Genomic DNA, 72,089 nt, shown 5'->3' with positions numbered 1-72,089 from the left:
AAAATACATCACTCATCATAACAAGAACCAGAAAAATCACAGTGTGAATGACAAATGATGATCAACAAACGCCAACACCAACATTATTCAAATTTTGGAATTATTCAGCAAGAACTTTAAAGCAATTATCATAAAAATGCTCAACAAGAAATTACAAATAGTCTTGAGTCAAATTAACAAAATAGAAAATCTCAGCAAATAAATAAAAGTTATAAAAAACAACCAAGTGGAAATTATAGAACTGAAAAATAAAATAAAAAAATAAAGTAACCCACTGAATGGACTTAGAGTAGAGTGGAGATGAGAGAAGACAGAACTGGTGAACTTGAGGACATAGCAATAGAATTTGGCCAATCTGAAGGACAGAGAGAAAATAAACTAAAAAAGGAGGAGGAGGTAGCCCTCAGGGAAATGGGGCGGCAAAAGTTCAAACATTTGCATCATTGGAGGCCCAGAAGAAGAGGAGAAAGATTGAAAAATTAGTCAAAGAAATAATGGCTGAAAAATTTCAAAATTTGGCAAAACCATAAACCCACAGACTCCAGAATCCAGGATAATCCCAAACAGGATTTCCAAAGAAATCCATGCCAAGACACTTCAGAATGAAACTTCTGAAAACTAAAAGACAAAGAAAAAATCTTGAGAACGACCAGCCAGTAATGACACATTATGCATAGAGAGCTATCAAGTCAAATGACAGGGATTTCTTTTCAGGAACCATGGGGTGAAGAAGGAAGTAGCATAACATTTTTCAAGTGCTGAAATCAAAGAACTGTCCACTCCAAATTATATATTTGGCCAAAAATATCCTTCAGGAATGAAAGGGAAATCAAGACGTTTTCAGATGAAGGAAAACTAAGAGATGTTGTTGCTAATAATCCCACTATTAAAGGATGGCTAAAGGAAGTTCTCTAAGCAGAAAGGAAATGATAACAGAAAAAGATCTCAAACTTCATAAAGGAATGAAGAAATTCAGAACAGGTAAAAATAGTGATAAGCATAATAAACGATTCTCATGAGTTTCTTAAATCACATTTGATGGGTGAAGCAAAAATTATAACACCATCTCATCTGATACTCAATGTATACAAAAGAAATGGTTAACACAATTTTATTTTAAAAGTGGGGAGGTTAAAGGGATTTAGATGGAATTAATATTTCTATACTTAAAGTGATAAAATGTAGACTGTGGACTGTGATAAATTACTTACGCACACTGTTATTAGGGTAACCACTAAGAAAACTATGCAATGTGTTATACTCAAAAGCAGTAAATAAAAATCAAGATGGAATCCTAAAATATGTCTAAGTAACCCACAGGAATGCAAGAAAAGAGAACAAGAAGAAGCGAACAGGAAACAAATAATAAAATAGCACACTTAAGCTGGAGCATATCAACAATCACCTTACATTTATGTGGTATAAATATACCAATTAAAAGACTGACAGTAGCAAAGTAGATTTTTTTAAAGAAGGACCTTACTATATTCTATCTAGAAGATACTCCAAATACAACAATAGCACAGGTAGGTTGAAAGTAAAAGGATGGAAACAAAGATATACCGTGCAAACATTAATGTTTTAAAAAGCAGTAGTGGCTATATTAATATCAGAAAAAGACTTCAGAGCAAAGCAAATTATTGGAAATAGACAGACATTACATAATGATAAAAGAATCAATCCACTAGTAAGACATGATGTACCAAACAAAAGAGTCTCAAAACACATGAAGCAAAAACTGAGAGCTAACAGGACACATAGACAAATTCACATTATAGTTGGAGACTTCAACACCCCACACTCAGCAACAGATACAACCACCAGTTGGCAACAACAAAGATGAACTCAAGAATATTTCATTTATAAAACACTCCACCCACAACAGGTGATTACACATTTGTTTCAAGAGCCCACAGAACATATGGCAAGATAGACCATATCTTGGGCCCTAAAACACACCTCAACAAATGTAAAAGAATGGAAATCACACAGAGTATGTTCTTTTTTTTTTTTCAGAGTATGTTCTTTAATCACAGTGGAATCATACTAGACATCAGCAACAGAAAGAAAACTGGAAAATCTCCAAAAACTTGAAAATTAAACACCACACTTCTAAGTAATCCATGGGTCAAAGAGGACGTCTCAAAGGAAATAAAAAATGGCATTGAACTGAATGAAAATGAAAACACAACTTATAAAAATATGTGGGACACGGCTAAAGCAGTGTGAAGAGGGAAATGTATAGCGCCAAATGCATATATTAGAAAAGAGGAATGGTCTCAATTTAGTAACTAACCTAAATCAATAATCTAAGCTTATACCTCAAGAACCTTGGAAAAGAAGTGCAAAGTAAACCCAAAGCAGCAGAAGGTAAGAAATAAAGATAGGATAAAAAAAAAAAACTGGAAACAGAAAAACAATAGAGAAAAGTCCATGTACAAAAAGCTGGTTCTTTGAAAAGATCAGTAAAATTGACCTCTGGCAAGACTGAAAATAAAGAAGAGGAAAATGACCAGTATCAGAAATGAAGGGGATAACACTTACACGACCTGGCAGACATCAAAAGGATAATAAGGGAATATTATGAAAAACTCTATACACATAAATTTGACAACTTAGATGAAATGGACCAATTCCTTGCAAACCACAAACTACCAAAATAGATTATTTGAATAGCCCCATCACTATCACTCTTAAGGAAAATGAATTCGTAGTTTAAAAACTTTCCCCCAAGATACCAGATCCAGATGGTTTCATTATAGAATTCTACCAAACATTAAAGATAAATTAATACCAATTCTATACAATCTCTTCCAGAAACTAAAGGGAAGACTTTCCAATTCAGTTCATGAGGTTAGTATTACCCTGATATAAAAACCAGATACAGACAGTACAAAAAAAGAAAACTAGAGGCCAAGGCCCATTATGAACATAGATGCAAAAATCCTCAAGAAATTATTAGGAAACTACCACAACTCACACAATATGAATTAAAGAACCCAAGTCACCCTATAACTATTAAGGAGATTAATTTGTAGTTTAAAAATCCTCAGAAAGGAAATCTCCAAACCTAGGTGGTTTCATGGGAGAATTTTACCAGATGTTTAAAGAAGAATCAGTACTGCTTTTACACAATCTCTTTCAGAAAATAGAAAAGGCAGGAAAACTCCCCATTTCATTTTATGACTCTGATACCAAAACCAGTCAACCACAGCACAGAAAAAGAAAATTACAAGCCAATTTAGAAAACTTGAATTAAAAAAAAATTAGCAGATCAAATCCAGGAATATATAAAAGGAATAATACATAATGACTAAGTGAGGTCTATCCCAGGATTCCAAGGCTGTTTCACTTTAAAAAAATTAATCCAGAGAAAGACAAATATATGATATCACTTGTATGTAGAATCTAAAAAAATAGTACAAATGAACTTATTTACAATACAGAAACAGACTCACAGACATAGAAAAGACTTATGGTTACCAACAGGGAAAGGGGAAGGGATAAATTAGGAGTATGAGATTAACAGATACACACTACTATATATAAGTTAGATAAACAACAAGGATTTACTGTATAGTACAGGGAACTATATTCGATATCTTATAAGAACCTATAATGGAAAATAACTGAAAAAAAGAATATATAAATATACACCAAATCACTTTGCTGTACATCTGAAACTAACACAATATTGTAAATCAACTATACTTTAGTGTAAAAAAACAATGAAATAAGAAAAAAATTAATCCATGTTATCCACAATATCAACAGGCTAAAAAAGAAAAACCACATGATTATATCAATGATGTGGAAAAAGTATTTGACAAATTCAACGCCCAGTCACAATAAAAAAAGAACTCTCATAAAAGTAAGACTAAATAAAGAAGAACCTTCGTCAACTTGATGTAAAGCATCTACAAACTCTACAGCTAACATTATACTTAATGGAGACAGACCGGATGCTTTATCCCCACGATCAGAAACAAGGCAAGGATGTCTGCTCTCACCACTGCTATTCAACAAAGTACCTGTAGCTCTAGCTAGTGTAATAAGCTACGAGAATGAAGTAAAAGCCATACAAATCAGAAAGGAGGAACTACATCTGTCTCTATCTTCAGATGACATGATTGCCCATACGGAAGATTCCAAAGACTTGACAAAATAACTCCTAGAACTAATACGTGAGTTCAGCAAGGTTGCAGGATATAAGATCCACAAATAAACACCAATCACATTTTTATATTCTAACAACAAACATTTGGAAATGTTTGATTCCAAATTAAAAACTTTTTAATTAAAAACACAATACTCTACTGGCATAAGGATAGATGTATATAGATCAATGACATAGAAATGAGGGCCAAGACCTAATCAAATTTATAAGCTTTTGCACAGCAAAGGAAACCATAAACAAAATGAAAAGACGATCTACAGACTGGGAAAAAATATTTTGCAAATGATGCAACCAACAAGGGGTTAATTTCCAAAATATACAGAAAGCTCATACAACTCAGTATCAAAAAAACAACCTAATCAAACAATGGGCAGGAGACCTAAATAGACATTTCTCCAAAGAAGACATACAGATGGCCAATAGGCACATGAAAAGATGCTCAACATCACTAATTATTCGAGAAACGCAAATCAAAACTACAATGAGGTTATCACCTCATACCTGTCAGAATGGCCAGCATCAAAAAGTCTACAAGTAATAAATGCTGGAGAGGGTGTGAAGAAAAGGGAACCCTCCTACACTGTTGGTGGGAATGTAAATTGGTGCAGCCACTATGGAAAACAGAATGAAGGTTCCTTGAAAAACTAAAAACAGAGTTACCATATGATCTAGAAATCCCACTCGTGGGCATGTATTCAGAGAAAACTCTTAGTTCAAAAAGATACATGCAACCCAATGTTCACATCAGCACTATTCCCAATAGCCAAGACATGGAAGCAACGTAAATGTCCACCTACAGATGGATAGATGTGGTATGCGTGTGTGTTCATATATATATATATATATATATATATATATATAAAATGGAATATTACTCAGCCATAATAAAGGATGAAATATTGCCATTTGCAGCAACATGGACGGACCTAGAGATTATCATACTAAGTCAGGCAGAGAAAGACAAATATTCTATGATATCATTTATATGTAGAATCTAAAAAAAATGACACAAATCAACTTATTTACAAAACAGAAACAGACTCACAAACATAGAAAACAAACTTATGGTTACCAAAGGGGAAAGGGGAGGGGGGTGATAAATTAGGAGTATGGGATTAACAGACACATACCACTATATATAAAATAGACAACAAAGATTTACTGTATAGCACAGGGGACTATATTCATTATCTTGTAATAACCTATAACCTGAAATAACACAATATGGTAAATCAACTATAGTTAAATTTAAAAAATAGATAAAAGAAATGAGCGTCAAGAAATAAATTTTACATTTATGTTCAATTGATATTTTTTTTTTGCGGTATGCGGGCCTCTCACTGTTGTGGCCTCTCCCGTTGCGGAGCACAGGCTCCGGAGGCACAGGCTCAGCGGCCATGGCTCACGGGCCTAGCTGCTCCGCGGCATATGGGATCCTCCCGTACCGGGGCACGAACCCGTATCCCCTACATCGGCAGGCGGACTCTCAACCACTGCGCCACCAGGGAAGTTCTGTTCAATTGATTTTTGACAGGAGTGCCGAGACAAAGTAATAGTCTTTGCAATAAATGGTGCTGTGACAACTCGATATCCACATGCAAAAGAATGATGTTCGACCCTTTTTTCACTATACACAAATATTAACTCAAAATGGAAGACAGACCTAAATGTAATAACTAAAACTATCAAAGTCATAGAAGAAACGTAGGAGGAAATCTTTGTGATCTTGAATTAGGCAATGGTTTTTTTTTTGGATATTGGCATCAAAAGCACAAGTGATAAAAGAAAAAATAGATAAATTAGACTACATCAAAATTAAAAGTTTTGTGCTACAAATAAAACCATCAAGAAAGTGGAAAAATGACTCAGAGAGTGGAAGAGAAGATTTGCAATTCGTAAAACGTATAATAGTTATAGGTTTAGTATTCGGGATATATAAAGAATCAACAATGGTAAGACAAACACCCCAATTTTAAAATGAGCAAAGGATCTGAACAAATATTTCTCCAAAGAAATGAACAGTGGATTGACATCAGTGGCTAAAATGAAAAAGACAGGAAATTACAAGTGTTGGTGAGGATGTGGAAAAACTGAAACCCTTATATATTGTTGGTGAGATTGTAAAATGGTACAACTACTTTGCAAAACAGTCTGGCAGTTCCTCAAAATGTTAAACATAGTACCACCATATGATCCAGAAATTCCACTCCTAGGTATCTACACAAGAGAAATGAAAGCTATCCCTACACAAAAAATTGTACACGGATGTTCATAGCACCTTTATTCATAATAGTCAAAAAGTGGCAACAATCCACATTTCAATCAACTGACGAATGATACAATGGATTATTTGGCAATGAAAAAGAATGAAGTAGTAATCCATGCTAAAACATGGGTGAAACTTGAAAATATTATGGTAAGGGAAAGAAATCAGTCACAAAAGGCTACCTATTGTATGGCTCCATTTATAGGAATGTATAGAAAAGTCAGACCCATAGACACCTAAAACAGATTACTGGTTGCTAAGGGCTGAGGGTGAGGAGAAATGGGGAATGGCTGCTAATGAGGATGTGGTTTCTTTTGGGGGTAACTACAATGTTCTGAAATTAGGTAGTGGTGATGGTTGCACAACTCTGAATATACTACAAAGCACTGAATTGAACACGTTAGTAAATCTAAGAAAATGTGCACAGAATCTGTATCCAGAATACTACAAACTGCTTATGAAAGAAATGAAGATCTAAATAATGAAGAGACACACTGTGTTTATCGATTAGAAGACTCAACATAGTAAATATTTCAACTGCCCTCAAATTGATCTACGATTTTAATGCAATTCCCATAAAAATCTCAGCAAGATTTTTTTTTTGTAGCCAAGACAAGCTTATTCTAAAACTTATACGGAAGGGTTCAGGTCCCAGAATAAAACAATTTTGAAAAACAAGAATAAAATAGGAGTCACTGTACCTGATATCAATGTTTATTATATAAAAATCATTAATCAAGAGTGTGTGATATTGGCAGAAGAATAGGCACATAGATTAATGGAGCAGAAATAGACCCACGCAGATGTGCCCTATTAATTTTTGACAAAGATGCAAAAGTAATTCAATAGAGGCACAGCCTTTTCAACAAATGGTGTTGGAGCAACTGGCCATCCATGGGCAAAAAAAAAAAATGAACCTCAATCTAAATCTCACACCTTATACAAAAATTAACTTGAAATAGATCACAATCTTAAATGTAAAATGTACGGCTATAAAACTTTTTCAAAAATGAGAAAATCTTGGTGATGTAGGGCTTTATGAAGAATTCTTAGACTCAACAACAAAAGTATGGTCCATAAAACAAGTTCCCTGCGAAAGAACCTGTTAAAAGAATGAAAGGACAAGCTACAGACTGGAAGAAAATATTTTCAAATAACATATCAGACAATGGACAAGTATGTAAAAAAAAATAAAAAGATGTTCCAAGTCACTCATAATTAGAAAAATGCTAATTAAAATTTCTCACCTATCAGATTTACAAAAAATTAAAAAGTATAGCAAACATTTTGTTGGCGAAGCTTTAGGGGAAAAGGCACTCTCACGCATTGCTGGTAGGAATACAAATTGATACAACCTTTCAGAAGGGGAATTAGGCAATACCTAAGAAAACTACCTATGTGTTTACTTTTTGACACACAAATGTCACTTCTAGGAATCTACCCTGAAGATGCACCTCCAACAAAATGAAAAATACATCTGCATGCGGTTGCCTTACGGCATTGCTTATAATCGTTAAATACTGGAAACAACATACATGCTCAAACATACGAGGGTGGTCGAATTAGCTATAGTCCATCAACACAATGCCAAACTATGCAGCTGTAATAAATGCATGAGGAAGATCTCTATGAATTGATACAGAGTGATTGCTAGGACATACTGTCACATTAAGCAAAGCCCAAAAGAGTATCTATAGTACACTACTACCTTCATGTAAGAATGAAAGGGGTATAGGAAAATACACAGATACCTGCTCATTTGTGCAAAAAGAAACCCAGGAAAAAGAATGAGGTTGGTTACTTAGAGGGCACGAATGGAAGGCACAGTTTTAACCTTTGGAATTATGTTATTTCACATGCTAAAAAAATTAAAATGAACAAAGATGGGGAAATAAAAATCCTCAAAGGAATCGAAACAGAAACAGGTGAACTGAACCATATTCAAATGAGCACGTGGGGGCAAGTGGGGCGGGGGTGGGGGGGGGGATGAAGAAGTAGCCCAGGTGATTTTGGTAACAGTCTTCGGGCAACACACCCTTAAGCTAAACACAGTTTAGTTAGTAGGCTTCTTTCCATAGACTTATGGATTAGCAATTCTGAAACTCCTTTCTGTGTATTCTAGAATTCAGTAAGTAAGTAAATCTATTAGGGATAATAGCTGAGAGATTTCTGTCATGGAAGGGTTTACAAATATGGAAAGGGGAAAGACAGAACGAACTCTGGTGTTAGACTGGAAGTTTGAGGTAACAGTGTGAACTCATGGTTTATAGATAGGTAGGTAAGTGATAGATTACCACAATAATAAAAATGAATAAAATAATAAAATAAAAAGAAATATTGATGGAGATAACTAATTACTTAATTTCCTAGCTTTGTGGACTGAGACGGTCTACTAGCAATAGCACTCCTGTAGAAGTGAGCACACATTTAGTTCCCACACTTTGATTTCTAAATACTATTCTCCACCAAAAGAAACTAAGGCTCCTTGGAAAAACGGCTGATTTTTAGGGCTGGAGCAGAAAATGTACAGATGAGCCTGGAGCATCTTGTTGTACCAGAAATTAAGGCCATGCTCAGAGAATGATTAGGGACATGTCAAAAAGACCTAAGAGCCCACATAAAGGGGTTCCCACTGGCCAAACCTGGGACAATTTGAACATCAAAATAAATAACAATAGTCAAGGATTCTAACTCACTGAATAAAATCATAATCCATGAGTTCACCTGATATAAATAAAGACATAAGTAAATAAATGATGGCGGAAAGAACACTCTCTTCCAGTAGAAAGCCAAATATAGAAGGGATAATGGAATTAGAAATTCATTCTTTGGCAACCAGAATGATAAACTTGCCTCAGGCAAGGATCATTGATGGATGTTAAGCTAGGGAGTGAAACTTTGCAGAGTAACAATTTATTGACATATTTTCAAAATATATTCCCATAAGATCCTCATTAATTACCAAGGAAAAAATAGTAATTTGATTGTGGAGAAACATGGCCAACGATCGCATTACGCAAGTGCAGAACGTGAATGTAATCATGAGGAAACATCAGACAAACCCCAAATAAGGGACATTCTGCAAAATGACTGGCCTGTACTCTTCACAAATATCAATGACACAAAGATAAACTGAAGAACTGTCCCAGTTTAAAGGAGATATAAGAGACATAATGACCGAATGCACCGTATAATCCTGAATTTTCTTTTGTGATAAAGGACATTATTGGGATAATCACTAATATCCGAAGAAGGTCTTTAGATTAGACTGGTACCAATGTTAGCTTCCTGATTTTGATCAACGTTCTGTGCTTATGCAAGGGAATGTCTTATTCTTAGGAAATATACATTCAAGTGTTTTGAGATAAAAGTGCATTGTGTCTGCAATGTATTATCACACAATTTAGAAAAAGAAATGTATGTGCGTGTGTGCGTGCGCATGTGTGTGTGTAGAGGGGGAGGTAGATAAAGAGAAAATGTGGTAAAATGTTAATATTTGTGGAATTGAGTAGAAAGATATTCAGAAATTATTTGAACTCATCTAGAAAAAATGGTACAGATCAACCGGTATGCAAGGCAGAAATAGAGACACAGATGTAGAGAACAAATGTATGGACACCAAGCGGGGGGAAGCAAGGGTGTGGGTGGTGGTGGTGGGATGAATTGGGAGATTGGGGTTGACATATATACACTAATATGTATAAAGTAGATAACTAATAAGAACCTGCTGTATAAAAAAATAAAATTCAAAAAATAAGAAATTATTTGTATTATTCTTACAGCTTTTCTTTTTTGTTGTTGTTTTTTTAAATTAATTTATTTATTTATTTTTGGCTGCATTGGGTCTTCACTGCTGCGTGCAGGCTTTCTCTAGTTGCGATGAGCAGGGGCTACTCTTCGTTGCAGTGCATGGGCTTCTCATTGTGGTGGCTTCTCTTGTTGCAGAGCACAGTCTCTAGGTGCGTGGGCTTCAGTAGTTGTGGCACGTGGGCTTCAGTAGTTGTGGCACGGGGGCTTAGTTGCTCTGCGGCATGTGGGATCTTCCCAGACCAGGGCTCCAACCCGTGACCCCTGCATTGGCAGGTGGATTCTTAACCACTGTGCCACCAGGGAAGTCCCAACTTTTCTTGAAGTCTGAATTTATGTCAAGCTAAAACTTAAATTTAAGAAGCTGAGAAGTGATCAATTAACCCACCAGAGAGATGGTGTAGACTAGAGGCCAGAGGGCCAACCGTTAGAAAATATTCACAGTTGATGCATGGGTTTACAAGAGGCAATGGGACAGGAGTATCAGGTACACACAGGCATTCCGGGAATGCTAACTGATGTTTTGATAAATTTCAAGTCAAAACTGGAGCCTCTTCCCAACAAACGACCTGTCTCCAATGACCCTCAAACCTGGCTTAGTGTGGCGGACACCAGCTGGTCCACTGAACTCCCTCTAGGCCCGCATTCAGAACCCAGACCAGAACCCTGGCAGAAAAACTGAGAATCAGAGGGCTCCTTTCCGGTAGAGCCAATTTGGAGAATGGATGGATGGATGGATGGGTGGATGGATGGGTGGATGGATGGATGGACAGTAGACATATGAGACTTAAGATATAAAAGGCTACTAAATACCCATGGTGAAAAAACTTATGTAAGTTAATGATGATTAGCAATATTATCTGTTTTAAATAATTTCAGCCCAGTCAGCAAAGAAAGCACTCTGTAAAGTACAGTTCATCAGTGACCTGCCAAAATGAGAAGGTTTAACTTGAATAGTCTAGTTGTCTGCTTTCCAATATAGTAGCCACTAACCACACGTGGCTACTGAGCGCTTGCAACGTGGTTAGTCTGAACTGAGATGTGCCGTAAGTGCAAACCATACACTGGAATGTGAGGACTTAGCATCATAAAACAAAAACTGTGTACAATATCTCAACATTTTTTGGACTGATTACATACTGAAATCATAATTTTAGATAGATTGGGTTAAATAAAACATATTATTCAAGTTAATTTCATGTTTCTTTTTTACTTTTTTAATGTGGCCACTAGAAAATTTAAAATTGTATATGTGTGGCTCGTATTTATGGCTTGCATTATATTTCTAGTGGGCAGAACTGGCCTAGTTGATAAATGGTTTTACAAGTTTTTGCTCAGATCTTACCTTTGCTTCAAGGTCCTTGCTGGCCATCCTATTTAAAAGCGTACCCTTGAGGTAAAAGACTTATATACTGTGAGAACTATAGAACATTAATAAATGAAACTGAAGATGATTCAAAGAAACTGAAAGATATCCTGTGCTCCTGGATTAGAAGAATTAACATTGTTAAAATGGCCAGACTACCCAAAGCAATCTACAGACTTAATGCCATCCCTATCAAATTACCCATGACATTTCTCACAGAACTGGAACACATAATCCTAAAATTTATATGGAACTGCAAAAGACCCCGAATTGACAAAGCAATCATGAGGGAAAAGAACAAAGCTGGAGGCATAACCCTCCCAGACTTCAGACAATACTACAAAGCTACAGTAATCAAAACAGTGTGGTATTGGCACAAAAACAAACACATAGATCAATGGAACAGAATAGAGCCCAGAAATAAACCCACACACCTATGGTCAACTAATTTTAGACAAAGGAGGCAAGACTACGCAATGGAGAAAAGACAGTCTCTGCAGCAAGAGGTGTTGGGAAAGCTGGACAGCCGCATGTAAATCAATGAAGTTAGAACACACCCTCACACCATACACAAAAAGAAACCCTCAAAATAGCTTAAAAACTTAAATATAAGACATGACACCATAAAACTCCTAGAAGAGAACACAGGCAGAACACTCTCTGACATAAATCGCAATAATATTTTTTTGGATCTGTCTCCTAGAGTAATGGAAATAAAAGCAAAAATAAATAAATGGGACCTAATTAAACTTAAAAGCTTTTGCACAGCGAACTACAAACAAAATGAATTGGAATGGGAGAAAATATTTGCAAGCGATGTGACCAACAAGGGATTAATCTCCAAAATATACAAACAGCTCATACAGCTCAGTATCAAAAAAAAAAAACCCAATCAAAAAATGGACAGAAGACCTAAATAGACATCTCTCCAAAGAAGACACACAGATGGCAAACAGGCACATGAAAAGATGCTCACTATTGCTAATTACTGGAGAAATGCAAATCAAGGGTACAATGGGGTATCACCTCACACCGGCTAGAATGGCCATGATCAAAAAATCTACAAATAATAATAATAAAAATCTACAAATAATAAATGCTGGAGAAAGTGTGGAGAAAAGGGAACCCTCCTACACTGTTGGTGGGAATGTAAATTGGTGTAGCCACTATGGAGGTTCATTTAAAAACTAAAAATAGAGTTGCCATGTGATCCAGCAATCCCACTCCTGGGCATATATCCAGAAAAGACAAGAACTCTAATTTGAAAAGATACATGCACCCCAATGTTCACAGCAGCACTGTTTACAATAGCCAAGACATGGAAAGAACCTAAGTGCCCACTGACAGATGAATAAATAAAGATGTGGTATATATACACAATGGAATATTACTCAGCCGTTAAGGAAAGAATGAAATATTGCCATTTGCAGCAACATGTGTGGACCTAGAGCTTATCATACTCAGTAAGTCAGGCAGAAAGACAAATATCATGTGATATCACTTATATGTGGAATCTAGAAAAATGATACAGATGAACTTATTTGCAAGGCAGAAACAGACTCACAGACACAGAAAACAAACTTAATGGTTACCAAATGGGAAAGGGGTGGGGGAAGGATAAGTTAGGAGTATGGGATTAGCAGATAAACTAACATATATAAAATAGACAAGCAACAAGTTTCTACTGTATAGCACAGACAACTATCTTCAATATCTTGTAATAAACTACAGTGGAAAAGCCTCTGAAAAAGAATAGTTGCTGTACACCAGAAACTAACACAACATTGTAAATCAACTATACTTTAATAGAAAAAAAAAATAAAGTACCTCCTAAGGAGAAAAAAAAAGTGCACCCTTACGTGACGTCCCCCAACTCCCTTCCCTGATTTATTTTGCTTCAATACACATCACCTCAAACATACTATAGTTTTTACTTATTAATCTTGCCTATTGTTTGTCTCCCCCACTAGACTATCATCCATGAGGGTTTTTTCTGTTTTGTTCACTCTTGTATCCATGACACATCATTAATTGGCATAAGTTCTTTCACCTTGGGTATGTTTTTTCAATTTATTTATTTATTTGTTTTTACTTTTGGCTGCGTTGGGTCTTCGCTGCTGTGCACGGGCTTCTCATTGTCGTGGCCTCTCCTGCCGCAGAGCACGGGCTCCAGGCGCACAGGCTTCAGCTGTTGGTCAAATGCTGGTCGTAATGTCAAAGAAGGGACAAAAGGACTGTTCACCTCAAAAGAGACCTGTCTTTCTTTTGTTTAATTTCGCAGGCCAAATGGTAAGTCAGCAACCCAAGACTGTGGCCCAGCTTGCCGTTTGCAAGACGGTCTCTCCAACACCGTCTAGTTGGAATCTCCCACGATGCCATTGCACTGGGCGGGGCCAGCCTTCTCATATTTCACTGACTTGATTAAAATCCCGCAGCTGGTCAACACCAGGCACCAATGGCAAAGCGCACTGTTCTTCCCACCACAGCACAGCGTTTCTCCCCGTGTGGTAACCAGCGGTGACCCCGCAATCTGGCACAGCCCAAGGCACCATGCTGAGGTGTTCTTAACCTGTCTCGAAGGATCCCTGAGGGAACCATGAATGGGCTTCTAGAAGGGTCTCTGAGCCCCTGCAATTAGACACAACTTTGCATGTAATTCGCAAAGAAGTCCGTGACCCACAAAAGGCAAAGAGCTGCCCCTGCTCCAGAGAGACAGGAATCAGTTTTGTTACGATCTGGGGCTCAGGAGACCAGCTAAGGTCGGCTTCCCTGAAATCAAGCTCAGAAGGGGCTTGGCAGCCAGGTGATCCTGGCCGTGTTCCAATCTCATGGACAGAACCAGCTTTACGTGGGCGTGATGCCACTTGGGGGGGGGGGCCCAGAGGCCCTCCCTAACCCTTGAACCCCTCCTACCCGAGCACTGAAGAGCACATGCTCTCCAAGGCATGGCAACCCTTACATACCATAATTCAAGTCAGAGGTTCCAGATTCTCCCAAGTAAGGGAGTCACATTAAGACACACAGGGCTGAGGATGGTGTCTTTGCAGCTAAGGGCGAGGGGACAGGTCTAGGACCCAGGAAGGGAAAAATGGGGGGACTGAACCCAAACGAGTTTGCTCAGAATTTTGCAGAGGGCCAACCCCAAGGCATGACTGAAAAGGCCAGGCAGCCTGTTCTCAACCATGGGGGGGACAAGGGCTGCAGACCTAGCCCTTTCTATCTGGGTCCCGCCTTGCAGAAAGGATGGGCTGAGGATACTAAGAGAAACAATGTCAGCATCTTGTTCTCGACTCCTGGGACAAAACGTGCTCGAAAAGGCAAAGTGCCTCTCCTTTCTGGGAGGAAACGAAGAGCAATCATGCTTCTGGGCTCCTGAGATAGGGGTGCGTGTGCGAGAGTGTACGAGTCTGGCTCTCCACGACTGCCGGGCCGGGAGGCAAAGCCCCACAACTGGCTCACCCGCTCGGCACTCTCATCCCACAAGTCTATTTCCGTGCACTTGGAAAGAGAAAGCAAAGGATGCCGCGAAGGCCTCCTGCCCCGGCTCTGAGAAGCCAGACTTTCCAGCCACCCCGGGGTGGGAAACGGGCCTCTGACTGCCACAGTCGATGCCGCTGTTCGGGGAGGGCTGCTGCTCCGGCGGGGGTGGGGCACAGGGAGGAGGAGGGAGAACAGCCTGCTTGGAGAATCCCTGTAGCTTAATCTTGCAATTTCACTGTCGCTGCGCTCTGAACGGGTTCTGCCTAGGGAGCAGGCCCTCGGGAGGCTCCAATTTGATAATGGCCTCACCTCTACTGAGGGTCCAGACTTCGTCACCTTGCCCTATTAGCGGGCAGGAAGCGCTTCCAGGCTGGCCTCCCGTGCAGGGCATTAGTCACGCTCCAAAGGCAACACACGGGCCACGTGTCAGGAGTACTGGCTGCCCCAGTGGGATTGATGTGGCGACACTCTCCCATATTTTCAGGGCTCGTTTCGAGGGCTGCGAGGACCACGATAATAATATACAATCATAGCATATAACCATAATACTCTGTACCCCATCGCTGGGGGGGGGGTCACTAAAAACAACCAGATCGTTCACTTTCATTCGAATGTCAGCACCATTATTTTAACACCAAGTGTGTCCGATTTGACTCCGTATCCCCCCCAGACGAATTGGAGAGCGGCGGCGAAACGAAATGGCATACTTCTTTGAGCTTTTGTTACAACGTTTGTGCAGCAAACTGCGAAGAAAATGTAGTAATTAGAGGTTAAATTAATCCTTGACAGACAAGCGGCTTAGAGACTCCCTCCGCACCAAACCCAGCATAACGCACGCTAGTCTTTGAGAATTAGACACGCAAAGCGTGTGACGCCGGCAACTGCACCGAAACTACTCTCCCACTTAAAATTCCGAGGTCGGCGCTGCAACTTCCAGAGACAGATCTTGACACTGAGATCTCATTAAGAGCAAAGCCCAAACAACCGTCGCCACTGCCAACAAAGCCCACCCAGCCGAGCCCTCCAAGGGGCTGGCGGCCCAGCTCTCTGTCGGCAACTTGAAAACAAGACGTGACACACGCCTTTCGGAGGCACCAAAGCCTGGGCCCCAGTCTGATCCTTCATTGACAACCTCCGATTTCAACTGGTTCTAGGCTTTGGTTTCTGATGCCAGCATGCCCTTCCGCCACCCTAACCATGCTAAGCAAGGCACACACTGATCCAGGGCAAATCCCGTTACCCCACGATTAAACCTGGCCCTTCTCCACGCGCTGCATCTCCTGTCATATCTGCTCTTCCTCAAAAAGGGAAGCCCGTGTGCCCACAGCATGGGTGCCAAGTGGGCATTCCGGACCCAAGTACTTGACTGAGAGCAGGAGACCGGAGTTCTATCTCCTTAGGGCTCCCCTCACTGTGTCTCCGCAGGAAAGTCGGGCCCCCTCTCTGGGCCCTACTTTTTCTCTTGTAAAGTCACAGGGCTTTACTCCTGCAGCTTGAAAATTCTTTCAGCATCTGAGTATGTAGGTGCCTTGGTTCGTCTATGCCCACTATGTGCAGGAACTCGGGTCAGCTGGCTACTGGGCCCGCGAAAAGGAAGTCCAAGCTGGATCCTCTCCCCTCGCCCTCCATGTCACATGGGGGTTTCAGGTTCAAAGGCTGGGCAAAACAGAAAAGCACTGTTAAGGATGGGGGAGGGGGACTCGGGACAACTGGACAGAGGACCTGAGATTGTCCCAATCATTCAGGGTGACCTGACTTGGTTTTTGTCCTGTCTCCAGTTCCCACAGGCCCACACTTGCCCTCCAAAGAGGGAAGGCACCAGCCGGGGCCACCAGGCCCTTCTGACGCAGATGCCATTCACTATCTCAGGCCCCGCGGCGCCCAGTGGCTTCTTCTAGAATCAGCAGAACTGTGTCCCTGTGGCCTCGAGTCCAGGTATTTCCACAGGTGGAGGAAAGGGGGAAGCACGTGACGATATCCCACGATCGGCCCCATCCTCCTCTGGGCCTCGTGGAACGATCCGCAGCCTTAAGAAAGTGGCATTTCCCAAACCGCACTTAATGGTTATTTACTGGGCAGAGCCAGCAGCAGGGCACACCGGGAGGGGAAGTGGCTGGGACCCCACTTCGAGGCTGGGACTGGGCTGTATGTAAAGGGGCACCGTGTGCGCCAGGGTCAGAGGGCAGCCGGGGCAGGACTTAAGCCCTGTCTCTGGAAGCCTTCACTCTGCAGAGCCCACAGTCAGCAAAGCCCCTCGCTATGCCTCACTCCGGGGGAGCTTTCTGGGCTGTGACAAATCTGATTGCTTTGGAAATTATGAAGAGGTCAGATTTTAGGTGGGGGGACTTGAGGCCCTAAGGAAACTGGAGAGGTTCTGTGAATGGGGAGAAGAAAGAAAGCAATGGGGTGGGGGAGGGAGGGAACCCAACTCGTTTTGCTTCCATCCTCTCCCCCTGCAGAAAATGCTCCTGGGGCTTCAGTTGCCCAGGCTGGTCATTTGTGAGCAGGACCCCACTGGGACTGTGCATCGAAATCCTCCCAGGTAAACAGTGTTAACACAAGCCACGCCCCTCATCCCCACAGTGACCCGCCCCTGACTCGCTGCCCCAGGGCTCCCTGCTGTTCCTCCTTTGCTACATTTGCAGATGAAATGATGACACAGTGATGACAGAAACAAGTAATAAGCACTACCATAAAACCCCGTCAGGTTCACACAGATTTATGAAGTTTCTGTCTCAAAGTCTGGAAGATGTTTCAGGACTCAATGTCTGAAAAATCAGACTGTTCCAGCTGAGCTTCGTGACGCTCCTTTCCTGCCGTACAGTCGACTGCTGCTGCCTAGGTTACGTCGGTGGCTGGCGTTGTGAGAGGTGTATGATGGGAATTGGTTTATTGTGCTGATCCACAGTAACTGACTCCTGTTCCCTCATCGTTTATCTCCCTCCCCAGCACATCTGGGTCGGTCTATTCACACTCTCAGCATTCTATCTGCTCCAACAAACACTCAGCCTCTTCTGCTTGGATAAGGAGATTTTTTAGTTACATCCATTATATGTGTATCAACATTTATGGCAGCTAGATAATTGCTAAAGAGCTCAGAGGATAAAAGGTCCTCCTTCATAATGTCTACCCCCCCATCCGTTAAAAAAAAATCAATATTAACATGAAGCAGGACAGTGGCAGATCCTTGCATGGCTGCTGCATCCTCCAGGTTCGTAATGTGATTTTTAAAAAATACCCAGGTGGTCTAGGAAGAAAAGGTTCAGCAGTGAGTTCAGAGCCCATATACTCCAGTGGGGCACATGTGTGGAGAGGGAAGGCCTTTTTGTCCTTGAAATCTTTGCTGAATAACTGCAAAGCAGCAAATCTGTTCTATATTAGATGAGTCCTTTGGAAACATGCCAGTCTAATTTCAGAGAGTTTGGATCCCGTTATCTGGAAACCAACCCAATGATGAGAAGGCCTGCCGTCAGTAGGTCCTGAGACCACCGGATTAAGGGTACCGGACAGGAAGCCCTCAGGGTCGCTTCCCAGCCTTCACCATCCAGGCTTCTGGGTTAGATGTTCACATGGGTGAAAGATACAGAGAGGGAACAATTCCGACTTCTATGTTGTTTGGATTGATTGTCTGTCCTTTTTTCCTCCTCCCTCTTCTCGTTGCCCCTCAAAATCTCAGTCCCATTTCTTTATCTATCTAGCTGCTATCCCCGACAGCATTTCAGTTTCCCAGAAAATGACTATTTCATTCACAAATCACAGTATGTTAGAGCTGGAAGGGACTCGGACTCCGAGGTCGTGGTGGTAGAGGGACAAGGAGGGAGGACTGACTTGCCCAAGACCACTGTGCTAATTAGTTGGGAGACTGTTCTAGAACACAAGTTTCCCAGCTCCTAGGCTAATTATCTCTCCGATGCAGCGCTGCAGAAAGAAAAAATCAGAATCGTAAAAAAGTTTACTGCAGATAGGAAGCCCCCTTAACGGAGGAGAGTGGTTCTGCTGTCAGAAGGACCACTTGCCTAAGATCAGTTTCTGCCCATTTCAGAAGCCTAAACAGGCAGCAGTTGAGTTTCCTAGGGATGACCTATTAACAGGTGCATTTTAAGCCTTTGGGTGATCCACTTAAAAGGGAAAAAAGGATATTAAATGTGCTGGCTAAGCTTGACAAAATCCCTTTCCTTAGTGAAAAGAATCAACAACAGTAAATCTCCTACCTTAAGATGCAGTGAACGTATGGCCCCGCTCCCACCCAAGCAACAGGCTATTTTCTGGTTGAGTTTAAAAATCCAATGACGTTCCTGTTTCAACCCACACATCTGTGTCACTGTGAGCGTCAGTGGCAGGGAAACAGACGAAGTCACCCTTTGCTAATGATTTCCTAACATGGAATTTCCTCGTATCTCCTCAAGCCTTTCTTCTTCCAATGCCAAACTGTTCCCCCCCCCCCTTCTCAAACACACTGTACTGAAGGAAAACTGAAAATGGTCACAGCCGGAAGAGGATGATGTTTAAGCAGATCTTATAAGGAAGAGCTGCAGCTCTCTGTGACATTTTTAAGGGGTGGGGAGAGAACTGCTAGTTTTTCTAAAGCCAGTACCAACAAAACAGAGACTTCCTCCTGGGCATCTGGGAATCTCTGAGCCTGGCTCTTTCCCCTTTCCCGCCTCCTTCCCAAGTTCCACTTTGGGCAACGTTAGTACATCAGTGTGGAAGGAAACATACTCAAACGCTGGAGGCACGAGTGGGGGGAGGCCAAGGCAGCCCTCAGGGCAGGGGACCAGCTTTGGAGAACTACCAAAGCACAAAGCAATATAGGAGCCCATCACGTTTCTCCTCTGGAGAATATCCTATTTAATATGCAAACTGGTCATCAAGAGAAAAGAGGGCTGTTACTTTAAGGGGAAGACGCTGATTAGCTGCTCTGGCTGGCAGCAAACAGCTGGTCTGTCCGGCAGGTTCAAGGCCATTTCAGCTTCTCTCTTATGGAGGCACCATATGTTCCATCTCGCACATCAGCAGCTTTATTTTCCAATGATCGTGTTCCAGAAGGGAAGCACAAAGGGGGAGGAGAAGGTAGAGCCCACAGTTTACCCTTTGAGTACTTTCTTGTGGTTTTAGATGCAGTTGGGATGTGTGTGTTTCGAGGGTGGGGGGTAGTTAACGCTTCCTTCTGTTCCAAAGACCAGAGAACAAATGTTCGACCAGCACTTACGAATACCCTCCAGAGATCGGAGGAGAGCGGAGCAGGGGAAAGATATGTGAAAAGGCACACACACTGTATCGCCGGGAGATTAAATGGGAAGAGGGGGTGGAGCTGGCGAGAGACCGGGAGGAATTTGACTTCGCTCAGGAGACCTACCAGTCGAGTTTGGGCCCCGCCCACTTCTCCTTATTTGTCAATTTTTCTTATTGTCAGTATTCCCCTTCCGAACGAACTTTACAAGTAGAGAGGCGGACCGGTCCGGGGGTCGGGGGCGGGGCCGGCCAGGCCGACGGGCTGGCTAAAGGTTACTCCAAACATTATGTTTAACATTCCTCCGCGCAAGTCCGAGTTCCCGCAAGTTTGGGGGGCAGGGCAGGTGTAAGGGATAGGGGCCGGCTGAATCCTCACTCCAGCTAATGCCGGGAACCCGTGGGTCCTGGACACCCCCAAGTGCAGGGCCTTGGCTCCGTCAGAGGCGGCAGGCTGACGCACGTTCCGGAGGTGCATCCTCGTCCCTACCGCCTGCCCGAGCTACACGAACCTCGGAGGTAGCAGTTCCAACGCCCTCCGTGCAAACAAAGAGGCCCCGCGGAGCGTTTGAGCCCCTGTGTAGGGGGCTGGGGGTGGCGGGAGGGCGCGGGAGGAGGGAGGAGCGCAGCCGCGGGGTGGCGTTAGCCTCAGAGTCGCCGCCGTCGTCTCAGCCGTCGTCTTGGCCACCGGCAGGTGCGACAGCCGCCCTGAGTCTAGGCGGTGAGGGGCGCGGGCTGCAAAGCGAAACCGAGGAAAGAGCGCCCCCTATGCCCGCGCCCGGCGAGCGCAGCGGCGAGCGGCGTCTGCCCAACCCGCCGAGCGTGCGCCGCCTCTGGCCTCCGCGCCCGCCCGCTAGCCGAGACGCCAGCCCAGCCGTCCGGGCCGCGGGGGCCCCGGGTGTCCACCGCCCCGCTGCCGGGCCCGCTGCAGGCGCCAGGAGCCGGGGGCTCCCCACGCCTTCTGGGGTTCCTGCGGAGGGGATTCGAGACCCAGCCTCCTCCCCACCGCCTACACTTGCCCTCCTGTCCCGGGCGGCTCGCCCCCGCCCCCCTGCCTCTGCGTCCCTTTTCCCTTCCCTCTCTCCAGCCTCCAGGGAAACAAAGGGGCTTTTTATAAAGCGGATTGTCGGCGGCAGCAACGGCGGCGGGGGTGGGAGGGAGGGGGGAATCTATAAAGACAAGAAGAGGTGGAGTGGGGGAAGAAGCTGCGCGGCCTCCGGGAGCCCCGAGCGGCGGCGGCGGCGGCGGCCGGGAAGCCCCAGCGGGAGCGAGGCCGACACCACCCGGCCCGTGGGCACCCGGGAGGCGGCCCACGCCTGCGGAGGGCTGGGCTGCCCCGCTGCGATGCTGCCCTCCGGCTTGCCGCAGCCTGGGAACGGGATCGCCCGGCCGCGGGGCCCGGGCCGGCGGGGGCGGCGCGATCCCCGCGGGGGTCTCCCCCGGGAGACTCGGGCCCTCTTCCCAACCAACTCTTTCGAAATTGCTCAGGCTCGGGGAGACTTTGCGTCTTTGTTCCAGCGCGGCCGCCTCTCGTACGCCCAGCTCGCTCGCCCTCACAATGTCCCGGAGCTGGCCTTGGTTGGCTACCCGCAAAGGGCACGTTCGCCGTGGGGACGGCGCCCTGGGGCCGGGTGGGGGGGGGGGGAGAATTCCTCCTGCTGCCAAAAAACGACAAGCCACCCCAGCAAGTGGAGTCGCTTCTCTCCACCTCCCTCAGCCATCCTGTGCTCCCGCCCGCGCACACACTCCCACCCACACTCGGGGTGTCCCGCTCGGCCGCACCCAGCTGCAGAAGCGCGGCGGGGCGAAGCCCCCGGCCCGAAGTGCGTCAGTTTGCTCAGGTTCCGACGACTTCAGGGCAGTTTTCTGCAAGCTAATCCTATTAGTGTCTGCTCAGTCCGAATTTAATCACGGATCAAAATCAGGCCGTATGGCCAGCTTTCCAAGCGGCTTCGGACACGCTGCATCGGGACGGAGCCTGGCCGAGCCAAGTGGCCGTGAAAAGTATTTGGCGGCGCTCCGGGGGGCTTCCCGCCCGCCCTCGCTGGCGCCGGGCGCCGGGCTGTGCTGCCGCTCCGAGGCCTGGGAGCTCGGGGCGCGGGGGCGCTGGGAGCTCCGGGCAGGAGCCCAGTCGGGGCTGCCTCGAGCCGCCAGCTCTGCTCAGGGCTGCTCTCCAGAGGAGAATTTGGCAGGGGAGGGAGCGAAAGGCGGCGGGCTCGGCGCGCGCACACTCCACACTCCCGCTCGGTGGCGGCAAACTGGGTACGGGTGGGGTTGGGGGAAATCCTGCGCCCAGCGCCCACTGCCGACTGGCCCGAGCTCTGGGAGCCGGTATGCGAAGGCAGCGTCGCCGGTGGCATCCGGGCTGCGAGCGGCCCGGGGTGCGCCGGGTCGGAGCGGGAGCCTCCCGGTAGCCCGGCGCGGCCGGGGGAGCCCTCGTGGCCCGCGCCCCTCTGCCTTCCCTCCTCGGTACTCGACTGCCCCTACCCGATTCCAGACGCCCGGCGGGCGCCGGGGTGCAGGCACAGGCCACAGTCCCGGGCGATGCGAGCTGCGCTGAGCTCGGCCCAGCCAGTCCGAGAAGGGGGCGACCACGCGCAGCGCCAGGTGGGCCGTGTGCTCGGAGCAAACTTCGGGGTCCCCCGGCTCTCAGTATCCCCGGGCCCCCGCTTCTCCGCGACGGGGACCACAAGTGCGGGCCACAAGTGCAGCCCGGCGCCCCCAGAGCAGTCGGACCTCCCGCGCCCGCCCTCAGCCTTACCGTGCTGCGGAGCTCCCGCGGCGGCGGCGGGGGCAGTGCCCGAGGGGCGGGCGGCCACCGGCGCGGGCAGCCTGGCCTCCGGCGCCCGCCGAGCGGCCCGGCCCGATTGCAGATCACCTCTGGCTAGCGGCCGGTGCCCCCGCGCCCGCCCGCCTCCGGCCGCTTCAGCTCGCAGCCAAGTTCATGCCGGCGGCGCTGCAGCGGCGGCCTCAATCTGCTCGCTCCATTCCCACCGCCCGGCTCCGCGCCGCGCGCCCGGAAGGTGGAGTTTCGGGGGTTTAAGTTACTGATAGGCATTTCTCACTGCTGTGTCACTCGGGGAGGAGGAGACACGCACGCCGCACACTCACACACCCTCACACTCGCGGCGACGAGCGGCTCTGGCCTTAAAGGGGAAGCCACGCCGCCCCGCCCGCGACCCCGTCGGCCCCGAGCCCCGAAACGCCGAGTTTCCAGGCCCGGAGGGGGCCGGGGTTAGCAGAAGCGCGGCGGCCGCCCGAGGGCCCTACCGGACCCTCCGGCCACTCTTTGGAAGGGAAAGCGGCCGCAGGCTGGCTTCGCCGCGGTTGCCTCGTTTCTCCACTCAACTCGAGCCAGGGCAGCCGGGCAGCAGCGGGAGGGAAGGAAAGGGCACGCGCGCACTCACCTCGGTGGCTCCGCACGCAGCGGGAGGCGGTCGGTGCCTTAGGTGGCAGGTGGCCCGCCTAGACGGTGCGCTGCTGGCGAGAGGCGACAGCGGGGTGGCCGTGCGCCCCCGGGCACGAGCGGATGGAGCTCGCCCGAGGGCGGCAGGCGGAGCCCCGCGCGCTCGGGAAGCCGGCTCACGGCAGGTAGACTTCCCGCTTCTGGGCCGAGCTAGCTGGTGAGCGGCGCGCGCCCCTGACGGACGCGGAACGAGCAGGGAGAGCGGGAGAGCCAGCACTCACCGGCGACAGGGCCGGAGAGCGCTCCAGACGGACCGAGACCGAGGGAGACGAGAGACAGGGAGAGACCGAATCCCCGAGAGGCCCTGGCGAGAGAAAGAGAATGAGAGAGATGGCAGCTCCCCGAAGGACCCCCGATCGTCATCCGGACCGGGGTGTCAGCGTCAAGTAGCCAGTTCCACCCCCCCTCCCCCTTTTCCCGTCCTCGGCAGAGACCGACCTCGAGCAGCGGCCCGGCCTCCTCCCCCTCGCCCCGGAAGGGTGCTCACCTTCCGCGGACTGCTGCGGGCAGAGGAGCGCCGGTCTCACGGCCGCCGCGTCTGCCCGCTGGCTCCCGCCCAGACGGCCAAGGCGACCCGCTGTGACGGCAGTGGGGACCAGGGCTCTCAGGTGGCGACTGCCGAACTGCACCCGCCCCGCTCCTGGCCTAGCGGCCCCCCTCCGCCCGGCGGGCCCCCGCCCCCTCCTCCTCCTTGCATTCCCCCGCCCCCCGCCCCCGCCCAGGTGCGGACCCTGTCTGTGCCGCCCGCCGAGGAGCCCGGGCGCGCCAGCCAGTCTCCCGCCTCTCTGGCCTCGGGCCGGCGGAGCCCCCGCGGGAGCTGGGCCGGCCTGGCCTCTCGTAGCGCGGGGTTATCCCGGGGCAGACACCTGCGGCTTCTGCAGGAACACGGGTTCCTCGTGAGCTGCCCGGCGGCGAGCCGGAGCGCGCCGTCCTCCCTCTGCCCGGGCGCGGAGGCCGGTGGCTCCTCTCCCTGTCTCCCCGGGGGCTGGCTCGCGCCCCTCCTCCGGGGTCCCCAACCGGGCTGCGTTTCCTAACCTGCACTTCCCGGGCGGCGGCAGGGATCGAGCTCAGTTCGCGGACGCCGCGTCCGGTCCGACAGCAGCAGCGCCGAGCGCAGCAGCCCCAGAGCGGGCTCTGGGCTCCCGCCTGCACCTCTGAGGAGCGACCTGTCACCAGCACATCTGGTCACACTCGGCCGAGCTGCGGGCCGGGAATAAAGGGGTGGGCCAACCGCCCACGCGGCCCCTCCTTCCCTCCACGCCCACGCCCTCGGCCCGCGGAAAGCGCGGGGCCCCCTCCCAGAACCGAGCGAAGTCCTTTCGTGGGCTGCGTAGGCGCGACGGAGCCGGGCGCTTGCCTCTGAGCGTTTGCCCAAGTTTCCTGACTGAGGAGCGGCGTCCGGGCCCCACCGCGGGGCACAGGTGTCGGACTCCTGCTCCGCGGCCCCGGTAGCGGGGCGAGCGCGGCCCAGCGGGCGCGGCGGGGGTCCGCGGCTCAGCGGGGCTGCTGGGAAGGAATCCACCTTGGCCGGGCCCAGCCGGGACTGCCCTGGAGAAGGCCAGCGGCCAGGAGAGGGTATTGCTCTCTGGTGACTGAACTGATCGCAGCCCTCACCTTCACTCCCGACAAGGCCGCGATGGAGTCCCCGTCCCCGGCCTGCTGGGCTACTGCGGGGAGGGGGGTGGTCATCCTAGAGCGAGTTCGTATCGGCCGGCTTTCCGCGGGCCGAGGGCGAGTTCATGTCTTGAAGGGAATCGGATTAACCAAAGCGGAACCAGGGATAACTGTGTCTATTACCGAGCATGGCCCAGTGCTTTTAAAATTTGATTCCTGCCCGCCTCAAAGTGCAGTGGAAAATGGGGATCTGTTCCCAGAAACCTTCACTCCACCCTCATGTCCCTTCCCGTCTGCTTCCCCAGTGGGGCGGGTGATGCCCACTCCCCCCGTGGGTCCTGGGAGCCTGTGAGATCACAGCCGCACCTGTGCCAGAGGATGAACGGCCCGTGTCGCACCACCACCTGGATGGCTGCCGGACATCTTGAGCCGCACGCAGCCAGAGCTGAGCTCCTGATCATTTCTGAAACCGGCTTCTCCCCTGGCCTGCCACCCGAGTTCATGACGGCTCCATCCTGCAAATTGCCCAGGCTGAATTCTCTCATTTTTTTTTCTCTTTTGCTCACACCCCACATCCAGAGAAGCAGACAGTTCTGTTGTCTCCATCTTCAAGATGCATCCACACTCCCCGCCTTCTCGCCCGCCCCCCCCCCCCCCCACTGCTACCCTCTGGGCTCAGCCGTCAGCATCTCCCACCTGGATTATTCCAGTAGCCACCTAACAGGTTGCCATTCCCTACCTCCCTCTTCCTCCCCTCCCCACCCCAGTAATGTCTGTTCTCTGAGCACCTGCAGCAGCTCCTCTGTAAACTAAAGTGCTTCTGGTGGCCTAGCAGACATGCCCCTATCCCCCCACCTGGATGACATCATCTTCCTTCTTGCCCTCGCTCTCACCCTGCTCCAGGCCTCCTGACTCTTCCTCAACACACCAGGCACATCCCTCCTTAGGGCCTTTGCACCGGCTGTTCCCTCTGTTGGAATGCACTTTCCCAGATATCCACTGGGCCAGCTCCCTCATTTCCTTTCATCTTGACACAACAGTCACCTGGCCAACCTATGTAACAATTCAAAGCCCCACACCCATCTCTGGCACTTCCTCTCCCCTTCCCTGCTTTGTTTTCTCTTTAGTACTTAATGCTAGCTGACCTCCTCTATAGGTTAGATCCCAAGAGGGCCTCGATCAGTGTCTGTTTTGCTCACTGCTGTATTCCTAGCTCCTGGTTAGTAGAATTCTATTTTCCTGGAACTTTTCAGGAAACTCTGGGGGCCACAGGATTGTACACATACGCTGGGGAAGGGGCCCATAGCTGTCATTACATTTTCAGGAGGTTCGTGGTGTCCTTAAGAAGGATGGAGGTCAGGCAAAGAACTTTGCCTTCACATGGTGAAACCAGTCTCAGGTCATGTCACCAAGGGGCACCGTGGCCCAGATGTGTTGTGATTCTTCCAGTTACTGTTGGAAACAGAGGTTCCCTTCTAGTTGTCACCTTGAGTATTCCAAGTTTGATGGAGAAATGGGAGAGGAGGCCAGAGACAGTGAGGGTGAGGGCTTTGTTCTCATCGAGTAGACTGGCTGTGAGACCCTTTTGTCATTCCAAATGTGGACCGGGTCTGGCGCTAACAGCTCCCTCCACGTATCAAGGTGTACCAGGTACTTTACCTACATGAGTCCATGTACCCATTGTGGTGTTAGCCATTGTCATCTCCGTGTTCTCGATGAGGAAATGGGAGGCTTGGAGAGGCTAAGGGGCATGTCCCGGGTCAAGCAGCTGGAGAGTGGCCAAGCAGTAAGCAACTGGGCCTCAAAGCTTGGGCTGCTTCCACAGCGGGTCCAGGCAAGGAAAGGAATCCCACAGGTTCTCCAGGGGCTGCCCTTCTCCTGGGGGAATCTCCTGGCCCTGTTGCTGCCAAGCAAAGGGTTGGGCTTGGGCTATGGGGGTCCAGGAGCACCATGCCAAGGCCAGTGTGGACCCTGCCTTTGGTCTGACCCAAACCTGGAGCTCAAGAGATATGAAAACAGTCAGCAGCCACCTGTCATTCATGGGCATAGTCCTGTGAACATACACGAAGTTTTCCCAAGTTTATGTGACCGATGTTGGGACCTTAACTGGGCAGCTTCTGGAATTCTGTGTGCGGCACAGGTAGCGGCCCATGGAGAACAGGCGTGCTGAGTGCCAGTAAGAAACACACATCCAGTCGCACTGTTCATCGTTACACCCTTGTTCCAAAGCCTCCTGTGGCTCCCTACTGCCCACAGCTCTAAATCCCAACTCCTCAGCCTGGTGCTCCACAGGTGGCCCCAGCCTCCGTGTCCAGATTCACCTCCTGGTATTTCCACACATGCTTCTGGGCCTCCTGCCCGGCTGGACTGTTGATTGGACATCGAACAACTCTGGTTCTTCCGGCCTCTCTACCTTTGCTTATGTATTTCCCACGCCTAGAATGCCAGCTCTCCTGTCAGAATCCCACCTGACTTTCAGGGCTCATCTCAAAAGGCTCATCCTCCATGAAGCCTGGCCCAAGTTGCAGCAGGCACTGGTGCCCTCCCTCGCTCCACCAGCCACGAGCCTGTCTGTACCTCTCTGACTCTGCAGGCCTTTGCCCTAAGCTCTTCCCATTTCACTATTTTACCAGAGACGTTTGGGGTTCCCCCAAAGCTTCCCTGAAGAACTCACTGCTGACCCATGGCTGGGGCAAAGGGGCGTTCAGGGTGACCTCCAAATGACGGAATCTGGACCCAGAGGGAAGAAATGGGGTGACGCACGTTGCAGGGCTCACCACAACACCTGACGTTTCCCATCCCTCCACCTGCTCCTCCGGCCTCTCCCCTGGCTCCTGGCCCCCTGCAGCTATGCGCCCCCCTCTTCCCGCCATGCAGAGGCCACACCCCACAGCCCAGGCTCTGAGCCCTAGGCTCCTGGAGCATCCGCTGCGTAGAGTCCTAAGCCTGATGACCAGTGTTTTCTGACCCCAGGAGACTGGAGGCCACAAGCAACAGGCACCTGGACAGACAAATGCCCGTGGGGAGTCCCAGGGTGGTGACGGGCCCACGAGGAGGAAGTACAACTTGACCTGGGAGGCTGGCGGCTGTGCTGTAAGGATCTGCCACCTCCCAGCTGTATAAGCTTCTGAGCCTTGGGTGTCTCCTTTGTCAGATGGGGTCATAGTGGGACCTGCCTTACTGGGGTGTAGTCAGAGTTGCAACCCTCTCTGTATGGGACCACCCTTGGCAGGGCGCCTGGCCCATGGGTTGTTTGTCCTCAGAGAAGAGGCTACTGTCATGTACCCCAAACACCCCCAAAGACAGGAGGCAGGTATTGAATGAAAGATGTTGACTTTAGGGTGAAACACGTTGGGATGAAAGCCCAGTCCTGCACATGGGTCGGAACCCTGTATGACACCGGGCAAACGGTGAGTGTTTTGATATGTCTGGCAAAAGATGATTCTGCGCCTGGTGAGGAGCCAGATTGGGGCACTTGCGGAGCACACGTGGCATTTTGCCCTGGGGGGGTGGACGAGAGCCACTGGGAAATCATTTTGAGTTGAAGTATTATTTCGAGTTGAATTATTTCTCTTCACCATGTTCTGAAACAATTTTAATTTTCTCAGGGACGATGGTGGCGGTAGGAATCTTTAAGGCTCACAATGGAAACAAATGGGAAATTGTTAAAATATTGATTGTCATTTCCTGGTGACTTCACTGTTTAAAAAATAGGAACCTTTAAGAAAAAAGCCCTCATTAGCAAGCGGGCAGTTAATTAAAGGGCTGAAGAATGGCTTGCATTGATTTCACCATGAAACCAGAAAGCCGTGGCTACATGTCAATTTTTCCCCTGCAGCTCCTTGCTTACCATAAATGCCACTTCCAGAATGCCACAGGTAATATCATCAAAGCATAGATAAGGACGGGAAATGGTTATTGAAACAGAGATGGATAAATAATTTAGGGAATTAACGTAAATCCAGATGGCTGCCAGTTTTCCTCTTTGCACCATACACACAACTGAAAGACATTGTCAGAGCTTTTATATAGAAAAAAGTATGCAGATGGCTTGCTAATTATTACTCTTTATGCAATGACATTTTTTTCCAATAGCACAGGCACGACTCAGGCCCCACATGGGAAGAGGCTCCATCCACTATTCTAGGACCCTTCAGACCATTTGCAATTTTGTGGTTAGGGAAAAAAACACACACACACACACAATAAAACCCAGGCCTGTGGCTGTCCTAGCAACCAGCTAGGCTACTGCTGCACCATCACTACAACCTCTCAGAAGGTTAATATGACGTAACACCAGGGAACCAGCCGGAGCCCAGCATCCAGCAGGCATGCTATCCAGGCAGACGTCAGCGGGGGCGGGGTGGGGGTGGGGGACAAAAAACGGACAACGTGCTCCCGCTGTTCTACGTTTGGAAACACAATCATCTTAACAGTAAAAGCAGCCCAAACTCTGGACGCACCAGTCCCTGTGCTTCACATCGTGGGCTCAATGAAGCCTCATAAGAACTAATTTCAGAGTTGAGCAAACTGAGGCTCAGAGACGTTCAGCAACTTGTCTGAGATCACACAGCTACTCACCGGTGAAACCGAGATTCGAATGTCCTAGGTGGCCTGGGACCCAGCAGCCTCCACAAAATCCCATTAAGACAAAGCTCACCAGGGGATTGGGAAGGAACACGCACTTCTTCACATGTTACCAGCTCTGAGCCCGGCGCTTTGGCACTTTGCTAGTTGGCTGGCTTGCGCCAGCTCATGAGAAAGGACTGCTGCACTTAGCAATTTTATGAACTTGTTGATGACTCTTTGGTAGCTTGAAATTGGCCGTGGTGGGAGTAGCTACACCACAGAAATGGGCAAATGCTGCAAATCAGGGACACTTACCAACATTCCATTGCATGCGGGCATCAGAGCCAGACTGCCCGGTTCAAATCCTGGGCCCACTGCTTACCGTGTGGCCTGGGGCAAGTTTCCTAGTCTGCAACATGGAGATACCACAGCGCCTGTCTCATCGGTTTGTTGCAAGAGTTAAACATAATAATCCATGTAAAAGCACCTGGCACAACAGAAGTGATGGGCTAGTGTTAGTTGTAAAAATAAGTGTACTGCAACTACTAATTATTACTATTATTATTATATTAGGCAGCCATCCACTTTCGTCTAGAGTCCAGCAACATGTCGTAAACGTTCTCCCTGCCTCTGGTCTCGCACACTCCAGTGCATCCTCCTCACAGTAGCTAGGGTAAATTTCTAGAATACACACTTTACCTCATTCCTCCCTTTTGCTCAAAATATTTCTATGGCTCCCTATTACCCTCAGGGGAAAGTCGCTGCCATAACAAAGTACCACGGTCTGGGGGCTTAAGCAACAGAAATGCATTATCTACCAGTTCTGGAGGCCAGATGTTTGAGATCAAGGTGTGGGCAAGCTTGGTTCTTTCTGAAGGTTGTGAGGGAAGGCTTTGTTCCAGGCTTCTCTCCTTGGCTTGTAGATGGCTATCATCTCCCTGTGTCTCTTTACGTTTTCTTCTTTCACTGCACGCCCTGTGTCTAAATTTCCCCGTTTTTATAAGGACACGGGCAGTATTGGATTAGGGCCCCACCCTACAGCAGTATCACCTCGCCTTAACTTAATTAATTACATCTGCAGCGATCCTAGTTCCAAATAAAGCCACATTCTGAAGTGTACTGGCAGTTAGAACTCCAACATATGAATTTTTATGGGACACAATTCAACCCATCACAGTCTGCCCTCTGCGCCCCCCCAAAGTTTGTGTCTTTCTCACATGAAAAATACATCCAACATCCCATCCCAACATCCGCAAAAGTCTTAACCCAATTCAGCATCAACTCTCAGTCCAAAGTCTCATCCACACGTCATCTAAATCAGGTATGGGTGAGACTCAGGGTATCGTTCATCCTGGGCCAAAATTCCTCTTCACTTGTGAACTTGTGAAACCAAGCAACAGGTTATCTGCTTCCAAGATGGGTGTAAAGGTTACTTTGTTTTTCCTTTGAATCCAGCTTTTTTTTCTTAGAAATATACCGGAGACATTTTTTCAAATTAATAGGTAAAGATCTATGTTAACATTTTTAATGTCTTCATAGTATTGCATTTCATGTGTCTTACCATTTGTTTAACTTAACATATACTATTAAGTATTCAAGTTGTTTTCAACCTTTGGCCGTTATGAACAGGATGTATCTTTGAATTAAAATCTGCAATCACACACAAATATGAAAAATGTTATTTAGACTACTTCATGCTGTGAGTCACAAATACTACATAAATGCTCCAATGGGTAATGGTACTTATTTTATAAACCTTTGAAACTGGAATTCCACTTGGCATTATATGTATGTTTCTCCATTAGCTCAGAATATTTCATATTTCCCCTCACGTATTCCTTTGGAGGAGTTCAAAGGTGGTCACTTCTATCTACATTTAATGTACTGACTTCCAGTTGAAGCATCCAAAGTTATAAACGTGGGAGAGGCAATACTAACTCAATCTAAGGAACATAGTTGCTCGCATCTACTTTGTGTTCTTTCCAACAGACCAGAGCTTTCCCCTGGTTCTTGGTGTGGGAGGACCCCTGGGGAATTAACTAGCCTAATTTCTCATTCCTGCCTCTTTTCCTTCAACTGTAGTAATCTTTTCTGTCTTCATCCAATAAATATCTCCTTTAAGTTTGGCTGATGTCAGAATACCTCCTATTAGTCTCTCGTTGATTATAATCACTTCTCTACTCTAAAGCTTTCGCAATTAAATACAGCATTCATTGAGAGTTTATTTTGTGATCTTGAGTTTTATGTGGGTATCTCTGTTCTTCTCTAGTCTATAAACTGGTCATCAGAGACCCAAGACGCTATTTATTTGGAATCCCTTAAAGGCACCTCGCACTTTAAATAACACACATATTGAATATAGTATTTTAAACTATACTGTATCTATACAGCAATGAGAAATATTTTAGCTTTTGGACACCATCAATACTTTCTCATTATATTATGTAAAACTATTTATTTACTGTATTAATTAATTTAAAGAGAGAGGGTACTTCAGGTAGTTTTCAGTTCTACTTTGAGTTTATTTTGGAGAAGGAATTTGACATACAAAATCCATGATTTGGATTTTTTTGTTTTTTTATTTACTTTTGGCTGCGTTGGGTTTTCGTTGCTGTGCGCGGGCCTTTCTCTAGTTGTGGCAAGCAGGGGCTACTCTTCGTTGCGGTGCATGAGCTTCTCATTGCGGTGGCTTCTCTTGTTGCAGAGCACGGGCTCTAGGCGCGCGGGCTCAGTAGTTGTGGCTCGTGGGCTCTAGAGTGCAGGCTTAGTAGTTGTGGCGCACGGGCTCAGTTGCTCTGCGGCATGTGGGATCTTCCCGGACCAGGGCTCGAACCCGTGTCCCCTGCATTGGCAGGTGGGTTCTCAACCACTTCACCACCAGGGAAGCCCCAAAATCCATGATTTTTGAATGTTGAAAACCATTAGACTAGAATGAAAGAAATACATGGAGCTGTATTACATATAAATATTATTATAGCATGGTTTTTAAAAAATGCTTGATAGTTAAGTCAATCTCATTTGATTTTTTGTTATTTACTATAGCATTTTTTGAAGTACCTTTTAGCAAAAATGCATACCGTTATACAATTTGTCCAGCTTTTGAATACAATTTTCCGTACTTTCGGAAGAGATCAAATGATGGCAATACAGTTTGGAAATCCTTGTCACAGATCCATTTCTTAGGATTTTCATCTCGGAAATGTTGACTTGCATAAGCATCAGGACCATACTTGTTTGATAAATGCATCGTCGGGACATACTTTTTATTTTTACGGTAGAAAGAAAATGGCAAAAACCTACTGTCATTCACATTTCGAGTCCATTCCTGTCTCTGGAGCTGTGCTCTGGCCCCATTTAGCCCATCGATCGGTTCTGTCACTCGCAGCGTCGGTTCCAGAGGCTTGTAGCGCTGTTCCCATACTTCAGAGACATCGCAGAAGGGTCCCTGACATCGTTTCCTATCAATGGGTGGCAGAATTCCGGACAGAGGAAAGGACCAGGCACTCGGCAAGCCAGCCAGCTGCCGAGGCTGACAGAGTGCTTCAGCTTCACTTTAGGTCTTCAGTGCATTAAAGGCTTTGCCTTCTGTAACCACAGCTCCCATGGATCAGGATCTTTTCTGAACGGTGAGTTGTATCTACCTGGAATCTGCTAGTGTTGGAGGGTCTCCCGCAGAGGTGGGGGGCGGCTGTGGCTCACCGTGGGGACAAGGACACTGGCCAACGTTATTTTTATGTGCTAACTTGACTGGGTTAAGGGAGGTCCAGAGAGCTGGTAAAGCCTTATTTCCGGGTGTGTCTGCGAGGGTGTTTGTGGAAGATATTTGCATTTGAATTAGTAGACTAAGCAAAGAGATCTGCCCTCACCAGTGTGCGTGGGCATCATGCAATCCATAGAGAGCCCAAATGAAACAGGTGAATGAAGGGTGGATTCCCTCCCTCCTCTTGAGCTCAGATGTCCATCTTTTCCTGCCCTAGAGCTTCAGAGCTCTTGGTTCTCCCACCTTCAGACTCTGGGACTTACCCCGTTGGCTTCCCGGGCTCTCAGGCCTCCGGACTTGGACTGAATTGTGCTGCTGGTTTTCCTGGGTCTCCAGCTTGCAGATGGCAGATCTGGGGGATGGCACTTCTTGGCCTCCATCCTGTGTGAACCAATTTCTATCATAAATCTCCTCTTCTTTCTCCTATCTGTGTATCTATCTATCATCTCTTCTTGGTTCTGTTTCTCTGGAGAACCATGACTAATACAGCGGGACAGGCAGAGGCTAGCCATTCCCATTCCAAAAGGGAGAGATTGGAAGGAAAATAGGGACCACGGGTCCCAAGAAAGTCTGAAACCTAGCAGGGCAAATTCCTTTTGATTTTAAGGCTTGCGAATAATCCTCTGGCTCAACGGTCTGCCCTCCGGGTTTGTTCTTTCACACCTCCATGCCTCGCACTCCGTATTCCCCGCGGACCAGAGGGCCGTCCTTTCCCTCCTCACCTGGGCCACTCCTCTCAGCCATCAGGCCTCGGCTGAAGCCTTCGTTCTCGCCTGTGTCACCTTCATGGACCACGGCCCCTCTTCCCCAAGGTCAGGAGAAGGGGCTGCCTTTTTACAGAAAGCACCTCTGGCTCTGGCGGGTGAGCTGCCACTCTGGTGGGTCCTTACAGCCCTGGCCTGTAACTGCGGATCCGCCCACCTCCCCACTAGACTGGGTGCCGCTGGATTTCAGGCACCAGCTGTTGTGTATCAGGTTTTAGCCCAGGGCCAGGCGCAGAGCTGCTGTGCGATATGTGAATGCCTGTGTGTCTGAGTGACGAACTGCACAAGGGAGCCTTTTCTGAACACCTACTGTGTGCAGCGCGTTGGACTTGGGCTGGACACTCTTGAGAGGGCGAGGAGGGACCATCTCACACTCATCATTAGAGACAACAGATGTATCGCCCTGCAGAGCTGGAGGGGCCCTTGGCAGCAGGCGCTGGCACCTGACACATATTAACGCATCAGATCCTCAAACCAGCCCTGCGACCCTGCGACCCTGTGAGAGATTACGTAGCACAGTGTAAAGGCAAGCAACCAGGGGCCAGCCTGCTTTCAATCCAGGCTTTGCCACTTAGAAGCTGTGTGCCTTTGGGCAGTTTGTGCCTCCCTCTCTGTGCCTCCGTTTCCTCTTCTGTAAAATGGGGCTAATCGGGGTACCTACCTCACGGGGTTGGAGCGAGGATTCCGTGACTTCATATCTGTCAGGTGTCAGCTGTCACTCAGCTACAGCCAGTTTCTAGCTGCTGCTGCAAAATGCTTGCCAGTGCAAAGTGTGCTCATACACCCAGGGACAGGGCTGGGAAACGCGGGTCCTGTACATGAAATGACTATAGCGCACCAACAGGTATGTGGGGAGGGGGACTGTGACACTGGGTGTCTGTTGGTGGCAGCTCCTGCAAATGATAAGAGGCCTGGCCCGGGAGGCAAGACCCCGGGTTCCCAGCTCAGTCTTGCACCTGACCCAGTGTGGGACGTCGGGCAAGCTCCCTTCCGTCTCTGGGCTTCACTTCTGGCTCTCCACAGGCTTGGACCTCCCATCTGCAGCATTTTCCAGAAAGTCCCCCCACTTGCGTTGGTGGTTGAGAGACCAGTCCTGGGTTGCAGGCGGCCTCCAAGTGTGTCTGCCAGCAGGGAAGCAGCAGGCCTTGCGGAATGAGTATAGATGCCACCTGGTGCAATTCGAGTAACGAAACCAAAGGGCAAGGCGGTGGCTTGCCACTCTTCCTGTGAGCTGGGCCATTCGTCTCCCCAGCCCTTCCTCCTGAGCACAGAGGCAAGCAAGGCCAAGAAGATGCTTCAGTACCCAAGTGCATTCTCTCCGGGCACCTCATCACTGCCCCAGCACCTCGGGACCTAAGATGCAGTGCAGTCTTCCTGCCCCTGACATGCTGCTGCCCGAGGCTCTTCCAAGGTGGCACTATATGGGGAATTACGGTACTGGGCATTTGCCAGGAGGAAGAGAGTGTGTGCTTTACATGGGACTGAAATGTCCCTGCTGTTCAGAGAAAGGAGATTCAGAGAAGAAGGCAAAATCAGTGCCTCTTGCAGCAGCCAAATTTCCATCTCATTGCTGTGTGCCGGCAACGTGATGCCCAGAGCCAGATCACACAGGCTGGTGTCACGTTGCATCAGCGGCGAAACAAACAGCTTTAGTAATCAAGTCCCCTGGCTGCGGTGGCAGATGCCTGGCTGGCTGGGAGGGCCACAGTGATCACTCTAGAGATGTGGGGTTCTAAGCAAGCCAGACGTGGTGCCACACTGAGCCTTGAGGACGGCTCAGCTTCTTCCCCGTCCTGCCCCTGTCCCCAGGCCTGTCCCACAGAAGCCCTCCTTCCCAGTATGTGTCATTGTTCATTCCAGGGTCCTGGCCCTGTCTGTGAAGCCATAGCCACACAGCGGCTCCTCATTCCTGAAGAGCAAACGTGGCAGTGTGCCACATCACGGGCACCACCCCACCATGCCACTCTGTGGGCTCAGTCAGGCTGGTGGAATCAGAGCAGAACCCTCAAGAAAGTTCTGGACTGTAAATTCTGTAGTGTGGCCACGAGGGACCGCCTTTCTCTATAGTAGGATCAACAGCAATCAGAACATTTCCTGCCCCCGATGGAGGCTAGAACCTGCTGTCCCAGCCAAACCCCATGCCAACCTCTCTTGCTCTCTGCTCAGGGCTTGTTCCTGATAATGAAATGGCCATTTTGCCTGTGTAACATTCAGTGATTTATTAGTGATTATTGATTTTCTTTTTTTTTTTAATTTGTTTATTTATTTATTTATTTTTGGCTGCGTTGGGTCTTCGTTGCTGCGCGTGGGCTTTCTCTAGTTGCAGCGAGCGGGGGCTACTCTTCGGTGCGATGCACGGGCTTCTCATTGTGGTGGCTTCTCTTGTTGTGGAGCACAGGCTCTAGGCACGTGGGCTTCAGTAGTTGTGGCACGCAGGCTTCAGTAGTTGTGGCTCGCAGGCTCTAGAGCACAGGCTCAGTAGTTGTGGCACACGGGCTTAGTTGCTCCGTGGCATGTGGGATCTTCCCGGACCAGGGCTCGAACCCGTGTCCCCTGCATTGGCAGGCGGAGTCTTAACCAACGCGCCACCAGGGAAGTCCCTGATTATTGATTTTTAATTGTTGTTTCTTGGGACTGTGGGATGCAGCAAATCCAAGGCATCCTGCCTGTGGATCTCCATCCATTTGCTTGAGGTCATGGGCTTGGATGCGAGCAGCTCATCCATGGCCCAAAGGGCCGCTTGCTGCTGCGCAGTTTCCTTCCACTCACTGTCTCCCGAAGACCCCTCCGTCCCTCTTCCTCCACAGCCCTAGCTACAGATGGGAGCGGACAGGACTTTAAGTGGCAGCTCTGATGATTTGTTTCCATGGCCCTGACTGGATCCAGTTCCCACCTCTCAGGACCCGCTCTGCCCCCTTTTTCCCCAGAGGTGTCCCTCCTTTATTCTCCCTTAAAGGATTCTTACTTCTTCTGACTGTCCCGTTGTTCCCGGGCTTGGAGAGTGGTGGCCTCCGTCCTGTGGCAGGAAGTGAGCAGAAGCCCCTGGGCCAGTAGTCTGTATTGCTCGTGGCCTTGGTCCTTCCTACCAGCAGCTTCCTGAGTCTGGAAAGAATCCTAAGCGAGGTGGTTCAACTCCTTCCCCGACCCTGTCCCTGATTCCCGGCTCCAGCTTCCAGCCTGAGAAAAAGCACCTTGCCCCAGCACCATATGAGGCGTGGAGCAAAGATCTGGTTTTTTTGTTTTCTGTTTTTTTTAACACAATGAAAAAGAAGGAAAAGGGAGGGCTATTTCAAATGTGCTTAGCCTCACCTGGCTCTTACTCTAGTTCTTTCTGTGTGGAGGTTCAACAGACTTCATGCAGGTATAGCTCGAGAGCACCTCACCGCAGGTGTTTAGCTGCACGCCTCTATCCTGGCCTCCTTTGCCGCTATGGCATGGAGGTCCAGGGCAGCTTGTTGGCCATGCGCACGCACCACACGATGGCCAGTTAGGCTCCCACGGAGGGAATCTGGCCAATGGGGAGAGGAGATGAGAGGTAACTGCTCCCCTTCCTCCCCCTAGTTCCGAGACATATTTCATTTGGCTTCTCAGAGGCTTATATGGCATCAGACAACCAGTCACCCACCATGGTGCATAACTAGATATCATATACTTGTTCTGGCTCTTCCTCCTTCCCTATTTTGCCCCCCTGCTCACCCCCACCCCTGCTCTCCGGGCTCCCATTTCCCAATAAAGATACATGCATGTAACCCTTTGTCTTAGGTTCTGCTTTCCAGGGAACCGGGCAGTTGGTACTGTGAAGGGCCTTAGAAATCCTGAGGATGGGATTTGGGAGCTGGACCTCTAACTAGTCAGTGGTAATAAGGACCCCCTTTCTGGTAGAAAAAGGGGTGTGGTAACTTCTGACGTGCAGTGACATCACAGTAATTCAGATTCTCACCTGTGAAGCACGTGGTTCTGCCCTCGAAAGCACGGGCACAACAGGAACCAGAAGGATCTGGGGGCTGTCTAGCTTCTGTTACTTTGAGAAACTTGCCATAAAGAAAATGGCAGACGTGGGTCAGCCAACCATCAATTCAAAACAGCCTGTGAAAACCGGAGGGAAGCATTTAAAGGGATCCTTGTGTCCTTCAGCAGTAGAGCAGACCATGATGAAAATCCGACCCAATATCAAACTGTAAAAATACAATGTAGCGAAGGAGATTAAATAGAGCCTGTATCACGGTCTCAATGGGAAAACAGTGGGACTTGGAGACCTTGAGTGGGGACATTTGGGTGGATAAGCCTGAGACTGTTGAACCCCCACACTCTCTGGAAACCTCCACTACCTCTCATTGCCTTCAGGGTGTTAACCAGGGTTAGCTCTCAGTGTAGCCTAAGCTTGGCAGTACAGCTTGCATGAGAACTGCAGAAACTGGCTAATACACGCGAGCAAGAATTGTGGCAGTGCTGATGGGAGTTGGCTATTGAAGACGATGGGCCCAGGGAATTGACAAGGGAGAATTTATTGACAGTAGTGGCACTCACTTGTGCCCAGGGATTCCATGTTCAGACAAAAACATTGGGAAAGGGTCCTAATACTCTCCTGGGATGTTCCTTGAAACTTGGACAAGACAATAGCCTATAATAAATGAGATGGAGTTGCCCTAACATTCTTGGTATGGTAGCATAATGTTCAAAGACGTGTTAGAACAGATACGTTATGTGATATCAGAAAACCTACCATCTGACTGTGTTCCTTGCGTAGGGCAAAGAACGCTTCTGTCATCAGGGCAATATATGAGAGGGGCACTGGCATATTTGAGAATCTTTGTAGGTAGCTGTCTTCTCTAGGTTCAGTGTTACAGTAGGAGATACCACCATGGAACTGGGTTCCTTTGTATCAGCGGAGATGATGAGATTCTATTGATAGGCTGGCAGAGGCCAGGTGGCAACACTTAGCCATTATTGTAATGGGAAGCAAGGTCAGACTAGCAACTGGGGTGCCATACCTGCTGGGATCTGTACGATGATCAACAGACCATGTGTTCCTAGGATAGATAGGTGGATTGATAACTAGGGTGTCACTTGATTAGTGTAATTTTAAACAAAATCTAAAGCTTATGAGCAGAAGGTGGGTGTCAACCACCACACCGAAAACCTCAGTTTCTTATTCAGTTTCCAGATCTACGTCACTTTCCAAACCCAGAGCCCAGATTGAAGGGGAGACTGGTTTCCTTGTGGAAGAACCCTACGGTGCCACCACAGTTCCGTAGGACAAATATTCTCCCAATCTTTCCCCAAAGGGACCTAAGGACATTTGTGACGGTAACTGTGCTAGGAAAAGGGAACTACTTACACTTTTTGAGCACTGTTGAATACAGGGTATGAACTTACATCAACATCGGGAAACCCAAAATGCCATCATGGTTTTCTTGCTAGAGTGGGGACTTCCTGAAGTCAGATGATAAGTGGAATTCTGGCCCAATGGTCTAAAGGGTCTGTGGACCCATCCCGTGTCATTTCCCTGGCTCCCAAGTATATAATCGGGATAGATACCTTTAGCAGCTAGAAGAACCCTCACATGGGTACCTGACTTGTGGAGTAAGAATTATTTTGATAGAAAAAAATCCAGTAGAAAATGCTGAAACTGTCTGCTCCCTCAACCAAGATAGTAAATCAGAAGCAACAGAGGAGGAATTGCCAAAATTCGTTCCACTATCAAAGACTTAAAGGATGCAAGGGTGGTGGTCCCCATCACATCCTTGTTCAATTCACCTATGTGGCTCCAGCAAAAACCAGATGAATTGTGGAAGATGATTGGGGACTGCTTACTGTAAACTTAACTACGTGGTCGTTTTAGATGTGGCTGAACTGCTGGATGTGCCATCTTTACTAAAGCAGACCAGAACATCCTTTGGCACTTGGTGTGTGGCTATTGGTCTGGAAAATGCATTACAGTAAGTCCCCTACATACGAACGAGTTCCGTTCCAAGAGTGCGTTTGTAAGTCCAATTTGTTCGTCAGTCCAACAAAGTTAGCCTGGGTACCCCACTGACACAATCGGCTATACAGTACTGTACTGTAATAGGTTTATAATACTTTTCACACAAATAATACATAAAAAACAAATGAACACAAAAAAATAAAGAAAACATTTTTAATCTTACGGTACAGTCCCTTGAAAAGTACAGCAGTACAGTACAACAGCTGGCATCCAGGGGCTGGCCTTGAGGGAACAGGCAAGAAGAGTTACTGACGGGAAGAGGGAGAGGAGGTGGGAGATGGTAGAGCTGAAGGGTCGTCAGCAATAGGAGTCAGAGGGCAAGCTGCAAAGTCACTCACACCGGATGTTGACGGAACGCACGTGCACATCTTTGAAAGTTCGCAACTTGAAGGTTCCTATGTAGGGGAATTACTGTATTTTAATCCCTATCAGTAAGTGGGCTTAAAAGCAGATTGCCCTTATACAAGGAGGCCAGCAGTACATATTTACTATTTTACCCCACGGTTGGGCGAATCTCTGCTCTCAGCTCTGTCCCAGCGTAGTCTGTAGGGGCCTTGATCTTGACATTTCACAGAGCATCATACTGGTCCACCATGTTGATGAAATTGCTGACATCAGGCTAATTGGACCTGGTGAGCATCAAGTGACAAGTACCTCAGATGTCCTTGTAAGACACATGCAAATAAGAGGGTGGGAGGTAGAACCCAAGAAGATGCATGGGCCTGCCATGTCAGGGAAATGTTTAGGGTTCTCATCATCTAAAACATGCCATGAAAAAGACAAAGGACAAATTATTTTTACCTTGAATCACCCACACTAAAAAAGAGACACAACACTTAATGGGTCTTTTTGGAGTTTGGAAGCTGCAGAGAATGCAGTTGGGGATTTTTCTCTAAGATATTTATTGGGTTGTTCAGAGGTTGCCAGCTTTGAGTGGAATTTAGAACGAGGGAGGGCTCTGCAGTGGGCTGAGGCTGAAGTTTGAACTTCTCTACCTCTTGGGCCTAATGACTCAGGTCTGATGGTGCTAGAGGTATCTGGGGTGGATGAGAATGCTGGGTGGAGTCATTGGCAAGCTCTAATAGCAGAGACACCTAAGTGCAGACTCCTAAGGTTTTGGAGAAAGGTCATGATTTCTGTGGTAGAGGATTTTTCTCCTTTTATAAAAGGGCTCTTCAAGTGCTATTGGGCCTTGGTAGAGACTTAGTGTTTGACCATGGAACCCCAAGTAACTGTAAGTCTGCAGCTGCCCTTCATGAGCTAGGTATTTTTAGATCCAATAAGTTATAAGGTCAGGCAAGTACATCCTTTGTATGATGAAAACTATTATAATTGGACTTTGGATCCAAGAAGGTCCACAGACTCAAGTAAATGGCACAGACAGGTGGTCCAGATTCCTGTGCCATCTACACCTGTTGTGTTGACCACACCTTTCCATCAGCTCGGACCTACAGCTTTATGGGGTTTCCCAATGACCTGCTGATGGAGGATAAAATAATTTGGGCCTGGTTGTCAGATGGCTTGGCACAATGTATTCGTGAAAGCTGAAAAAGAAGTAGACTGTTGCTTCATTCCAACCCTACTCAGTGATGACATAAAGAGGAGTGGTAAAGGGAAATACTCCTAATGGGTGGAGTTGCAAGTGACAGAGTTGGTCATCAACTTGATGTGGAGGGAGAAGTAGTTTATAAAGATCAGACCCGTGGACGGTAGCGATTGACATAACTTGTGGTCATGGATTGAATTTTGTCCACCTTCCAAATTCATATGTTGAAGTCCTAACCCTGGCACCTCCGATTATGACCTTATTTGGAAATAGGGTCATTGCAGATGTAATTAGTTAAGATGAGGTCAAACTGGAGTAGGATGGGCCCTAATCCAATATGACTGGTGTCCTTATGAAAAGGGGAACTCTGCACACAGAGACACACATAGAGGGAAGATGGGATGAAGAGACACAGGGAGAGACGGCCGTCTTCAAGCCAAGGAAAGAGGCCCTCAGGAAGAACCAACCCTGCTCACTCCTTGATTTTGGACTTCAAGCCTCCAGAACCTGGAGACAATACATTTCTGCCCTTTAAGCCACTTTGTTATGGCAGCCTTGGTGAATTAACATACCAGTTGGCTAGGGGTCTGGAGGGAACATGCTTGGAAAATCATGTTCATGGCAAAGGAGGTGCAGCAATGGGCTCACTGGGATGACCGTGTAGCCAATCACTCATAGTAGCGTGCCTGATAGAATAGCCTGTTAAAGGCTTATCTAAGATGCCAGCATGGAGACAACACATGGGGGTCGAGGCGCTGTCCTCCAGGACACGGTAAGCACATGGATCCAACGGCTGATATATGGTCCCCAGTAGCTAGAACCCACAGATCTGGAAACCAAGGGCTGGACAGACAGAGGAGTGGGCCTTCTCACCATCACTCCCGGTGACCCATTTGTGGAATTTGTGCTTCCTGTTCCTGAAGCCTTAGTCTCAGGCAGATTAGAAGTTCTGGTTTGATGGGACAGAATGTCTCCCCCAGGGGTCACAGTAAGGGTTCCATTGAACTTGAAGCTGCATTGACCATCTTGTCAGTGTGGGTTTCTCGTGCAAGCAAGCCAGCAGGAAAAGAAAGGAGGGGTTAGGGCTGCTGTCATACAGTGGTGGCGGGGAGGAATGTGTTTGCAGCCCAAGGAATTCGATGGAGGTGTTTGCTTGGTGCTTCTGTGTCCAGTAATAAAGGTGTGAACGGGCAATTGCAGGAACCATGGCCCACTGAGGTCAAGGCAGCTACAGGCTAGACTCCTGGGTGGTACAGGTCTGAGTTGCCTCACGAAGCAAGCAGCACAGAGCAGTCAAAGGAACAGAGGGTGCAGGAGGGCGAAGGGGACGAGCAATTACGGCCCAGGCATCACCTGTGGCACTGGGGACTCATTTTTCCACAAACCCCCTTGCGTTAAATCTCTGCAGAGATTGGAGCTGACCAGCACCCTGAAGGGGCCTCTGAGTAGAGTGGTCTCGGATTTTGAATGTTTCGAAAAAATGGAAGCCCCATCTGGTAATGTGGGAGCTGGGTGTAACGGAGGATGTGAGGCAATCTGAGTGGCTCAAGGAGAAGGCTGCATCAGACGCCTTTCACGCCCCACTTCGATTCTCTTGGCCTCGCCCATCTCTCATTCCAGCCACTGCTGTGGTGACTGGTTCTGTGAAGCTTCTGACCACCTTCACACTGGTGCAACCTGCCAGCGCCTCATCATGCCTATGATGCCTTCTTCTCCTCTCCTTCCTTGGGCTTCTCTGGTGCCAAGGGATGAGTCACCGTGGGAACTCAGTGCCCACGCATGTGCACCCTGGTGTTTGGGGAGTTAACACCCCCTGAAATAACTGCTTCCCTTTTTCTTCCACCGTGGATTATCTTGAGATGCATTTCATACGGTGCTTAGACAGTGGCATAAATTTAAGAAGGCAGTTGCCTTTCACGGCGGCCACAAATCAATCAACACGCTCCAATATGGACTTTCCTTCCATCCCTGCGTGGCTCCCCTGCCCTTCACTTCTGTTGCCTGGAGTCACTCTCTCCCCAGAATACTCGCACATAAGGCTTTGTCTCAGTTTCGACTTTCTGAGGAGTACAGGCTAAGAGCAAGCACATGCCTGCCCTCACTGCGCTTCCAGACTGGCTGGGAGACAAACACAGGACATTTACGTACCTGCAGTCACGTGTCCTGTTCAGGGGCTGTACCCAGTACGGCGGGAGTGCGGGAGATCACAGCAGCCTTAAGTAATCTGGCAGGGAGGCTTAGGGGGCTTCCTTAAATTGTGATACCTGCAGCATGAGTAGAAGTTTCATCAGGAGAAAGGGCTGCTGCTTTGAGGGGAGTGTTTTTTCGGGGGTAGAGGGGTTGGGGATGCATCCAAGGTTGCTGGATGTTTCAGCCTTAGGAGCAAGGGTGGTTTGGGTGAGAAGCAGGGCAGCTGGAGCCATGCATTCTTTCTAGAAGAAGTGAAGCCCTGGAGGAGACAGGGCAGGATGGGGTTCAGGACCCAGAGGAATGGGTCCCCACCCACAGGGGAAGGAGCAGCCCTTTTCCCTCTGAGGTTGAAGAGAAAGAAGGAAGGGAGGCGAGGGAGGGTGCGGTGACTTTGAAGTGGCGAGGGCATGGAAGCCTCGAGTAGGCCGACTCCAGTCTCCTCTGCAAAGTCCAAGCCGGGCCGCTGCTGGCGGAGTCCGGGTGGCCCGGGGGAGGCTGGTGGTGAAGGTTCAGGGCAGCTGCCATGGGGGATTCCAGAGGGATCCAGTGGATGGAGGGCACGCCCTGCCCCACCTGCCTGCCAGGCCGGCGGGGACTTTGCATAGAGTAGGGCCATGGGGTGTCTGCTGAACGTAGAGGGCTTGCCATTTGCGGCCTGAGTTGCTGTGAGCTCTCGCTTACCCTCGTCTTGACCCCTATGGGGTCCTCCTCCTTCCTGCCCCTACCGCTCTCCCAAATGTCCCCCTTTTCCCATCCCCCAGCCTTTGCCTGAGCTGTTCCTCGTGCAGGCAACAACTGGTCTTAGATCTCCCTAAGCCACAACCCACATTCTTCAAATCGCAGCTCAAAGCCCCACCTCTAAGAAGCTATCTTTGTGATTAATACCGACCATTCTCGAACCCCTCAGCAGAAGCCCCAGACCGGCCCTCTTGCGCCATGCCCTCGTATAATTCCCGTTGCTTTCTGAATTTAACCAGGGCCCATCTCTGGGCCCATGTGTCAGCTCTGAAGGGCAGGGGTTGAGTCTCCTGCCCCCCCCCCTCGCACCTAGACAAGAAAGACGTCTCCAGACTTCTGTTGGAGGGAGGGCGGTCAAAGGTTTTTGGAGATGAGCCCCATCCAGGAGGCCAAGACTATTCCAGGGGTTCTCAAGCCAAGCCCAGACGCCCCTAGGAAGCCCAGGAAGGGCTTCAGTTTATTCATGAGGCCCTTGGATTTGGATGCAGGATATCTTGTGTGCATATGTATGCATGCATGTGTGCTTCTGTGTGCTCTTCTGGGGAGAAGTTCCAAAACTTTTCTCAGGTCTTTGAAAAAAATCTACCACCCCAAAACAGCCCAGAATCCCTGCTGTAAACCTTTCCTGGAGGACACAGCCTGCAGTGAGCCTATACCTCACGACACAACTCATCGGCTGTCAAACTGTAAAATCCAGACAGTCAAATGGTTGCTGTTCCCAAGTCCCTGGGCCACTGCCAAGGGTGCTGTGGCCACAGATATTTGCACTCAGCCAGAAGCCAGTCATAACATCCCCCCATATCCCAGTGAATGAATGACAATTACTATAATAGAGACCCAACCAGGTTTATGAGTCTAATAGAAATTTAAAAAATACTAACCTGCTGAAGTTGAAAGGCTGTTAAAGGACACCAAGTTCAATATTTTTAGCAACGTGCTCTGTGGGACACGAGTTTTTACCAGATGTGAATAGAATAGCTGTTCTAAGAGAAAAGGATTCTGAAATCAAAGAAGTGCAGGAGATACTGGTTTAAACAACGTTAAATGGCTCTCTTTCCAGTACGACTTCTCAGTCGTCATCAGGTAACGGAGGCTTTGCATTGCAGGAGGGACATAGAGTGTTTCCCAAATGTAAGGTACCGTGAAATGCCTTTGCAGAGTATCTGGCGGAGTCACAGTCTTCTGTTGACCAGGTTTGCTTCGGAAAGCGTTTCCTGAGATTCGGGATGTTCCCTTCACTCCCTACTTAATTGGAGAACTCTGCTGGGCACGTGAGCTTCCTTGGGGATGAGTGGAGGGTTGTGGGCAGATGTGTGGGGCTCGGGGACCATGCACCGTCACTCTCCAACTCCTGTCCTGACCCGGCTGCTGGTGTTTATCCAACCAGCCCTAGTGTAGGCTGACTTCTATCCCACACACCATCCCAAGCACTCTCCAGTTACTCACTGTAGCCGGCAGGGCTGTCCAGAGAAACCGAGCCTGTAGGCTCTAAACATATAAGGGCTATATCAAGGAATTGTCTCATGGGATTCTGGGGGACTGGCAAGCCCCAGATTTGCAGGACAGGCCAGCAGGCTGGAAACACAGGCAGGGTTGATGCTGCAGTCTTGAGGTGGAATTTCAACTGATAAGGGCAGGCGGCTAGCCAGCGACCAAGGTGGGATAGCCAAGTTCACGGGGCGCAGTGACTGCTCGAAGCAGCCTGCCGAACGAAAGTAACGGGTCTCAGGGCAGCAGCCCTCTGGCTTTCAGGTCAGGCTTTGGGGCCAAAGCTCCAGGCCAGCCATAGTCTCAGCCCAGTGGGGCTGTTATGCACCCCTTCCCCAAGATTTCTCCACCGACAGGAGATGCTCCTACAAAGGCAGCAGAAACTTGGCACGTGCCTGGGCCCAGCCTCCAGGGCCTTATTTGTTTGGAAGTGTCTCCAGGTGGTATCTCCCGGCCAGGTGTGCTCAGGCCCATGGTGGGGTACATGCAGATCTCCTGCCTGGTGGGCTGTGGAGCCGCAATAACCCCCCACGTCCAGCACTGCTCATGAGCCATTCCAACAGCCTTGAGCCTGAACCTCAAGCTAGGACTGTGGGCTACACATATCCCAAATGGGCATGTTTCAGGTAAATGCCCCAAAGTGCCTTCCATGCTGGCCCTTGGGCTGGAATGCAGGCCTCGGGCTCTGACGAGGATCTGAGTTCAACTCAGGCTTGGGCTGGGGACTGATGAGAGGACGGCCCTCGGATTGGGCCTGTCCTGGCAACCTCAGAAGCGGCCTGCCCCCTCTCTGGTCTCAACGACCCCATCTGTATGATGAGAGGGGAAGACTAGAACAATGCTTAGGGTGCCTCCATCTTCAAACTGGTCTTAAGGGTGCCTCCATCTTCAAACTGGTCTTAATGGCACTTTGAAGCCCTCTCTTTCCCAGGTGTGGAGAGAGGCATTCCAGAGAGCTCTATTGAGGACTCTTTCTGGAGTTGGGTCTCAGGAGCTGGCTGTAGACGGCTAGTGGCTAAGCACGGCTTGTTTGCACACTTGTGGAAAACAAATAGACAAACAAAATCCCAAAGTAGGGCTCGCCATTCTAGAGGCAAGGGATGGTAGCGCTGAGACCAATCAAACTTGGGAGGAATTACTCAGCCATAAAAAGAAACGAAATTGAGCTATTTGTAATGAGGTGAATGGACCTAGACTCTGTCATACAGGGTGAAATAAGTCAGAAAGAGAAAGACAAATACCGTATGCTAACACATATATATGGAATCTAAGAAAAAAAATGGTCATGAAGAACCTAGGGGTAAGACGGGAATAAAGACACAGACCTACTAGAGAATGGACTTGAGGATATGGGGAGGGGGAAGGGTGAGCTGTGACAAAGCGAGAAAGTGGCATGGACGTATATACACTACCAAACGTAAGGTAGATAGCTAGTGGGAAGCAGCCGCATAGCACAGGGAGATCAGCTCGGTGCTTCGTGTCCGCCTAGAGGGGTGGGGGGATAGGGAGGGAGGGAGGGAGACGCAAGAGGGAGGAGATATGGGAACATATGTATATGTATAGCTGATTCACTTTGTTGTAAAGCAGAGACTAACACACCACTGTAAAGCAATTATACTCCAATAAAGATGTAAAAAAAAAAAAAAAAGAAAAGAGAAAGAACTTCAGGAGACGCAGCCTCTAAGATTCTTCCATCCTGTCCTCCCTCCCTTGCCTTCTGTCATCTGACCCCAGGCACAGGTCACCTCGAACAGCTGAACAAGGATGGCAGGCGTGTCCTCTTGCGTTGTCTGGGGAGGGGGCTGCACAGCAACACTGTTCCCCTGTCTTCCCTTCACAGGGAGCACACACTCCCCCATTATTCTGAAAGAAAAATGCCAGGATTCCAGGAAGCAGTACAAACGCGTGCTGCCCTTGCCCTGGTAGCAGCTTTTCCTCAGAGCAGAAGCCACCAGTGTGCTGCTGCCGTGTGCCCTCACTCTGCTTCTGGGCCCCAGGGCGGCGCATCCTCGGGCCTCGACTCTGATCACGGGGAATGCAGGAGACACCCTGGCAGAGGCAGCCCTGACCCACACCGAATTTAGAAGGAAGAGCTCGCCCAGCCGAGGCGCTCCAGGGGAGGCATCGTGTGCTGGGCTGTCTCAGGAAGAACAGTTTAGAAGCCTGAGCTCTTGCTCCGCCCTTTGGCCCGCTGGGCTCCCTCAGGTGTGCACAGTTCTCGACAGATTACCAGACACTGCTCGCCCATTCCATTCATCCATTCATCTGTTGACTCGTAACTTGGGTGCTGGGCGTCGGAGGTGAAGTGATGACAGGATCCGCCTCATCATTGCCCTTTCATCCTGCAGGGAAGAAAGAAGAGGAACAAAGAACTTCAAAGACTATGAAGTTCTACAGTAGTTCTGAAAGGGCTGGGGATCGCCGCAGTCAAGACCGTGTCGTTGGAACGAGGCAGGCTGGAGCGTTGGATCCCTCACGTCCTACCTCATTCATCCAATGAACTCGGCCAATGACAAGGTCCTGCATTGGCTTCCTCTTGGCAAACCAGGTGACAAAGCTGACCTCTCTTTGGCGAGGTCGAGAGAAGGCCAAGCCATGTGCAACCAAGACCACTTATCGACCTTCCCTTGGCATCCGTGCTTGCCGGCAGGGCCAGGTTCAGGCCCGGAATTCCTGACACTTGGGAGTGGGACAGGGTTACGGGGACCCGAAGGGCGCGCCTTTCGGGCTGGGGCTGAGGAGAGAGTGACCTGCCTCAGTGGCAGATGCTGTGGATGTGGGTGTGTTTAGCATGTAGGGGGAAACAACCAACTCTGAGCCCCTCCCATGCGCAAGAAGCTTGCATGCTACAGGTAAGGAAGCTGAGACTTAGAATGGGTGGGAATGTGACTTGCCCAATGTCACTTGGCTAGTAAGTGACCAAGCTGGGAGCAGACTCCACTTCATTGGGCCTCCACGGTCATTTTTAAAAATATATATTTATTTATTTATTTTTGGCTGTGTTCAGTCTTCGTTGCTGCGCGCGGTCTTCGTTGCTGCGCGTGGGCTTTCTCTAGTTGCGGCGAGCGGGGGCTACTCTTCGTTGTGGTGCGCGGGCTTCTCACTGCGGTGGCTTCTCTTGTTGCGGATCATGGGCTCTAGGCATGTGGACTTCAGTAGTTGTGGCATGCGGACTCAGTGGTTGTGGCTCGCGGCTCAGTAGTTGTGGCTCGCGGGCTCTAGAGCGCAGGCTCAGTAGTTGTGGCACACGGGCTTCATTGCTCCGCGGCATGTGGGATCTTCCCGGACCAGGGATCGAACCCATGTCGCCTGCATTGGCAGGCGGATTCCTAACCACTGCACCACCAGGGAAGCCCCCCATGGTCATTTTTATTTGCACCGTGCCATACTGCTTCGGAGGGTTTTGAAGGGAAGAGGACCTGGTGTTGACCATCCCCAGCGTAAGAGAGCTCGGAGGGCATCAAAGAGTGTCAAAAAGGGGCGGGAGGGCGAGGCTGTCTGGGTGGCAGGGTGGGCTTCCAGCCCTGGCTCTGCAGAGAAGGGGTGCCCGCTGCTGCTGCTCGTGCCTGTAGGGATCACAGCCATTGTCGTCTTCTCTTGCTTCTCACTTGCCAGGTTGTCCGAGGTCATCCTGACGACTGCCCTGCGAGGAAGGTCCGGTTGGCAGTCCCATTTGAATAGAGACCCCGTGGCACAGAGAGGAAAGGACATCCTCGAGGCCAACTGGCTCCCCACCACCTTCTCGTGCCTCTCTGCCCCGTACTGAGGTATCTGTGCCTCTGCCTTTCTGCAGAGTGGGGGCTTGGCTCACGCCAGCTGAGCCAGTCTTCCCAGAATTTCCCAGAGGAATCTGGAACTCTGGGACAGCCCCCTCCCTCTAAAGTACTGGTTCCCTTTGCTGCTGCATGGATTTCATTCTCCCAGCAGCTTGCCCTGCTGTCCAAGGTCCACCAGGAGCACGAAGCCCTGCCCCCAGCCCTATGACCAGACCCATCAGCCTTCCTCCCCACTCAGGGGGTGGCTAACAGGCAGGCCCCAGACCCCGGCACTCAGGCCTCCTTTTGCTCGGCTAAATCCTACGGTTTGGGGCCAGAAAGCCAGCCCCTCCCGGAAATGATGGCCCGTTGTCATTACCCAGACAATCTCAGCAGCTCCATCACGAGGAGTCCAGCCCATTCCAGGGCTAAATTTGGCAGGGGAGGAATCCAAGGAATTCTTTAGGCTCTCAGATTCCACCTTTTTATTTTGGGGTGGAGGAAAGAAGGGGTGGAAACTATGAAACTGTATCCTCAGCCCCAACCCTGGCATGGAGGGGAGAGGGAGGGCGGGGGAGCCCGCGCTGGGAGGCCGATGGAGTGACGGTCCCCTCGCCCACCCTCACCCTCTCCCTTGTCACCATGGCCACCAGGTTCCCACAGCTGGGTTTCTGGTTCAGTCCAACCTCTCTGGATCCCTGGAGCCCCGTGCCTGGTCCTTCGGGTCCCTCGCTTCCCCGGGGTGGGGCTCCTCTGGGGGCCTCAGCTGCCGGCCCCGGGGAACCCAGGGCTCCTGCCAAGCTGGCCTCTCTCCGCTCTCACGCCTCCATCCTCATGCTTGCCCTGGGGGCGTCTCACGCCCCCAAGCCTGTCCTCTGCCCCGCGGCTGCCACTCCCGCTGGCCCTCTGTGGATGGCCAGGTGGGAGCCCGTGGGGAGGAGAGGCCGCCTCTGCAGGCTGTGTCACCGTGTCCTGCTCCGCCTTGCGAGGACAGGAACCCAGCCCTCTCTGTGCCGTGGGGCGGGCACCCCTGGGAAAGCCCATCAGCCAGCACCAGGACCAAAGCGGGGCCAGGGCACTGCTTCTGAGACGCATCCTGTCCCTTTAGGGACTGTGTGCTCGGCCGATGCCACCTGCAGCAGGTGACCAGAGTTGCCCAGACCCGACCGACAGACTCTGCGAGGAGAAAAACCCCACCGGGCCCCAGTGTTAGACCAGCTACTGCTGGCGATGGGGCTGCCTGCCAAAGCTTCCGGAGCCCACAGACACTTGGGGAGGCCCCGCCGAGGCCCTGGCCCGGGACACGGGGACCGCGTGGTGGCCCTGACTTGCAGGTGACCTTGGCCACAGCCCTGGCCCCTGTGGGCCTGGTCTTCCCACCTGTCAGCAGCTTGCGGGGGCGGGGCGGCTGGCCGACCGGAAGGGCCCTGCCTGTCCCTCCCATAGGCCCCCGGGGACTGAGACCAACCTGCTCAGGGCTCCAGGTGCGCCAGGGCCTGTCCCTGGGCCACCCTGTGTCGGCTCCGGCTGCCTGCTGCCCCGGGACGGGAGGCCATGCCAGCCTCGCGCCCCTCTGTGTCCCCCTGCCCCGGTCCCATCACAGCTCTAGGGACGGGGTGCTCGCTCCCACTCTGCAGAGCTGTCCTCCCCACTGTGGACAGTGCTGGCCCTGGGGGGCATCCCGGGGCAACCAGCGTTCTGCAGGGGATGGTGACCAGAAGCCGCAGGTGCAAAGGGTGCAGCAGGACGAAAGCTGGCCGGCCTCCCTCCGGCCGGGGCTGAAAGTCCCCCAGCTCACCACCATCTGGAATCCCCACAGCAGCCCTGGAGGCGGTTTCTTGCTGTTGCCACTGTACAGATAAGAAAACAGTGATGCAAGGCCACACAGTGCCCAGCGGAGGCTGGCACCAGGAGCCAGTGTTCCAACCCAGGCTGTACTCTGAGGTCCTTAGGAGCTGACCCTGTCTGGACACCCAGCCCACCCTGCGCCCAGCACGTGGCAAACAAACATCCAGCTAGCACTTCCTGACGGATCGTCCGGCTACAGGAGACTCCCAGCCAGCTAGATCGGGAGCATTTCCTCGTCTAGGCCTGTCCTGACCCACAGGGTCCGCGGCGGGCTGGCCTGTTTCTGCAGAGGGGCTGTCCCTTGCCACCCCAGACAGCATGGGCCGGTCGCAGGGTGTGGAGAGCGGCCTCTGTGGCCTCCAGCTTTCTGAGTGAAGGAAGAAGGCCAGGTGGGCTCCCAGCATCAGTCTGAGTGCATAGTAGATCCCAAGGGCTACGGTCTCTCCCAAAGGAACCCCAGAACCCCCTGAACTGCAAGGCCCTGCTGACTAAGTTCTGGCAGGAAGGGCAGGGCGGGGCCGGTAAGGAGAGGTGGGGAGGGATGCCTTCAATTTCTTCCAAGGAATTACACTTCTAGAAATACGCATAAGTTACAATCAATTTCCAGATAATACATGCCTTGAAAGACAGATTGGTGGCTTGCATGTTCCTTGTACCCAAACTTTAATTAAACCCTTTAAAACGAAAACCTGCCTGGCATTATTCTGCTAATTGACCCGACCCAGGGAAAGAAGGCCCTGTCTGAGACTGCAGTGATTGTGTGTTAATACAATTTATTTCTGCGGTCTTGCCCAGCTCCCTATTATGTATTCAAGAAATGTGTGGGCTCAGAGCCACTCATCACAAAGCAAAAAGTAATAAAACCTCCAAAGACTCCTTCCCCCGCCCTCACCGCCGCCTTGCCATTTCTGGCCAGGCTCTGTCTCGGGTCCCTGTCCAGCTGTGGGGATTTAGAAGTCCCTGTGTCCGCTGAAATGAGCAGTTTGAAGGCTCACCAAGTTCACAGGGCCTGCAGCCAGGGATGGGCAGGGAGGCTACTGCCCGGCACGAGCAATATGGTATGTGGCTCTTTCTTTACGATTCCCTTTGGAGAAACCAGCGCTCACTGCCAGGGTAACACCTTAGCCTCATCTCCTTGGCGGCCGTGGCGCCCTGAGCTGTGGCGGCATTTCCAGAACCTCAGACCTGGCTTGTCTGTCCGTTGGCTGCCCACGTGTCCGGCAGGAAAGTCAGCTCCCCGAGCCTCGGCTCCCTGGCAGTGAGACAGGGCTTGTGGGATGGGCTTTCTTACGCCACACGGGACATGGGTTCACCCTGAATTGGAGAGACTCTGGTCAGGTGCTGTCCCTCTGGGCCTTGGTGTCCCCATCAGTCCAGGGCGGGGCAGCGGCTTTGATGGAGAGACCATGGCTCAGTGTGTCGCCCCGGCCCCGCCTCCCATGACTCTGTGTCCTCAGGGGCTTGTAAGTGTGTCCCCCCGGGCATGGCCCCTGGGTCTCCATGGGGCAATAATTCTCTCAGTTACTCAGCAAATGGGTGGTGAGCATGATGAAGCAACTCGGCGTCAGGCCCTGCCTCGGTAGCTGTGGAGACAGAAATATCTAAAGTACCACTTGGCAAGAGCTGTAAGAGTGATGCTTGAAAAGCACTGTGGGAACTCAGGCGAGGGAGTGACTAAGCCTTCTGGGGTGCAAGCTGCCAGACCAGCAAGGCTCCCTGGGAGGGGGCATGGGACTGGGCTTGAAAGGAGAAATAGGGATTCACCAGGAGGAGAGGCAGAGAGGGTGATGGGCGTGGAGACGGAAAGGGCATGGAAGCCCCCAGGGGGGTCTGGGGCGCCTTTGGCCTTGCCTGTGTTCACCATGCCCGCAGCCACACGAGGGGGGAGACTGTAGCCTTGTGATTAGGGCTGGACGAGCGCACAGCTCCAGATCTCTATCTGGAGAAGGCAGGAGGCGATCTCACTCAGGAAGGCTAGAGGGGGCAGCGGTGGAGGCTGCCCAGCAGAGCTGCCAACCGTCTGGCACATACACGTGCACACACACGCAGACATAGGCAGACGTGGGCATCAGGCAGGCACACACACGTGCACACAGGCACCTCTGTGGACTGAATGTTTGTGGCCCCCCTCAGATGTTTACGTTGAAGCCCTAACCCCCAGTGCGATGGCATCAGGACGTGGGGACTTTGGGAGGTGATTAGGTTTAGATGAGGTCATGAAGGTCGAGCTTCCCTGACAGGATTCGTGTCCTCGTGAGAAGAAGAGAGCCCAGCGTGCTCTCTCCACTGTACAAGGACACAGTGTGGGAAGGCGTCTATCTATAAGCCAGGAAGAGAGGTGACGACCAGGAACCAAATCTGCCAGGGCCTTGTTCTTGGACTTCCAGCCTCCAGAACCGTGAGAAATAAATGTCTTTTGTTTAAGCCCCTGTCTATGGTATTTCGTTATAAGCAGCCTGACTGAGCTGCGTAACACAGGCACACACGCAGACACCTGCACACCAGACAAGCATTTATATGCCCGCCCACAGGTGCGCCCACATCCAGAAACAGGCTCAAGGAACGCCCACACAAACACACACACGCGGCATGTGCATGTCGACCCCCCTTCCCTCTCGGGTACCCCAGACCTCTCTGCTCCTGGCCATCCAGTCAAAAGACTCCCCACCGGGAACGGAAGCCAAGTCTGAACAGACCCGCAGTGTCCCATTCATCCCACAGGCCGAGACCCCGAGTTGCCCTTTCAGAAAGACATGGAAAGTCCTGTCCTGGGACTCCTAGATGGGGCGGTGTTCCTAATGGGAAGGCATCGAAGTCCAGGCTTTCATCTTTGCTCACCCTGCCTCACTCCCTCTGCCACTGGCCTGGATGCCAGGAACGGGGCCCAGGGTGGAGCCAGATGGGACAGCGACTGCAGCTCTGGGGTGAGGGGAGGGCAGGCAGCCGTGACTCTGGCCCATGCGAGAGGCCTGTGGCCTTGTGTGCATGTGTGTCTGTGCGTGTGCAAGTGTGTGAGAGTATGTGGGCGTGAGTATATATGACATGCGTGTGTTCGTAAGTGTGCACAGGTGTGAGAGTGCGTGTGAACTGCAGGCAGCAGCCCTTGCTGGGCCCCCTTGGAAATGCCGAGTTGCTGAAACCTGCCCCCTGGGTTCAGGCTAACGTGAGCTGGACGGTCTGGGTGTGAGCAGCCCCAGGGGAGAAATGAACTTGTCTTAGGGCCTCAGAACCCATTAGAGGGGCTGGAGTTGAGGCAGGGGCTCGCAGCCAGTAGGCGGGGGCTGCTGGGAGGTAGAGGGGACTCCCTGGCGAGCTGCCCTGAGCCCTTTTCCTCAGGGGGCAGGGCCTTCTCCAGAGCGGTTTCCAAGTCCCCTTGGTCAGGTCCCTGACCTGCTCCCAAGGGGCCAGTGGGAAGCGCAACTTGACCTGGGACACTGCTCGCTCAGGTTGAATGCCAGCTCTGTCCCTGCGTGCTTGTGAGCAAATCCACTCCCTCCTCTGGCCTCAGTCAACACATCTTAGGAACTTGTTAAAAAGAAATAAGTAAAACTGTTGCTCCCCTTGTTAAAGGGGGAAAAGTGGATTCGGGGGATCACGAGGCATCTACCTGTAGTGTCTACAAGTTCATCCCACAACGTACAACCAACACAGATGGACCAAGGGCCAACTCTGTAGGCTCCGTGCTTGGGCAGGGGGCGTGTTCGGGGTCATGTTTGGCAGTGAACTTGACCAGCTGGTGTCTCTGCCTTCATGGAGGCAGAATAGACAGGGCTGGAGGCAATGGGTGGTTTCTAAGGGCCCTCCTGGCTCTGACGCGCCTGGCCAGGAATGGGAGTCCCACTGTAATTCTGAGGGCCCTGGACAGCGGAAGAGAAGACGTGGTCAGCAGAACAATGGTCCCCAAAGATGTCAGCACCCTAATTTCCAGAACCTGGGAATATGTTACCTTCCACAGCAAAAGGGACTTTGCAGATGCGATGAAATCAAGGATCTTGAGATGGGGAGATTTCCTAGATTATCTGGGTGGACCCCAAATGTAATCATAAGGGTCCTTATAAGAGGGTCAGAGGAAGAATTAAGACATGTGACAAAGGAAGCCAGAGGCTCGAGTGATGTGAGGAAGGGCCGGGAGTCAAGGAATGTGGCCGCCTCCAGAGGCTGGAAGCGGCAGGAATCGGACTCCCGTAGAGCCTCCAAGAGGCACGCAGCCTGCTGACACCCTGATTTTAGCCCGCTGACACCCATTTCAGTCTCCTGACCTCTGGCACAGTAAGAGCATAAATGTGTGCTGTTTTAAGCCCCCAAGTTGGGGGCAATTCGTTACAGCAGTCACAGGAAACTCATACAGAAAGGAGTGGGCTCTTAAAGCCTTACCGTGAGCCAGGCGCTCTGCACGGGGGTTCACGCCAATGGTCTCATTTGACTCGTAGAATGGTCCCTGTGGGTATGGGGGACTCCCATTCCAATCCCTATGTGACAGAGGGGGCTCATGGAGCAACGGCTTGTCCATGGTCACCCAGCAAAGATGTGGTAGCACGAGGACCGGCGCCAGGCCTGCTGGGCTCTGGGCCCTCTGCTCTCTGAGCTGCAGGGGGAAGGGACCACCAAGACTGGAGGGTAGATTCCTGGGTCATCCAGCACCGGGGCAGGAAGGGGCTGCTCTGAATCTGGCTGGACTCGAGATCCGTCACCAGCTCCCCTGGAAGCCTGGAGCTGGTCGGGCCTCAGGGTTCTCTGGTAGCCCCCTGCCCCAGCAGTGATGCCCTCTCTAGTACCGTGTCTGGGCATTGACCTCCATCTTCAGCCAGAATGTCTCCAGGGGCAGCCACTGCCATGGCTGGGCAGCCATGTTCTGCCTCGACCAAGGGGGTCTTGTACACCTGTTCTCTGAGGCCTGGCAGACCGAACACTGAGCCTCAGAGAGGGCAAGGGCCTTTGCCAAAGTTCACCCAGTTGGGTCAATGCCACATCACCGCAGCGCCTGAGGCTCCCGACTGCCAGCACCTCACTCTGCTTGTTGGCTTAGATCATTGACCCTGATTTATGGGCCCAAGAGGCCTGATTCGATAGCAGGCACAAGCTACACCCAATTAGCCCACTGGCGTCGTGGCCGGCGTGGCAAAGTGAATTTCTTCACTGGCCCTTACAAGACCTGTTTGAATAACACAGGAAGGTATTAGCATTGATCTGGGAGGGCTCACTTCCCAGCTGCTTGGATTAGCACTGACGGTTGTCCAGCTTGTGACAGCGGCACTGGCTGGGAGGCAGCCTGGCTCACGTTACTGATGGTGTCACCTTCACCTTTGCGTGATCGCCCCATGGGGAAAACAGGCAGAGCAGAGGAGAGTTGCGCAGGCTTCCATCTCACCAGACTCAAGTCTGGGAGGGATGGGTGAGGGGGGAGCGGGCCAGGGAGTGGGGTGGGGACAGGCCCTCCCACATCTGTGTCCTGCACTTTCCTCTTGCTGCCAGGACCCTCCTTTTGGGCCATGCCAGAGATAGACTTCTAGCAGCATCTGGGACAGTAAAACCAAATGATGGGCAGGGTTCCCTTTTCCGGGCTCCAGCTCACTGGGGATGCCACAGGCTCTCCTGCAGTTTCTAACTGGTGTTGCAGAAAGTGGATCTGTACCCCCGGTCCCCCGCCTCCCTGGGCCAATGGTAAGCCATGTGCCAGGCAGGCCCTCCGGGGCCCCCATTGTCCTGTCACCACAGGCTGGGATTTCTCATTGACGTGCACCCTCATTTGGGAGCTGCTGTCTTCATTTCTGATTGATCTTCGATATATTTTCTCTATTCCAAAGTGGTTAATGGTCGGTAAACACATTCTTAAATGCACGTGGGGGCTGTTTAGTCAATGCAATCTTTTTTAGTATTCTAATACAGTGGTCCTCAAAGTGTGGTCGGCAAGCCAGTAGTAAGAGCATTACCTAGAGCTCCTTAGACATGCAAGTTCTTAGGCCCTGCTCCAGCCCTAAACGGACTGAAGCAGAGATTCTAGGATTAGGGCCCAGCCAGGACTGGCTACATCATTGGTGGGGCTGAGCGCAAGATGTAAATGCTGGACCTCTACTTCAAAGATCCGTGAGAATTTCAGGAAGGTACCAGCAGAGCATTCAACCAAGCACAGGTCCACGCCCATGAAGCTGCCTTTGGCCCAGGGTGTTTTCCCAAGTCCTTCAAGTCATCCTGGTGCCTGCTCATGGGTGAGGACTGCTGCTGTAGTGATTTTCTCATTTGAAAAGTAATACCCGTTAAAGAAAATTTAGGAAATACAGAAAGATGCAAAGAAGAAAATTACAAAGTAAGAACCAGAAATGATCTCACACCCCAGAGACAATCAACCGTAAACTTCTCATCATATTTCCTTCCTGTCTTTTTTCTAAGCACAGGTTTTGGATTTTTATATGCACATGTGATCCCACTGAACATTCAAGGGCATACCCTTTTCTCTCCACTAACACGCTGGCGGAAGCATTTTCTGTGTCATCACGTCTTTGTTGTAAATATCACTTACAGTGCCTACGTACCTGTGTTGGCCATCTATTACCCTCGTGTCCTCTCCTCCCACGTTTTTGCTCCTTTGTAGTGGCCTGCGTTCACCTCAGCTGCACCAGACATCCCCTACTTTCTGTCCCAGAGCTAATTTACCATAGCAGTCTGCTTAACCACTCAGCACGTGTACAAATCTGGAAACGAGTCAACACTCACTGGGGCATTCTTTGATAAACAGATAAATATTCATCTCTTCCATGTCTTGGGAAGACAATTCAAGACACGTTCTATTGGGTCTTTGGAATGTCCCCAGCTGGTCTGAGCCCCAGTTGCCCACAGCAGTGACCAATGTAATAACACACCTTGTTTCATTCTTTCCAGTCCTCCCTCCTATCCCCTGGGACCACTTCTCAAAAGAAACTTGTGTCAGACTCTCTTTCTGGGGGGAATGCAAGCTAAGATAATATTCTTCCAATTAAGTGGGTAGAGCTTTATTGTCTTTTTAAAAAATATGTATTTATTTGGCTGTGCCGGCACGCGGCGTGCATGCGGGATCTAGTTCCCCGACCAGGGATCGAACCCGGGCCCCCTGCATTGGGAGCACGGAGTCTTAACCACTCTGCCACCGGGGAAGTCCCAAGAGCTTTATTGTCTTACCCACTCTCATTTGTAGGTACTTGGTTGGTTGCCGGTTCTTCTCGATTTTATACCAAGGTGGATCTCTCTGGGTGTGAAACTTTCCTGTACACAAGTGAATTTCCCAGGACAGAATCCAAGAGATAGAATTCATGGGTCAAAACATTGAGCATTGTTTAGGCTCTCGATCCTGCACTATCTAAAGGAGAACAAGTCCGCCTCCGGCTGGTCAGGCCAGCTGCACTTGACTGATAGAAAAAGCCTCTTAGCCAAACTTTCCTGGCCTGAAGGTGTGGGAAGTATGGCCTGGACACAGTTCTCACACCATCCACTGAGCCTAAGTGGCAGGGAGAAGTCAGAGGCAGGAGATGGGAACGTAGGTGAATTAGTTTGCTGTGGCTGCCATAAGAAAGTACCACAGACCGAATGGCTTAAACAGCAGAAATTTATTGTCTCGCACTTCTAGAAGCCGGAAGTCTGAGATTAAGATGTTGGCAGAGTTGATTCCTCTGAAGGCTGTGAGGGAGAATCTGTTCCATGATTTTCTCCTAGCTTCTCATGGTTTTCTAGCAATCTGTGGCTTGCCTTGGCTTGTAGAGACATCACCCCTATGCCCAACTTCATGTTCACACGACATTCTTCTTTAGTATGATGTCTCCAAATTTCCCCTTTATATAAGAACGCCATTCATATCGGATTATGGACCCACCGTATTCCTGTATGACCTCATCTTAACTAATTACATCTGCAATGACCCTATTTCTAAATAAGGTCACATTCTGAGGTACTAGGGGTTAGGACATGTGCATTTTCAGGGGACAAAACAATATGGTCGTAGCCCACACAAGAGACCCTACGTGGGGCTCTGCACCTCCATGGGAATCAACGGGAACCAGGCAAGGGCCCTCCTTCGAACCACAGCCCCAGAAGCACTTGGGAAGTTATAGGTCGAGAGAGCCATGGTTCCCGTCTGGAAGTGGATGTGGAGTAAAGCTTGTCCCAAACCACACATAGTGCCCTGAGCCAAGGTCCTCCAGCCACCAGGCCAGCATAAGTCCTCTCCAATGCATGACCCCCGGCAAGATCAGAGGACCCACAGATAGCACCCAGTCAGCTCATCCCTCATTTCCCAGAGAGGAGGCCGAGGCCCGGAGAAGACAAAGGGCCTGTCCGGGGGTCAGAGAACAAGGAAGTGGCAGTCAGGCCTGGGGCCAGGTACTCTGGACTCCCACGCCCGCTCCACAGCCGACTGTCTCCTTCCTTTCCCTCTTTAGCTGAGACTCTCAGAGCTGTGAGCTCCAACCGAGGCCCAGGCAGGAGAAGGACTCGCTCCAGGCCGCCCAGCAAGTCTCTTGACTCCGAGCTCAAGGCTCTTCCTGGCTCCCGTGCAACTGGTGTCCACCGTTTCCCACATCACACTCCACGGACACCTCGTCAGTAGGGGTGACCCACCAAAATGTTCCAACTCAGTTCCACGTGAGAAATGCTACACTCTTCAAAGTTCAACTGCAGGACTTCTCAGGGCCTTTTCTGTGCTCCGTGCATTGGGATTCTCCAAGATGAGGATAGAATAGGCACGGTTTTCAACTGCTTGGGCTTCAGAACTCCTTTATCCGTGAGCCCCTGTTGACTTTTCTCTAGACCCAGGGGATGGGGCTCTGCAGGCCACAGACACCTCGAGGTCTCTCTGCAGGAAACAGAACAGTGTGGGCCTGGCGGGGACAGCGGTTTGCAGGCCCAGGTCTGCCTTCTGTGAACTCAGGAACTGAAACCATCTCTGGTCCCCATAAGAACTGGTCAAACCTCATCTTGACAGCACCCCTTAATGAACCCCTGGTTTATCTGTGCTGAGGTTTCACAGACATGTCCACCTCTCTACAGAATCATGTTGTCTTCTTTTCTGTTCTCACCCACACCTACCCTAGCCTTTAACAGTACCTTGCGCCCTTCTCCCGCAGCCAAGAAAAATACAGGACACTCCTCACGCCAAGGTCCATCCTCATGACGGAGCTCAGTGTTTCCAGAGGGAGCCTGAGGCCTTCCAGCAGCAAGGAAAGGGGATCTGGGTTGGAGCCGTGAGTGCCCTGTCCCGCGGAAGGGCTGTGCTGGCCTCCATTGTCACCTCTGGGAGGAGGCTTCACACCTGCCACCTGCCCCCAGGGCTGGATGGCTGATCTGTGTGTGCTGGACCCTTTGCAAAGAGGGGCTGAGGGTGCAGAAAGGGAAAGGTCCTCTCCAGCGCTTCACTGAAAGGGCTTCGCCCTGATGCCCAACGTCGAGGATCTCAGAGTCAATAAGGCAAATGCATGGAGATGAAATGTCCTCTCCAACGTAACTTGTTTCCCAAGCTGAGGGAGAGTGTCTGGCAGAGGACTTTTGCTGGAGCCCAAACTTGGCAAAGCCAGATGGATGTGGGCAATGACCCCCAACCTCTAGAGGCAGAGACACGCAACGAAGAATCACAATGAGGGTTGACCTTAGCGTACAAGAACGCTCACGTCTCAGCTCCGGGTTTACGGAGATGCAACTAAGGAATACGGAGCGTTACATCTTGGAGCCAGCAGATGCAGATTGGCGTCCATGTGGCCATCAGGTCTCCTTGTTATTCTATAGGAGCCTGCGAGCTCCGTGCTTCCTCCCTTTAACAGACAGCAGATGGGGGCAAGGGGGGGCGGTGAAGGATTTTGTCCAAAGCCACACAACTTTCTCTTGGCAGAGCTCCCCCAGGCTCTTAGAAATATGCTTGTCAGCGGGCAGAGAAGCCTCTGACTTGGCCCCCTGGCCCCCTGGCTGGCAGGAGAGGGGGCGGAGCCAGCTGGGGGCTGCGGGCACCACCCAACAGCCCGGGCTGCACTGCCTGCTCGGCGCCCAAGGAGACGGCTGGAAGCCAAGTGGGCAGGAAGACCCTGTTATCAGCATTCAGGTTGCCTGTCATCGAAGGAAGTGTGTTCTCTGCCCTCACTGCAGGGGAATTCAGGAGCCGTGAAGCCAGTTGCTGAGTTCAGGGTCTTCCTCTCCCCCTGGGTCAGCGCTGGTGTGCTGATGACTTCGGGGGGGCGGGGGAGGGGACCACCTGACGTCCAAGTACATGACAGAAGGTGTGCTCTGGATTTGGCAAAGCATCCTGTTTTATTCACGAAGCAGAGTGAGAGCTCTAACATGCGTCTGTCCTGGCAAGCTTGGAAAGTAAGAAACAAAAATCTCTCAGCCACAACACTTTCCATCTCAACTTCAGGCGGGAGAGTTATGTAATTGTCACTTAGTCATACTATTAAGTATACAAACTGCTAGGCTGATAACGGGCTGGAGGAGGGTGGGGAAGGATCGGCTGCTCCTCCCAGGTCCTCAGGAACTGGGTGCCTGTGCGGCTGAGGACCTGGGATCTGGGACACGAGAGGAGCTCCCCCTTCCATGCAGCCTCGTGTGCCCCTGACAATGGCTGCAAACAGGAAGCCCTGCCCAGATCCCCTAGATGACAACTGCACTCGCAAGTTTGGGAAGACTGATGGCCAGGGAAGCTGGTTTTTCCAAAGCTTATTGGAGGAGCCAGCTCCAGAGCTGCCCTAGAAGGGGGCTGGGCTCCAGGTCACCCCCCACTGCCCCCCAAGGAGCCTCACCCACTGTCACCACCATGGACAGCCTCAACCTGGCTTCTGGGCCAGAATCCTGCCTGCGGTGAGGGGTTAGTCAGGGGTGACGACACTGGAAACCCCAGCGCCTAAAGAAAAATGGCATTCACTATGCTGTACTGCCCTGGACCAGATTTAGCTGTTGATCTAAGAATTGAGACACACACAGAGAGAGAGAGAGAGAGAGAGAGAGAGGGAGAGAGAGCTATTCTACTGAAAAAAAAATACAACCCTTCAGAGGGTGGCAAGGATAAAAGCTCCCTGGAGCGTATCTGGTTGTTAGGAGAGCATTGATGAAGCCAGCCCTGACCACACAGAAGGCAGCCTAGTGCCCAGGAGAGGACGCCAGACTGGCATCAGCAGGCTGGATGCGTCTCTGTTCTGCCACTTGTTAGCTGTGCGACTGTAGGCTAGTCACTAGCTCTCTGTGAGCCTCAGCGGCCTTAACTCGAAAATGGGGACAGTAAACATTCTCACCCCATAGGACTGTTGCAAGGGTCCAATCAGCTAATGGTGGCAGAAATGCTTTGAAAAGCATTGTGGGTAGACAGGAGCAGTTGCCTTCATTGCGTGATCATGCGCTGTTTCCCCCCACAGACTTTAAACCGTACGGCCAGAGCTCTTCCGTCTGTGCCGCTGAATGCCCAGCATTGAGTCTGGCGTCTGGCCAGAGGTGGTGCTCAGTGAATACTGAATGAATGAATGAATGAGACGCTCTGCCCGCCTCAGCAAGTCTCAACTTCTCTGAGTTGCACTTCCTTCGTCTGCTGAGTGAGAATGATGACGTTGATGTTTCTGGTAGTAATAACGGCAGCTCATTTGGAGCCTTTCGTGTGGATTATCTTCCAACAATCTTATTATTATCCACAGTCTACAAACTGGGAAACTGATGCTTAGCACGTTCAGGCGAATCTGGTCTAGGTCACGCAGCCTATAAGGGGTAGATCCTGTAATGGAACCCAGACTGGCCTTCTTACTCTGGAAGCCATTCTCTGCATCACGTCGTTGTGTGCCCTAGGTCCCTTGGTGAGGGGCTGAGGTTACTAGGGGGAGAAGGCAGGAGGAAGGGGAAAGTTAGTGGGAAGAAGGGGGAGTGGGAGAGACTAGATTTTGAGGCAAGCTCTGGAGATCTCAGGTAGGATGGAGAGACATCTGGCGCTGGTGATCACCCTGGACTGGGGACCTCTTGCCAATCTGAGGGTTCAGGCCTCCCCATGGCTCTGATCCATCACTGGCCTGTTTCTCCCAAAAGTCCATCCTGGACAGACAGACCAGGCCGGAGCAGGGAAGGACCGCAGCCTGGCTCCTGCCCTGAGCCCAGCTGATGGGAGTATCACCACAGAAATCCTCATGCTGTGTTAGCTGTGATCCTTCAAGAAGCAGAGGCCGGAGAGGTCTGAAGAGCCGTCAGAGCACAGAGCACGTCTGACCCCGAGTGGAGGAGATTGGGAAGGAGGGTGGTGTGGAAACGTCGAGACTGGCCTACAGTCTAAGGAGGTCTCGGCAAAGCCATCGAGGAGCCCTCAAGCAAAAGTCAACCTCCAGAGGAGGCCGTGTCTCCCGGGAACGAGCTGGACTCAACACTCCTGCTCTGTCTCCGCCGCGCTGCCTCACGCAGTGCAGAGGGCAGGGCCGGGCCCAGGCCAAGGATGCCCTTGCGGGGGGGCGCCTGTGAAGTGCATTCTCACGGCTACCACAGGCTCCCTTCTGCCCGCCTCTCTCCCCCAGCTTTCCCGTGGCTCTGGTGTCACAGCTCACCTCCTGGGCTGACTGAGAACTTCAGCTCCTATCCTGGTCTCTGGGCCGCTACTCACAGCCTCTCCACAGAGGAGGCTGGGCTTGACTCCCTGTAAATCCAGCTCAGTGGGCTGGCTTGTCTGGGCGTCTGCTTTCTGTTTCAGGGCAGAACAGAGCAGCCTTTTGCCAGGTGTGAACTAGCCCAGCTCCCCAGAAACCTCTGTCATGTGCTGTCAGAGATCCTGTCACAAAACAAACCTCCAGCAAAGACACTTCCTGCTTTCTTCCAAAGGCAAGGACAGACCGCCACCTTCACTTTGATTTTGGTCCCAAAGTCCCAACTCTTTCTACCTTCTTACTGGCTGGATGGGCACCTCTAATGTTTTTTCTCCAATCTCACTCTTTTTCACATTCTTTAGACTCACTCCAGTAACTGCCTCCTCTGAGAAAGAGGATGAGAGACAGAGACAGAGAGACAGAGGCAGAGAGAGAGACAGAGACACACAGCGAGAGACATACTCACACAGACTGAGAGACACCGTATGGGAGAGAGAGAGATTTTAAGAGAGAGAGAGAGTGAACCTGTGTGAAGGGCAGGCTAGTCAGAACAGGTCTTAGTGTAAAGAAGAATGAGATAGAGAGAGCTGGGGGAGAGAAGGGGAAATGGGCGCTTGGCTGTGGTGGGCAGAGCAGAAGAGGAGAGGAGGAAGGAGGAAGTCCAAGAAGGTAAGGGCGGAACCTAGCTTGGGCTGGGACTAAGCCTCTGGCTTTCCTTTGTGAAAGAAGGTGGCTGGCGAGTGTGCTTTTTCTTAGCATCCATCCACTTCAAGATTGGGCCCAAGCAGGAGGCGCCATATTTACCAGAAGGCCTCTCAGTCCACAAACCTCACACATGATTTGCCTTTTAGTCTGGGGCCTGCCAAGGACAGAAGGCCCTTTGGGGACCCTTCCAGTAATTGTAGTGACTCACCTGTGTCCTTCATAACCCCTCCAGGCTAACCTCACATCCTTGCTGAAGTGTCCTCTACTTTCTCATCCCTGTCATTTTGCCAGCTTGGAATTTCTCCCCCAGCCCTCTCCATCCCATCTATCCTTCTAGGTGGTAAATCAAATGCCACCTGTTCCATGAAGTCCTCCTAAATTCCCCTGAGCGCAATGAATCACTTCCCTCTCTATTCTCCAGGAGCAATCTGCTTTTATCTAATTTAACTCTTCATTGTTCTACTGTGTGTTTCGTATTTTCTAATTATCCAAGCATGCTTATGGAGACCATCAGGCAAAACCAAAAATCATCAACAAAAAAGCCAAGGGAGGAAACCACCCATAATTCCCTCTCCTAGAAACAACTACTGTTAAGATTTTGCCATATTTCTTTCCAGTTTTATTTCCATACACAGTTTCCTTGCTGTATATATAAATTGGTAGCCTAAAGCAGAGTACTATTCGTGTTATAATTTTTTGCTGCAGCCATTAGCATAATTCAGTAAAACTCAAGAGGAGGAAAATCTAATGTATTTACCCATATTTTTACTCTTTCTGTTGTACTTTTTTCCTCCTAATGCTCCAAGATTCCTTCTTTTATCATTTCTTTTCTATTTAGAGACCTTTCTTTAACCATTCTTTTTAAGGTAGGTCTACTGGTGACAAATTCTCTTAGTTTTCCCTCAAAAGATGTGTATTCTGGATTTAGATTTCTAGACCGACAGTTCTTGAAAAAGGTTGTGTCCCTTCCTTCTGGCCTTCGTGGTTTCCAATGAGAAGTCTGGTGTCATTCAGATTGTTTTTCCCCAATAAGGAAAGTATTCTCCTTCACTCCTTTCAAGAATTGTCCTTTGTCTTTCTTTTTCAGGACTGTGGTGTGTCTTGGCATATATTTCTTTGAATTTATCCTACTTGGGGTTCACTCAGCTTCTTGAATCTGTAGGTTTGTATCTTTGGACAAATTTGAAAATTTTTCAGGCATTATTTTTTAATACTTTTTCAGACCCACATTCTTTTTCCTCTCCTCCTGGGACTTGAACAACATGATTTTTTCATGATCTTTCAGTATAGGGGAACTTGCAGGTCCCCGAGGGCTCTGTTCATTTTCTTCCAGGCAGTTTTCTATAAATTCTATTGTTCTATCTTCAAGTTCACTGAAAATCCTCTGTTATCTCAAACCTACTATTGAGTCCATCCAGAGAGATGTTCATTTCACTTATCACAGTTTTCAGATCTAAAGTTGCATCTAGTTCTTTCTGATATCTTCTATTTCTTGGCTAAGCTTTTCATGTTGTTGTTTGTTTCAAGCATGTTTGTCATTATTGAAGCCTTTATATGACAGCTGCTTTCACATTCCATTCTTGTCAGATAATTCCAACATCTGCTTTTCTCAGTGTTGATGTCTGTTGATTTTCTTTTCTCATTCAAGTTGTGATTTTCCTAGTTCTTGGTGCAACAACTGATTTTGATTCTATCCTGAACATTTAAGGTATTATGTTGTGAGGCTCTGGGTTTTATTTAAACCTTCTCTTATAGCAGGCCTTATCTGACAGTGCTCATTGGGTGAAGGGGAGTGTTGCCTTATTATTGCCAGGGGATTAGAAGTTCAGGTTTTCCACTCAATTTCCTTTGACACCCCGGGGGTGGGTGGGTGAGGATGGACACCTTGTCACTGCTGGGTGTGAATGGGAACTCAGGTTCTCCATTAGACCTCCAAAGACTACTTCCTGGCTGAAAGGGGCAGGGACTCCTCCTTACTGCTCCCCCTGTGGCCTCCGTGGCATGATGGGTGGAGGTCTCTTTAGTGCTGGGGGGGAAGTAAGACCCCACCTCCCTACTTGGCCTTCTCTGATACCACCCTTGAGGGTGGAAGTATAGGCTTTCCACTCAGCCTTTGTAGATCGGGGAGTTTGGGGTGGTGAGGGTCACAGTTTTCCTGTGATGTGTGGTTAGATTAGAGCAGCTATTTCCTAAAAGTTTTCTGTCTTTTTATTCTTTCCCTTTCCTGGTCCTTTGGCCAGAGAGAGCAGGCTTTTGTTGGGGCTTTTTAAAAATCTGCTCCCATTGATATTTCTGGGTTGCTGGTTTCTTCAACTCCAAGTCTGGGACATATGAAGCAAAAAAAACACCCCCAAAACCCAGGGAACTGACCACCGTGTTGTTCCCCAAGTCCCCCAGTTTCTAGCTGGTCTACTTCTTCCCTCCACCTTTCAGAGACTTCATATATTTGTTTTATATGTAATGTCTAGGGGTTGTTGCCGTATTTAGTGAGAGAGATAGGAAGAAGTATCCATCTCATCCCAGCTGAAAATGATCTTTTCTGAGCCTCATAATGAGCTTGTAAGGCAGGTATTAACGTTATGTCCATTTTAAAGATGAGGCAACTGAGACCAAAGGAGGTCACTCAAATACCACGTACTAGAGCCAGGCTAGAACCCAGGGCTCTTAACTCCCGGTGTAGAGTGTGTCCTGTGACACGAGGCACATCTCTGTATGTTCCGTATTTTCTTGATACCCAATAACACTCAGGCAGGACATAGCAAGAGGAGTTCAGCTTATCAGCAGGTAACTCGAGGGCTTGGTATCAGAGAGTGGGCACAGGGTGGGCAGCAGGTATAGAGTTTCAAATCAGAGGAGGTTTGTCCCAGACATGGTGGTTTCCGGGGCCAATTTGGAGTAGTCAGTGGCTCTGCTTTCCATGCCCTCTCAGGGAAGGGAATGGGAACCTCTCCCAGGCCCACCTTCCCAGACAGTGTGGCTCCTATCTGTACTTCTCAGCAGAGGGTCCCGGTTCACAAACTGAAGGACAGGGGTGGGCAGGCCACGAAAGCATCAAGTTGAGACCCAAGCCAAAGTCCAGCAGGCATTTCCTAAGGACCAGGTGTGTGGCAGCATTCCTGCGCCCTTCTCTTGCTCCTTGGGCACTGGTGGGCGTGGTGGAGGGTGGCAGGGCTCACCTATGATACTCGCTGCCTCTTTATGTTCTTGGAAGCAGTTGCGTATGTCTTATCTCATTAGAAACTCACCTTCTGTTATTCTTGTTAGCCCCAGTTTACAGGTGAGGGCATTGAGGCCCAGAGAGGTGAAGTGACTTTTGCTAAAAGTTCTGCGGGTGTTAAATGCTTGTGCGTGTGGCACCCCCAGTGATTGAGAAGACCCATGGGTGGGAGGTACTCTAGCTGATTCAGATGAGTCACCAGCATCTAGTTCAGTGCCTGGCATAGAAGTGAAGGAGAATTTGCTCTGTGTTTGCCTCCTACCCTGGCTCGGTTGTGGATGGGGTCGGAGGGGTGGGGGGGGCTGGCACTCACTAGACCAACTCTCACTCATGTGCAAAAAGCCAGGCCTGGGTGTGGGTAGAGGGCAAAAATGAGGGGCAAATACCCCAGCCCATCTGACCTTGGGGCTTGTTGACACATGGTCTCCCATTGCAGAGGGACCAGGCGATGGATGGCCCAAGGCTTGGCATTAGCCAAAAGGGGCACAGTGGCGTAGCAGTGGGGTCCCCAGGCAATGAGGGGCTCTTTGGCTGCCTTCTCCCCAGTGTTTGGGAAATGGTCCTTGTGGCTGGGCCCTTTGCCACCCCTCCTTCGCACCCCACCCAGGGCCCTTCCAGCGGGACGGAGCTGGTGACTTCATGCTAATTACAAGGCTTCAATTACAGGGCCCCAGACAGTGGCTAAGGCAAACATATCTCACGTTACATCTTTTTGGAGCAAGCGAGCTTATATATGTGCTGCTAAATAGAAATATTGCTATCGGGTAAGATTCGTAATAAACTGCTTCTCGCTCCGGGTGGGGAGTGGCTCAGGAGACAGGGGAAGAGGATCCATCCCCAGTGAGGCTCTTGGTAGCATCTAATAAACCCAGCCGTTTGTTGTGCACGGCCACGCAAACACATACACACACACGTGCACGCACGTACGCACACACACACGCAGCAATTCCCTGCTGTTGTTTTTCTCCCTCAGGCAGGAGGGGAGTTATTTTGCAGCATTGGAGGGTGACTGTGGGGTGACGGGGCTCAGGGTGGTGGCTTTTCATCTAACCAGGCCTGTGAGGCCAGAGAGTTTGCAGTTCTTGACAATAATACCACCAAGTTGTGGTCATTTGTCACAGGAAACGAATACACCCTGGCAGGTGGGTTGTCAAGATTCCAGAAGAGCCTATCTCGATATGCAGGCTCTGGCATGAGCTCAGCGAAGGGTGACTCAGATGAGCAGCGACAGAAAGTGCCAGGCCAAGGGGTACGATGTGGCCACAAGTCAAGGAACGCCGGGAGGCACCAGCAGCTGGTGGGAGCGAGGAACGCATTTCTCCCCTGGAGCTTCCCGAGGGACTGTGACCCCACTGACACCTTGACTTCTTAGCCCAGTGATACTGAGTTTGGACTTCTGTACGCCAGACTGTGAAAGAAAGAAATTTCTTTGAGTGTCAAATCTCCCTCTTAGAAGGACACTTGGGATTCCATTTATGGTTCCTCTGGATAATCCAGGATCATTTTCCCATCTCAAGATCCTAAAACTAATCTCAGTTTTTGGCCATATAAAGGAATGTTCCCAGATTCTGGGGATTAGCCCCTGATATCTTTGGGCAATGTTTCCATCTGCCACACAGGGGTATCAGTTCTCCAGGGAGATAAGGTCCCCTCATCCGGCCTCCCTGGCAGAGGCATGATGGGGTTGTGAGCACTTGCCGGGTCAGGACAAAGGTGCAGGGAGACAGTGGGTCTATGTCAGATTCCTCGCTGTGCCTCTCACCAAAGAGCTCAGCCGAGGGCCACACCCAGAATCAGGGCTCAGACAGACTTGGAGGGAGGCATCGAATGGAGGACGGAAGGATGACTGCATAGACCAGAGGAAGAGTGGATACTTGGGCAGTGGTGGGACAGCTGGACCCACCGACATGCCCTGAGCCCCTCATCCTATCTGTCTGCATTTCCCCATCATCAGGATCTCTGCGCGTGCCCCTGGAGTGTGTTTTCTACCCCAGCCAAGGTCATTCTTCCCCTCCATCCAATGTTTCTCACTTGCTCTGCTTGTTGATTCTGATTCAGAGCTGAAATGCCTTTGGAAGTACAACCAATAGTCTCTTCGGTGAAGCTCACTGGCCCAGCAACATGGAGATCAGCTGGGTGGCTGCGAGCCTCTCTCCACACAGCCCCAGGACCAGCTTCACGGGTCCTCCTCTCCCCTTCCCCGGCCAGGCCCTGAAGGGATGGCTGGAACCCTGGCAGGAGACCTCTCCGTGTCTCTCTTGAATTTCCTTCGAGCGTGGATGCTGTCCTGGCCGGAGCTGAATTCAGGCTTTTCTTCCCCCAGAGAGCATGTCCCAGTCTCCATGGAGTCCTCACCACCTCTATTGAATCCAAGCTCAATGACAACACTGTCACTGGAAGAAAGTCTCTCTCTCTTTCCCAGATGCTCCGTTCTCTTAGAGACTCCTCCCCTGCTTGGTCAGATGAGTCTGGGAGTTTGTCGCTGCTGCTAGTAGAATCTGCTTCCAAAGCGATCTCTGCCTTTCGAGAGCCTCAAGCTCCTGACAGCTACATCCTGACAGCCACATCCTTCGGCCAAACATAGGTGATCACTGCCGATCAGTTACACCCCTTGCGTCTGAGCCTGAGCCCCGTGTGCCTTTGGAAGGCAGAGCACGTTTCCGTAGCAGCCCTTCTGTGAGTCTGAACCTTATTTTTAAGCCACTCTACAAAGAAGAGCGATCTTGGGTGGTGGATATAGTAGAAAGAACACGGGCTCTTGAGTCACAGATAGGCAGCCACGGAAACTTTCTGAGCCCCTGTATTCCTCGTCTGAAAGTGAAGGTGCAGTGGTCCCAACCTTCTGGGGTTATTGTGGGAACTGAATGGGTTAATGCCCATCAGGGAATGCAGGGTCCTCCTCTGTCCTCCTCTGTGGGAGGTGATGGGGGTGTGGCTAGAACTTGAACCCCAGATCTTCAAAGTGAGCCAGGATGGTGACCTCTTCAGGGCCGGGCCCACCAGGGAGACTTGGGAGCAGCTGTAGAGGACAAGTCCCAACGCAGATGTGAGCATGCACGGGGAGGAGGGCTTGGAAGGGAGGACAGATGTGTTCACAGGGCGGGGCTGAGTCCGGGAGCAGGTGGGCTGCTTGGAGGGCTGAGAGAGAGGAGAGCTCTGAAGGGTGGACTGTGTCCATGGCCCACTCACTCCCTCCTCAGAACTCAGAAGCCCTCCAAGACCACCTAGGCCTTACCTTAGTCAGGATTCTCCCAAGGAACAGACCCCAAAGGAGATCATCCATCTATCTATCTATCTCTCTATCTATCTATATCTATCTATATCTATCTATCTCTCTATATATCTCTCTCTATCTATATCTATCTCTCTATCTCTCTATCTCTATCTATCTCTCTATCTATCTCTATCTATCTATCTCTCTATCTATATCTATCCATCTATTTATCTCTATCTCTCTATCTATCTATCTATCTCTCTATCTCTCTATCTCTCTATCTATCTATATCTATCTATATCTATCTATCTCTCTATATCTATATCTATCTCTCTATCTCTCTATCTCTC

The 72,089-nt window shown here is 50.2% G+C and overlaps 1 pseudogene; it reads right to left on the bottom strand.

Moving 5' to 3' along the window:
• Positions 1–33,053: 33,053 nt before the first annotated feature.
• On the bottom strand, positions 33,054–34,114 carry LOC116747244 (annotated as a pseudogene).
• Between the last annotated feature and the right edge of the window lie 37,975 nt (positions 34,115–72,089).

The sequence above is a fragment of the Phocoena sinus genome, chromosome X, assembly GCF_008692025.1.
Source record: "Phocoena sinus isolate mPhoSin1 chromosome X, mPhoSin1.pri, whole genome shotgun sequence".
Classification (NCBI taxonomy): Eukaryota; Metazoa; Chordata; class Mammalia; order Artiodactyla; family Phocoenidae; genus Phocoena; species Phocoena sinus.
Note: the sequence above shows the minus strand (reverse complement) of the source record. Positions and strands in the feature narration are given on the sequence as shown.